At 37.9% G+C, this 72089-nt stretch overlaps 2 protein-coding genes across 2 annotated transcripts; one reads left to right on the top strand and one right to left on the bottom strand.

The window, feature by feature from the left end:
- Window positions 1–9474: 9474 nt before the first annotated feature.
- LOC140862430 (uncharacterized) lies at window positions 9475–10035 on the top strand. The gene has a single exon (XM_073265452.1). It carries the CDS (start codon window positions 9475–9477, stop codon window positions 10033–10035), a length of 561 nt encoding a protein of 186 aa, XP_073121553.1.
- A 2836-nt stretch (window positions 10036–12871) lies between these two features.
- On the bottom strand, window positions 12872–34423 carry LOC140862431 (uncharacterized). Its single transcript, XM_073265453.1, has 6 exons — window positions 34267–34423; window positions 33402–33919; window positions 33071–33329; window positions 32922–33019; window positions 13077–13145; window positions 12872–12913 (listed from the first exon to the last, which is right to left on the bottom strand). The coding sequence occupies exons 1-6, from the start codon at window positions 34421–34423 to the stop codon at window positions 12872–12874; spliced, it is 1143 nt and encodes a 380-aa protein (XP_073121554.1).
- Window positions 34424–72089: the final 37666 nt, after the last annotated feature.

The following is a 72089-nucleotide window of genomic DNA, read 5'->3' on the forward strand; positions in this document are numbered from 1 at the left end:
ACAACTCAAAAATAAAAGATAGTTAAAAATATTGCAAAGATATCACAAGATATAATCTAAATGTTTCCTAATAGATAATACTCAAAATAATAATTAAATATTAAAATAATATTTAATTCTCGAGCACAAAAATACGCCGTGTTGTGTGTAAATCTCAAAATCCCGCAGATGCGCAAAATTACAGAAAGTTGTTCTCACGTGAAAAAGGTTGTAACGCAGATGCGCAAGAAGAACACGCAGACGCGCAAATATTCACGCAGACGCGCTCCTATTCCTGCAGCTGCGCCAATGTCCAGAATCTTGAGAAACCTCACTTGCGTAGAGGCGTGTCATGAGGTGCAGATGCCCGAGACACGGAGGAACTCCCTTACGCAGATGCGCGAGTATCAACGCAGATGCGCCGAATTCCAGTTTCTCTTCTATTCGATTGCTGCACCATTTTTGTATCACTTTGTTGATCCTTTTCCACTTAAAGAACATTAAAACATCCTTCAAGTTGATCTTCAAGAACACAACTCTATCTTGATAATCTGTCATGAAACTTTGAAATTCTTCTTTAAATTTCTTTCTTCGATCTCTCATAATTGGTCCTTGTGGCATCGCCAACGGATCTTTATATTCCTTAGCCACTTGTACAATATGCTCAACATCCATGATTGCATCACGCCTCGAACCCCATAATTTCTAATCAGGGATTTCCCGTCCCTATTCCCGCGGGGACCAAGTCCCCATCCCCATCCCCATACCCGAGAATATATATATTATTAATAAATTTTATTATAATATATATATATATATGTATATGATATTAGTAAATTTTATTATAAAATAATAAAAAAATTATTATTCAATTTTATGATTAAATACATTAAATATTTTGGGTAAAATTTTGATTATATTATTAACTTTTAAAATTAATCAAAATATTTAAAATAACTTTTAAAATTAATCAAAATATTTAAAATAACAAATATCTACCAATAAAAATTATTATTTAAAATAACTTTTAAAATTAATCAAAATAAATAACAAAATATATACATAAATTAATATTAATAGTTTATATGTCTACGTAACATGAATTAGATTCAAATATTATATTTATATTATAAAAAAAGTATGTTATCATAAGCGTATATATTATATATAATAGATAAAAAATATATAAACTAAAGAATAGTGATACTTTTAATTATAATTTTTATAAAATTGTAGATATAATAAAATTTGATAGATAAAATATTTATACACTTTATTATTATTATTGTTATTATTATTATTAATATTATTATTAGGGAGTTGATATTTACACTCCATTTTGTGTTATCTACACTTCATTTCATGTGTAAAATATGTATTCAATTTACTCACAAGTGGAGTACAAATAACACAAAATGGAGTGTAAATATCAACATTATTATTATTATTATTATTATTATTATTATTATTATTATTATTATTATTATTATTATTATTATTATTATTATTATTATTATTATTATTATCGGGACGGGTTCAGAGATGGGGATAGCATCCCCATACCCGCCCCAATAAGTTGCAGAAATTTTTAAAAATCCCCGAACCTGAACCCATACCCAAATATTCACCCCGAACACGCCCCGTTTCGGTTTTTCCTCGCGAGGACCTAAACCCGCGGGAAAAATTGTCATCCCTATTTATATGGCATGAATTTTTTTGCATATATTATGACATGTTATTATGCTTCATGCATGATCATATTGAGCTTGTACCCTTGTAATATCCTGTAGTAGGGTTCTTACTAGGGGTGGAATCGGGTCGGGATCCGTCTCGTAACCCCCTTACCCGATTCCCATCCCGATAGGAATTGGGATATATTTTTTCTCCCGATCCCGCACCCGAAAAGTGTCCGGACCTGAATGTTCGGGATCCCGTCGGGTCGGGAGAGGGTAATCCCGAACAATATTTTTTTTAAAAAAAATTTCCATGAAAATATTTTTTTTAAAAAAATTATGAAGAAAATCAAACAATTTCTTAGTACATTACAAATCAATTAAATTTTTTTGTATATAACCATTAAAAAACTAAAACATCTTCTTAGTACATTACAAATAAACTAAAACAACTACTTGATTAATACAAAAAAAAACATATAATTATTTATAATAATAAAAAAACAAAATAAAAATTTATAACTCAATGTTAATATTAAAAAATATAAATATAAAAAAAATTATTTTTTTAATTAAAAATATTATTAACAAATATTATTTTTATATTTGGGTCGGGTCGGGAATCCCTTCGGAAAGAGTTGCCTATCCCGATCCCGATTCCGAAATTGATCGGGTCGGGAAAAATCCCGACCACTCGGGTCGGAAAAAGTTCGGGATGGGAACGGGTTGGGAATCGAGAAGGGTCGGGATTTATGTGAAATTTGTCAGCCCTAGCTAGTTCTTACCATATCTTGTTAGTTGATGGTTGGACAAGTAGACTCATGTCAGGTCACCGTTATTCTACTGTCGGGTATGTGAGCCACCTCCTGGGGCGAAGAGGTAGAGTGATACATACCTAGGGCCCAAGTCTGTTCTTGACCAAAGATTCTTGACCTCAAGTCTTGGTACCCGTACATTTTCATACATGCACATATAATATTATATAATCATACTCTCATACTGAGCGTTTTATACTCACGTCCATGTAATGTTTTTGGACACCCTATTTCATGGAGCAGGTCTCAGACTTGATGGAGCGGGAGGCTCAGAGAGACCATAGTTGCAGGATGACAGCAGTGGTTCTGCTCTGATTATGATTTAATTAATTTAAATACATGCTTAAGCTCTTGATTAGTAGGTGATCAGGATGCGGATCACTACACGGTATGTGACAGATATTTGATGATCAATTTTATGGTTTTACTGTCGCTGTGTAACTTGTGAGATTTTTGCTAATGGATTTTGTGTCGATGTTACTTTATATGATAATTTGAAATTTGATATAATATTTTAGGATATTTAATATATATTTTTTGTTATTAGGTTTGTCATTTTGGTTATGTACGAAATTGTTTTTTTTAGTTTATAATTAATTGATATAGATGTATTTTATTTCATACGCGCTCAATTATATTTTCAACGAGTTTGAATAAAATAAAAGTTGTGTGCTTGATGAGATAAAAAACAAGCTTGCTTAACGAGCCAGAAAACGAGCTCGAAAACGAGCTCGCCTAACGAGCCAGAAAATGAGCTCGTTTAGCGAGTCCGAAAACAAGCTCGTTTAATGATTCAAACTCAAGTCAATATCGTTAAATAATATAAATGAGATATTAACTAGCCGAAATCAATCTGCTCATGAGCTTAGTAATTCCTAAACGAGCCAAGCTCAAGCTTCAAGACAAAAGCTCGAACCAAGCCCGAGCCGAGACATATATTTAACGATCCAGGCTTGAGCCTAATACCATTCGGATAGGCTCATTTACATCTCTACTAGCCATAACATATTCATTCAACATCAACTCGCAAAATGACATAGTTTGACATACATAGGAAGCATGTCACAAATATACGAGTTAGATGATGAAAATTACTTGCACATGTGCAATGATTTTAAGCAAGATAAGAGTATGACATGGTTTGAAGCATAATATAGTATTTACCCAAACATATTAACATAATTTCAAAACACACATACCAACTTTGATAATTATGGTGTGATGAATCTTTTGCTTAAGCTCAACATGCCATCATGATCGAGCCAAAATAATAATGCTAATTAGTTCGGGTTATCCACCAAGAGCTCTGCAACAAGCACTTTCTCGTCCGATTTTAACCCAAGAATGGTACCTAATACGTCCAACACACTGTCCATAGCATTTGATATCTTCAATTTAGATTTCTTTGACTTCGCAGCCATTTCTTTTATGAGCTCCAACATTGTTTCCTTAGTAATGTTAGCTAAATTGTTGATTGTTACAACAATGTGATCATGGTCTTTAATTGCTTCCATTTCTTTGAGTTTGCCTTTTTAGCTACACTTGGTTTCGAATATGGGGTGTGTGTTACAGACACAGACTCATCTGCTCGCTCAAATGGGTTAAGCATGTCTTGGAGGCCAACATCCGCGTAGTTCGATAATTCACCATTCATTTTTAACATGTGCTGAACAACAACTGTAAATGTCTCGATGCATTCACCTGTTGCCCTATCATTTCCGAACATTTCACACCAGTCTTGGTAATGTGGCCAATGATTGTAACATATTACTTGAACACTATTGTCCACCTGCCATACCATTGCGAATAATGTAAATTATATGAACAGGTGAAGATATAAAATTACATTAAATTTTAATACATGTCATATATTCAATTTTAAATAACAATGAACAAAGCAAATTAATTCTATTATATGCTAATCAGTGAACTTTCAATTTTACTAACACCATACAATTTATTTTATATCAAACGACTTCATCCTCCATTAACTAACTTTGAAGAAAATTAAGTACCTTTGTTGGGTGCAATAATTGTTTCTGCTGGGTAGAGAAATCAAATCATGGCTCTTAGGCTACTATACGATTTAAAATATTTGAGTTGCAGCATTACCATCAGCTATAGCTTTTGGTAAAGCGGCAAACAATGTGTCCTGCCATTGGTATTAGAGTCAAGGTCATGGATTCGATTCTCATCGATTGAAAGGAGTGAAATTATTGGTAGGGAGATTGTTGGGGTGAAATAATAGTCTTTGTTGGGTAGAGTAATCGAACCATGATGCTTGAGCTGCTATGCAGTTGAAAAAATTTGAGTTGCACTATTACCACCAGCGATAGATTTTTGTAAAGTGACAAGTGCTCGGTTTTACAACCTTCTCAAGTGCTTCCCATGCCTCATTTGTAGCTTCAATCATGTTCTCTATGTCATTCCCGGCTTCCAACCAATACCACTTTTTCCTATCATCGAAGCCAAACAAGAATATTGTTTCTTGCACACATGGATTCTTGAATTAATATGTGGATTTCCACGTAAGTCGGGTTTAGATATAGCACTCTTCATAAAATCTTCCAATAATTCTAAGTAGCCTGCGTTAAAACTGTTCTTTTGATATTCTTTCAATGATGCAACTAGGACCTCTTCCTTCGCTGTTGTACAGATACGCCGCATCTTATCTAATTTCATGCCTTTCCCAGTAATACTCCCAGCCGTTGCTCGACTCTCCATTGAATTCGAGATTACAAGCAATTGATATTGTAAAAGATTAAAAAAGATCAGTAACAAATATAAAATATATATTCTAGTTCATACACGAAAAAAAATAAATAAGACCATCTCATTACAAAATCATCACACATCCAAAAGTGGTAGAAAGTACATTCATCATTGTGGTATGTTGTGAGCCCCCGTTTTGCAGTTAAGTCCAGTACAATCAAACTTACAATAGAGGAAGCATAATCAATCCTTAAATTTACACATATAATAATCAAAATACTAAAACAATCACAGGCACTCGTGTCATAAAAGCAGCTAAACCCACTTTTCACTTTACACAATGTCGATTATTATTCGAGATCCTGAAATCATGTATATGGAATTTTTCAATAAATAGAAAAGAAATAGAGGTTAAGTCTTTAAGAACTTAGTGAGGGAATAAACTGGCTTTATACATTTATAACGAGACAAAAACTATCAGTGCAGTATTTCAATATGAGATGCCAGGTATCAGTAATAACAGATAAGTATCAAGTATTATGTCAAGAGAAATACAGTGACTGTTCAGGATTCTTAAGTGAATATCATAAGCTAAAGATGTGGCTCCCACCAACATTTAGTGTAGCACTTTTTCCCATGTACTCAAATAGGATCCGTACAATCGACCTTTTACGAGCCAAGGTGAACTCACATTTCCGGACCGAAATCACGTTGTTTAGTGGAATAAAAATCCGGTACATAGACCGTTGTTTTGGCTCTGTCCATTTAGTCATTCAATCATTCAGTCGTTCAGTAGCCGATAGGTAGTCTAATAAGTGCCATTTTTCGCACTTATATTTTATATGATTTAGCCTTGCCTTGTTATGTATCGAGCGATATTATGTGTTTTTGTACTAATGAATTGTAGCATAAAAGTGATGAATTAATTTTTTGACTGCTTGACCATTGCACAACACTAGGTTTTAGTGATCTCAATTGTGTCTTGTGAATTTTGGTGATACTCTAATATTGCACTTAACAACTCCATCCGGGTCATGAACAAGGGATTGAAATCCTAATTACCTAGTCCAAGGGTAAGTATGCGGAAAAAATGGGGTTGATGCTCCATCCGGACTATAGATGAGGGGATTGAAATCCAAATCCTATTAAAAATTATAGCTAAGTTTGCGGGTAATTTATGGGGCTAATGTAAGTCGGTTGCAAAATCCGGCGGTGCGTTAAAAATACAATCTTGAGGGAGGTGCGCTAAGCAGTCGTATAAACGGATTTTTTCTAAGTTGCATGTAACTGGAATAACATCGCACAAACACACATTCACACTAAATCGAATGTGTATTTTAAAGAGTTGAGGGTATTTTTAAACTTGGAATGTATATAGACCTCACTTAGGTGATTACTTTCTCAAGGTATTATCCTAACTTCATTTTGTATCATTTTGTTTGTTTTTTTCATTTGTTCTTGCTAGAGGGCGAGCAGGAGCTAAGTATAGGGAGTTGATAAATGTGTTGTCATGCATTATTTTATGCTATTTTCGAGTCTAGTTTGCATGAATTTATTATGTCTTTAGAGTTTTTTTGTTTAATTTATTTATTATTTCATGCATGCGGTCTACATTTCACTTTCCTCGGTTTGAATGAATGAAGAAATTAAGATTTTGGAGCAAAAAAGAAGCCACAAGAAGGAATTACAAAGCATCAATTGTCCAAAAATTATTTATGATGCTAGAAAGATTCAAATCTGATCTTCACCATTCAAAATGTATTACAAGATGTTTTAAAGTTGTTGTCCAAATTTTGGCTCGATCCGACGGCTAGAACTATGGATATAAATTTTTAAAGAATGCTGCGTGCTAGGACAAAAGTTGGACGCTCAAGCGGGATGTTTCTACCGCTCGAGCGCGAAAGGTGGAAATTGAAGAAGCAAGAACAGAAGTTTGGTGCTTGAGTGGGCACATTCTGCCGCTCAGCGCGATTCGATGAGTTTTTAAGTTTGGAGGCAGAAGTTTGGCGCTCGAGCGCAATTGCGACATAGGTATTTTTATTTTTGCGGACTCTATCAATAAGGAAAGAATTAGGTTGGATTTGGGGGCATATAAATATCAGAATTTGAGGAGAATTTGGGGGCGCACAGAAATTCAAGGCGGCGGCTAGGGCGTTGGAGATTGAAGACATTGAAGAACGCTTCATCCTAATTTCTTATTTTTTCTTCTTCTTTTTATTATTAAAACATATTCTTGAATTATGTTTTTGAGTATTGATTAGTTTTATTCAACCAAGACCACGAGATTGGGTCGAAACTAATTTATGTTTGAGACGTGGTTATATGTTTGATTATATTTTGGATATTTTCAGTTATTGATTGGTGTTAGTTTAATATTTCTTGTGAATAGCTTGATCACCTAGTCACATGTGTGTTGATTAATCACGAATCAAAAGAGGATTGATTAAAGATAGCTTCAAAGATATCAATCAACATATGGTTAAACCGACTAGAAATAGTAATCGGTTTCAGTATGCGGTATTAGGTTAAAACTGAATTTTCATAAATCTTGAATGCGTTTAAGTTTGATTAGAATTAATTAGAAATAATTAATCCGTCCAACTTGAATAGGTTTAACAATTCTATAAATAGATTGTTAAATAAGATAGGAAATTCACCGTGATTGGAATAAACATAATTTTCAGTCTGTGCCACGTGGATGCATAAATTAGTTCGATACCTTCGTGTGTCTTGGTTGTATACTTTAATTGAAGTTATAATCCAAGTTCTAGTTCCGTTAGTTTTAAATTTATTTTTTGTCAATTTATTTATTATTTAAGCTTGAAGTGAATGGATCAAATTTATCCTTTTCATTATTTTATCTAGATTAAGTTAAATAATTAAATCTTGAGCATTAAATACAGTCTCTGTGGGATCGATACTTGGACTTGTCATCCATTTACTATTACTTGACCTAGTGCACTTGCTAGTCATAACCGAAATCTTTGGTCAGCTACCTTATCTATGCTATTGATGCGTCCACGGGGATTAGGGCTCTTGAGGAGTTGTCAGTTGTCTGTGAGTACCCAAATGTTTTTCCGGATGAGATTCCAAGGTTTCGCCTAGTCCGCGAGCTTTAGTTCGGGATTGAGCTCGTGCCAGAGACGACACCGATTTCTCGTGCACCTTATTTTTTGGCTCCATCAGAGATGAGGGAGTTGCACCAGCAGCTGCAAGATTTTCTGGACAAAAGATATATTCGTCCAAGCGTTTCACCTTGGGGAGCGCCATTATTGTTCATCAAGAATAAATATGGTTCTATGTGTCTTTGTATCGTTTACAGACAGTTGAACCGAGTAAAGATTAAGAACAAGTATCCTTTACCATGCATTGATGATTTGTTCGATTAGATTCAGGGTACTTCAGTGTATTCCAATATTGACTTGATATCGGGATATCATTAGTTTCAAGTTTGTGATGAGGATGTTTCGAAGACTGCATTTCGTACGAGGTATGGTCACTATGAGTTTTTAGTGATGCCTTTCAATTTGATGAACGCACCAGCAGTGTTCATGGATTTAATGAACAAAGTTTTTCGAGATTACTTGGATAGGTTCTTCGTGGTGTTTATCAACGAAATTCTAGTTTATTCCCGTAGTACTGAGAAGCATGCTCATCACTTGAGAGTTTTACTGCAGATTCTTCGGGAGAGATAGTTGTACGCCAAGTTCAGAAAGTGCGAGTTCTGGATTGATCGAGTAGTGTTTCTCGGTAATGTTATTTATCGGGATGGCGTTTCAGTGGATCCGAGTAATACGGAAGCTATTCTGAATTGGTCGTGTCCGACGACAGCTTCTGAGATTTTTAGTTTCTTGAGATTGGCAGGATACTACCGACGATTCATCGAGAATTTCTCACGGATTGATCGACCGTTGACGCAGTTGATGAGGAAGGATGTTCCTTTTGTTTAGTACGTCGAGTGTGAGCAGAGTTTCGATGAGTTGAGAGGACGTCTGACTAGCACTCCTGTTCTTGCCTTTCCATCGGGTTCTGGTGGTTTTGTGGTTTATACAGACGCATCTCTCCAAGGTTTGGGATGTGTGTTGACACAGAATGGGCATGTGATTGCCTATGCTTTCAGACAGTTGAAGGCTGGGAATTATCCAGTGCATGACTTAGAGCTTGCAGCTATAGTGTTTGCACTAAATATTTGGTGACATTACCTGTACGTTGAGTGTTTTGAGATTTATTCTGACCACAAGAGTTTGAAGTATTTGTTCACTCAAGTTGATTTGATTATGAGGCAGCGTTGTTGGATGGATATTATCAAGGATTATGATTGTGAGATCAAGTATCATCCGAGTTTTGAAAATCCAGCTGCAGATGCGCTCAGTCGTAAGATTTATGTTAGTGCCCTTCATGCTAGTGATGTGTCTAGTGCTGTTCATGAGTGGTGTTATTTGGGTTTCACTTTTTGCCACAAGAGAGATCAGCAAGGGATTCGAGTATTTTCAGTGTTAGCTGAGCCAGCGTTGTTTGCCCATATCCGAGAAATTCATCTTTCAGACCTGAAGACGCAAAAGTTAGCCAAACTTGCTCAGGGAGACAACACCTCTGGTTTCCATTTTCAGTCTGATGGGTTGTTGTGTTTGTTTGGTAGAGTGGTTGTGCCTGAGGATTCTTATTTGCATGAGGAGATTTTGTCTCAAGCCCATCGTAGTAGATGCATAGTACACCAAGGCAGTGCTAAGAAGTACAAGAATCTATGTACGAGATTCTTGTGGAAAGTGATAAAACATGGTGTTTTTACCAGTATGTTTTTCGATGCCTTGTTTGTCAACAGGTTAAGTCGGAGCATCATCGACCGGGTGGTCTGATGCATAGTTTGGAAATTCCGAGTGGAAGTGGGAGCATGTGATGATGAATTTTGTCACCCACTTGCCGATGTCTTCTAGTTAGTGTGATGCCATTTCGGTTGTGGTGGAAAGATTGCCCAAGTCTGCTCATTTTCTCCCATACAATCGCGAGTTCGGCTTTGATCACATGGCGAGATTGTACATTCAGAAGATTGTACGTTTCCATGGGGTGCCGCTGAGTAGATATGTTGAGCCGGAGAGTTCAAAATCTAGAATGACTATGACCAGACAAAATAGGTATGGAAATGGTCATGACAGACAAAATTCCAAAATGACAAACATAAACCATATTTCAAAAACAAATTTTTTCCAAAGAGATATTGAAAGCCTAACATGAATAGTTGGTAGCGCTTAATCGTGTAACGCCCAAATTACATGACTCAATCAGATAAATTAATAATGCAGTAGTGTGAGTATAGATCGTTCCCACGAGGAAAGTGAATTTTAAGTGTGTTCTTAAAAATACTGAAATTAAATAAAAGGAGGTTTTTGGATTTTACTAACTACTATGCAAAAATTAAAATAAGGAAGATCAATAAATTAACGAGACTTGGTATCGGTCGATTACACCCTTGAAATTATTCATTCGATCATCGATTCCCTAAAAATAATTAATTCACATTGATTATTCATCATTGGAAATTTAATTCCTGTTTCACCTTAATTTTAGTTAACTAGACACCAACGTTCTAAGTTAACCCTTACCCCATCAATTAACCCAATACCAGCGATTAGATTTAAATCCACGGTAGCATTCAAATGAGTAAAACTGATGAATCTAGACAACACAAATACCAGCGATTGTATTTAATCTAGTCAATTGTTGTTCCTACGATTTAACAAATTCAACAGCAAAAAATATAAATCATAGTTGCTTCAAAAATCAGATGATTCAAACAATTACGGATTTGAATTCTAATTTAGCATTAGATTGTATAGCAAAATTCTAAGGTGATCAATCCTAAAATCTCACATACAAGCATGGCAATCAATCCAAAACAACTCTTGATACGCAATTTGGAATTAAACAAAATAAAACTGAATCTCAAAATTTGAATAAAATCAAGGGTTTGTCTTCCTCAACCAAGTACTAAAACTTAGCCACAACGATTCATGAATTTTCTAGAAAAATTCATGAAAGAAAATTAAATCTAAGAAAAGAAAAGAAAAAACCCAGCCGCCAATGTGTTTCTCCCCATTCTCAACCATCAAGAATAGATGTGTTAATATCTCCAAAACGGAATAATAGACTTAATAAAAGACTAGAGTCTAAAATAAAAGATTTTCCAAAAGTACAAATTCTTTACCGATCAGACTTTCGCGCTCGATCCTATTAGTTGGTGAGATCGAGTGCAGCTAATCTGGGCAACCTTCTGTCTTGAAATTTCCTTGGCCGCGCTCGATCCTACGAGTTGGTGCGATCGAGCGCATGGGAAGTGGGGAGCCTACTGCCTTGCTTCTTTCATGAACGCGCTCGATCCTACGAGTATGCACGATCGAGCGCACTGGAACAAATCCGACTTCTTCATCAAAGTATGGCATTTCCTACACATAGAACCGGGAATATGTTATGTAGCTAAATGCATGGCATAAAACAAAACTAAAATAAAACATGAACAAAGACACAAGAACACATGCAAAACACTAACAAAATGACACTAAAATATGCAAACAAAACAACATTATCAAATACCCTCACACTTACTCCTTACTCGCCCTCGAGTTAGTCATGCAAAACAAAATGAAACAAAACAAAAACATAAGCAAGGACGATCATGCATAATATAGCCACAGAAAAGTTTCTCATCTAAAAACAAGTTCACAATTACTCTCGATCATCAATGATACACCTTCAGTCGAATGCGAACATGCGTGTGTGACATGTTATCCCAGTTACATGCAACTTCAAAATACAAAGCTTCAAGACTGTTCGCCGACCAAAAAACAATTCAGTGCAAGCCTCACAATCAAGAACTCTCCTCCCAACAATCCATCAACAAAACACAAACTCTCTTAAGCAGATTACGCACCAATTTTTGATTTCTTTTGCAGTCCCAATAATTATTCGCATACTTAGCTATGAAATAGTGAATAGGATTTCATTCACATTCCAAGCCCGAATGGAACTGATGCCTTACCAAATTTTTTTTTTACGGCTTAACCCCATTTTATCCGCAAACTTAGCCACAAACAAGACAAATTGGATTTCAAACATCTTGCTCGCAACCCGGATGGAGTCAATGTTCATAGCATGTAATAAAAGTTTATTTTCTCTTTTTTTATATATATCTTTTTTTTTTTTTCAAAAAAATGTACCCAAGAGAGTAAATTTTATATCAACAAGATCATCGAGACTCAAGATTAATCAAGTTCCACAAACACCTATTGTCGTGCAATGGTCCAACAGACATCCACAATATCAAATACATCACTACACTTCACTGGTTAAACAAGCGTGCTTAGAATATTCAACAAACAACCTACGGTTTCTCAAGTCGGATCAAGAGTAAAATTTTCCAAAAATTTCATTTTTTCACTTCCATCATCATAGGCTAACAATCATCATCCTACTTATGAATACGAAACAAAAAAAAAAAACAAAATGAATGCAATGAATGCACCCCCCCCCACACACACACACACACACACACTTAAATGAAGCATTGCTCTCAATGCATCAAAACACAAGACACAAGCAAACAACTAAACACAATGCAATGCAAAAATGTAAAATGAAACTCCCCTGTTTTAAGTGTTGGCACTGTCTTCTTCAACGTTTGACACCATCTCGGAAGAATCAAATTGAAACTTTGACTATGGAGGTGGCGGCATTCGGCTTCTGAAAACAACAAAAATAAAACGCAAAAACTAAATGCAAGATAAAAAAAAACTATAAAAAAAAACACGGGGTTGCCTCCCAGTCAGCGCCTCTTTTTACAGTCGTCGGCCCGACTGCATGCTCCTTTTACTCATGGTGGTTCATATCTAGTTTTTCTAACCACCTTCACCCACTTGCGCAGTTTCGCAGTAATTTTTGGTCTTTTCTTCCTCTGCTTCGCTCTCTTGGGTACCTGCAGATCAACATGAAAACTTTCAGCAATAAAATTCTCAATAGGTCTTGCAATAACCTCCTTAATTTTATCCCCATTCACAACCTTCTTGTGTTCTTGCGACAAGTTATTAATGACATAAAGATTTTTAACAACACTATCACAATCAAGAATTTGCAGGGTATCAAAAATATGAAACTTAACAATCTCCCTATCAAACTCCATAGTGAGAGTACCATTATTCACATCTATAACAGACTTTGAAGTTTTCAAAAATTGTCTTCCTAGCAAAATTGTACTATTCAAATCATTAATTTTCATATCAAGCACATAGAAATCAGCAGGAAAAACCAAATTACCAACTTGCACAAGCACATCTTCTAACAGAACCATAGGATAAATAGTAGATCTATCAGCCATTTGGATAACGATTGCAGTTTCAGTCAAAGGCATAAGATTTAAGGAAGCATAAACAGAGTACGACATGACATTAATCGATGCTCCTATGTGACGACCCGAGTTCTAATCTCTCATTAATAAAATCATCATAAATAATAGACAAAGAATCAAAGTCTAAATAAAGTAAAATTTTTTTTTTTTTAAAAAAATAGAGCACCTCGCTCAATCGGGGAAAAACACCCGATCGAGCGAGCCATGAAGCCCAACTCTCGGGTGAAAGAAATGTTGGCCTCGCTCGATCAGTCAAAATTCACCGATCGAGCGAGCCTAATGTGCTCACCTCACTGCCTTAGAAATAAAGGCCTCGCTCGATCGGTAGGAATCACCCGATCGAGCGGGCATCTGTCCAGCAGAAAAAAACACAGATCATTTTGCTGGCCACTCAAGTTCTTTCATTCATTTCTCAACTAACATCAACTCATACATAGCCTATACAAAATCATAAGCTAACATGCATTCTAACATGATATAAGTTGATAGAAATATATCATCTCAAAGCCTTAACATCAACATACTAGGCTCATATATCAAACATGGAACATTTTATACAATATCAAGTCAATTCCTAAGAAGTAATATACATCATCTCATATCTTGTATACATTATTAAGACAACAAACTCATAGCCAATAAGTCTTGGCATATGTAACTACAACATATTCATGTCTTTGAACTCAACACAACATTGACAGCTCACAACCATCTAAACTCGGATCATCACGCTATTCTCTCATCCCTTGTTCTTCAAGATTGCTTTTGCCCTGTTTCACTCCCGCCTATTGCCATGACACATACAACACAACAATAGCCGGATAACTCCGGTGAGAAATATATTTCCCAGTAAAAGCAACTAAACATGCATAGCAAAGCATATATCAAATTCATGATATAAAAGTAAATACAATGCATGTTTTAAAACAAGGTTCTCTAACGAATTCTCTTATTTCATCGGTTGGGATCCCGAGAAGAAGATATCATAACTAATCACCGACTCTCCCAATTGAGGTGGGGTTACTTATCTTGCTTCTCTAGACTTTGAAGCCATTATATATGTAAAGCAGACGCTAGACTAAGTCAACCACCCAGGCCATACATATATAATCCCTCAAATCGTCTAATCAAACGTTTCCGTTCATTTCAAAATCAAAGAACAAGTCTTACAAGATGAATGCAACATATATCAACAAAATAGCATTCATTAAAATCAAGACTCATTCAACCATTCAAATACAACATATAAAAGAAAATAAGCAAATAAGTATGTGATTTAGGGAACTCGATACAAACCATCTCGAGTTATAATCCCAATCGAATCCTAGTTCACTTTTACCTTTCAAATGTGAAGTTTAAGATGATTCCAAGGTGAGTTCAAGCTCTCCAAATTTGAACAACACAATCACAAGACTTGTATCAAAATCTGCACTTAGAACCATTCAAACTCCATTGGAGACTAACTTCAAACCTTACTTCAACACTCTATCGGTTCGAAGATGACGTTCTCGAGCTCAATGGTCTGTAAACACAATCTAAAACAAAGTTGAGAAAGCTTACAACCATCGGCTAGGACTCACTATCCTCACAACCCAATACAAGATAGCACAGTCTTGAATCATAACGTCGGCGGCATAACGGTTAAAGTCGGCAACCGAAACTCAACTACAACAATTCTAACATTCACATCAGTTGTATATGATTCAAAACCAGCATAATTCCTCAACATATCAACAATTATACTATCGAATAATCAACTGGAAATTCATAAGAACATAATCGATAGCCATCCTTCAACCCGAACTCGATAGAACAAAGAATACAAGCTCAACAACATCAATTCATAATCACAACTGATCTCTGCCATTTTCGAATTCTTAAACCATAAGTAACTAAAATAAAACTTACATCAAATCGAAGGTTTTCTTGCAAGGTTTCCAGAACATCTTTCGGAATCGAAATCGGATAACCGAATCAAAAGATATGGCGATTTGAAACTGAAACACCAAGAAGGAAAGGAAGATATCGGTTTTTTGTTCTAAGTGTTCTTCAAATTTCTGAATTCCTTAACAACTCACACGTATACATGCTGAGTAATAACTCACAATTCTGATAAATCATTCCTATTTGCAATTTAGCCCCTCAAATCTTCAAAAATTGCAATTTGGTCCTCAGCTTCTCATTCCATTCAATTTCAATCCTAAATAATTTAAGAATATTATAATTTAAATCAAAACTCCAATTATTCCCAAATTAATTATTCTCGGATTAAAATTAAATAATTCCGGGCGTTACAATTCTCCCCCACTAAGACATGATTTCGTCCTCGAAATCTCAAGTACGAATAGCACATAAGATATAACGAATAATAGAAAACTAAAGGAGAAATCACATCATTGAACATCTCTGGAAATCGTTGCTTCATATCTGATTCTGTCTCCCAAGTTGATTCTTCAATACCATGACGACTCCACTGGACCTTCACAAGCGGAATAGTCTTCGTTCGAAGTTGCTTCTCCTTACGATCAAGGATCTGAATTGGCTTTTCAAAATAACTCAAAGTTTCGTCGAGTTCAGCCTCATCAGGTTGAAGCACATGAGATTCATCAGCAAGGTATTTTCGAAGCATCGATACATGAAAGACATCATGTATTTCAGATAAAGATGGAGGCAAAGCTAATCGATAGGCAAGATTGCCTATTCTCTCCAGAATCTCATACGGACCGATATATCGTGGAGATAACTTCCCTCGCTTGCAAAAACGTACAGTACCTTTGAACGGAGAAATCTTCAAAAATACACGATCCCCCTGTTCAAAATACAAAGGTCGACGTCGAATATTGGCATACTTTGCTTGTCTATCCTGAGCTGTCTTCATTCTCTTCTGAATAAGCTTCACTTGTTCAGTCATATCTCGAATCATATCAGGTCCAATGTCAGGTACCTCAGAAATATCATCCCAGAAAAGAGGTGATCGACACCTTCTACCATACAGAGCTTCAAACGGAGCCATTTCGATACTCGATTGATAGCTGTTGTTGTATGAGAATTCACAAAGTGGTAATGAATCTTGCCAACTCGTGCCAAAATCAAGCACCACAGCTCTCAACATGTCCTCCAATGTCTGAATGGTATGCTCGGACTGTCCGTCTGTCTGTGGATGATAGGCTGTGCTCAAGTGTAGCTGAGTACCCAAAGCACTCTGTAAACTGTACCAAAAGTGAGATATAAATCAAGGATCACGATCTGATACAATAGACTTCGGCACTCCATGTAATCTGACAACTTCTCGGACATAAAGCTCTGCCATCTGATTGTGTCGATATGTCATACGATAAGGAATAAAACATGCTGACTTCTTCAATCTGTCGATAATCACCCAGATAGCATCGCAACCTCTAGAAGATCGAGGTAAATTCGTCACGAAGTCCATGGAAATATGATCCCATTTCCATTCCGGCACTGATAAACTCTGTAACAAACCAGGCGGTTTCTTCCTTTCAGCCTTCACCTGTTGGCAATTAAGACATCGAGACACAAAATCAATGATATCAGACTTCATTGGTTTCCACCAATATCGAGTATTCAAATCGTTGTACATCTTTCTCCCACCAGGATGAATACTATAACGACTACAATGCGCCTCTTTCAGTAGTTGTTGTCTCACATCAGAAATATCAGGCACTACAAGGCGATTGTTTACATACAAAAGATCATCTCGAACCTAGTATTCAGATACATGCCCTGATCAAACTGTCTCAATCGAATTCTGCACATTCTGATCAAGTTTCTGAGCTTCTTTAATTCTCAAAAGTAACTCTGGTTCAACTTGAATTTGATAAAGTCGCAGAGGCTGATAATTCATATCAAATACTAATCCAGAACAACAATAGTCTTTAATCAAATGGGATACACCAATCGTCGATAGAGATAAAGAAAATACCTTTCGACTCAATGCATCAGCTGCTGCATTCGATTTTCCCGGATAGTATCTAATTTCACAATCAAAATCTTTAAGCAAGTCAAGCCATCTCCGCTGTCTCATATTCAGTTCTGACTGTGAAAACAAATATTTCAGACTCTTGTGATCAAAATAAATCTCAAACTGTTTCCCGTATAAATAATGTCGCCAAATCTTCAAAGCAAATACGATGGCGGCCAATTCAAGATCATGAATCGGGTATCTGGTTTCGTGAGGCTTCAATTGTCTCGAGGCATAAGCAATCACATGCCCTCGCTGCATCAAAACACATCCCAAACCTCGATGAGATGCATCACAATAAACAGTGAAACCACCAGTACCTGAAGGAATCGTCAAGACTGGTGCACTGGTCAGTCGCTTCTTCAACTCAATAAAATTGGATTCACAAGCTTCAGACCAGATAAATGAAGCATTCTTCTGAGTTAACTGAGTAATCGGCTTCGCAATACTGGAAAAATCTTTAATAAAACGACGATAATACCCAGCCAAACCCATAAAACTACGAATTTCAGGAACAGATATAGGTCTAGACCAATTGATCACTGCCTCGACTTTACTTGGATCAACAGATATACCATCTCCGGATATGATATGTCCAAGAAAAACAACCTGTTTCAGCCAAAACTCACATTTTGACAGTTTAGCATACAGTTTCTCAGATCTCAGAGTCTTCAACACGGTTCTCAAATGCTCAGAATGATCAATCAAATTCTTTGAATATATCAGAATATCATCAATAAAAATTATCACGAAATCATCGAGATATTTCTGAAACACACGATTCATCAAAGCCATAAACACAGCTGGAGCATTTGTCAGACCAAACGGCATAACTATAAACTCATAGTGGCCATACCTGGTTCTGAAAGCAGTTTTCGGAATATCAGAATCCCTAACTCTCAGCTGATGGTATCCAAATCTCAGATCGATCTTGGAATACACAGAAGAACCCTGCAACTGGTCAAATAAATCATCAATACGAGGCAATGGGTATTTGTTCTTTACCGTTGCCTTGTACAGTTGCCCGTAGTCGATGCACAATCTCATTGAACCGTCTTTCTTCCTGACAAACAATACTGGAGCACCCCAAGGAGAAACACTGGGTCGAATGTATCCCTTGGCCAGTAAATCTTCCAACTGATCTTTCAACTCTTTCAATTCTACTGGTGTCATTCGATAAGGTGCTTTAGAAATCGGTGCAGTACCTGGCATCGGTTCTATGTTGAAATCAATCTCACGATATGGAGGTAGTCCTGGGATCTCATCAGGGAAAACATCCGCAAATTCACTAACCAGTGGCAAGTCAGCCAGGTTCGGGCTAGTTTTCAGAACATCAACTGTATAAACAATAAATCCCTCTGCTCCTCTCTGCAAAAGTCGAGTCATAGATAATACTGAAATCAGAGGAATCTTAGCACGAGAACCCTTACCATAGAATTTCCATTCTTTAGCCATCTCAGGTCTGAACCTCACTACCTTCTGGAAACAATCTACGGTAGCTCTGTACTTTTTTAGCATATCAATCCCAATTATGCAGTCAAAATCAGATAAACCAAGCACAAAACAATCTATCTCTATCTCTTTACCGTCATACTGTAACAAACAATTCTTAACTGTCTGAATAGATATAAGACCTCTCCCCAAAGGAGAAGAGACAGATACTACAACAGGTAATGATTCAACAGGAAAAGCACGTAAGGATGCAAATCGTGTAGAGATAAACGTATGGGATGCACCTGTATTTATCAATACATATGCAGGATAACCACAAATAGAACAGTTACCTGCAATCACATCATCTGGTGCTCCCTGTGCCTGTTCCTCTGTCAGTGCAAAGACATGAGCATGTTGTTTCTGTGGCTGACTGCCTATCTGACTTCCTCCTGGCCTTGACTGTTGCTGTGGACGTGATGGTTGAAAGGAATGAACAGAAGAGGCTTGCCTCGCAGGTTGAGCCATTGATCGGAATGACTCTGCACCTCGTGACTGTCCAGAACCTCTTTGAGGACACACCCTCGCAAAATGCCCAGTTTGATGGCATATATGGCACCTCCCAGATACACCTCGGCACTGATCGGTTGGATGACCTCCACCGCAATTTTTACAAAACACTCCTGACTTTTGTTTCGTGCCACTGGAACTCGAAGAAATGCTCCCTGACTTTTTAAACTGTTTTCCTCGAGCTTGCAAATATCCTTTCTTGCCACTGCTACTACCACCACTTTCAAATCGAGGAGGTTGTTGCGAGATTGGAGCTGAGGGTTGTGACTGTCTCGGAGGCTGAGTGATATACGAAGCTCCTCGCTGTTGTATCAAACCAGCTTACGCTCCTTTGGCACTATTCATAGCATCAGCAAAATTATTCGGTCGCCTTGTGTTTACCAAAGTAAAGAACCTCCAGAGTCAGTCCATTAATGAACTGATCAGCCATTACCTCATCACTATCAGCAACATGTGGAGCAAAACGTAGCAATGTAGTGAATTTTGCAACATAATCCTCAATATTTAAGTTTCCCTGCTTCAGATTCGCAAATTCTTCACCCTTATCTTTGCGGTAAGACACAGGAAAGAAGCGTTGGTAAAACTCAGTTTTGAAGACATTCCACGTCAGTACAGTTCCTCTACGCTCCAAAGCTTTTTTGGTCATGGACCACCAGCTCTTCGCAACCTCATGCAACTGATGTCCAATTAATCTGACTCTCCGCTCATCACCATAATCAAGCGAATCAAACAACATCTCCATGTCATCGAGCCATCCTTCACATACAACTGCATTTTCAGTACCGTTCAGAGTAGGCGGATGGTATGATTGAAAGCGTTTGAGCAGTGTTTCCATCGGAGTGGCAGTCATATCTGTCATATCTCGAGAGGTACTTCCCTGTTCATTTCTCGGGACTGCAGCTTGAGGCACTATCGGTGTTACCACTGTTTGTTCCGGCAGAGGAGTATGAACTGTCTGCTCTGGTATAGAAGTAGGAACTTGTGGTCTAAGAGGAGGTCATCCTGGTCGTCGAGACATATCTGATTATCAAAATGGTTAGGATACCATAATCATCAAATCTATCTCAGTCCTGCTCTGATCATCTTACCTATGATCAAGACTCGGTTCTAATTCAATCTTAAAGAAATAATTGAAGTACTCAAACAAGACATGCTTCCAATCAATTCAGATAATCAGGTAGCATATCATAATTCATCAGAACACATGCCTCTAATCATTTCAGATATTTCAGTAAGCATGCATCTTTAATCATCATAAATCATACATTCAAATAAAATAAATACAACATCATGTAATAAAATACTTGAAAGTAAACCATGCTAGCATTTACAACATGTAATTCAATCATGTAATTACATCATAGCATAATAAAATAAAGAAGCAAGGAAGATAACTCGATCTTCCCCACTCACTATCTAACTCAGTCCAAAATTTTTCTTGCTCTGATACCACCTGTTGTGAAGACCCGAGTTCTAATCTCTCATTAATCAAATCATCATAAATAATAGACAAAGAATTAAAGTCTAAATAAAGTAAAAAAAAAATTTTTTTTTTTTAAAAAATAGAGCACCTCGCTCGATCGGGGAAAAACACCCGATCGAGCGAGCCATGAAGCCCAACTCTCGGGTGAAAGCAATGTTGGCCTCGCTCGATCGGTCAAAATTCACCAATCGAGCGAGCCTAATGTGCTCACCTCACTGCCTTAGAAATAAAGGCCTCGCTCGATCGGTAGGAATCAACCGATCGAGCGGGCATCTGTCCAGCAGAAAAAAAACACAGATCATTTTGCTGGCCACTCAAGTTCTTTCATTCATTTCTCATCTAACATCAACTCATACATAGCCTATACAAAATTATAAGCTAACATGCATTCTAACATGATATAAGTTGATAGAAATAGATCATCTCAAAGCCTTAACATCAACATACTAGGCTCATATATCAAACATGGAACATTGTATACAATATCAAGTCAAGCCCTAAGAAGTAATATACATCATCTCATATCTTGTATACATTATTAAGACAACAACCTCATAGCCAATAAGTCTTGGCATATGTAACTACAACATATTCATGTCTTTGAACTCAACACAACATTGACAGCTCACAACCATCTAAACTCGGATCATCACGCTATTCTCTCATCCCTTGTTCTTCAAGATCGCTTTTGCCCTGTTTCACTCCCGCCTATTGCCATGACACATACAACACAAAAATAGCCGGATAACTCCGGTGAGAAATATATTTCCCAGTAAAAGCAACTAAACATGCATAGCAAAGCATATATCAAATTCATGATATAAAATAAATACAATGCATGTTTTAAAACAAGGTTCTCTAACGAATTCTCTTATTTCATCGGTTGGGATCCCGAGAAGAAGATATCATAACTAACCACCGACTTTCCCAATCGAGGTAGGGCTACTTATCTTGCTTCTCTAGACTTTGAAGCCATTATATATGTAAATCAAATGCTAGGCTAAGTCAACCACCCAGGCCATACATATATAATCCCTCAAATCATCTAATCGAACGTTTCCGTTCATTTCAAAATCAAAGAACAAGTCTTACAAGATGAATGCAACATATATCAACAAAATAGCATTCATTAAAATCAAGACTTATTCAACCATTCAAATACAACATATAAAAGCAAATAAGCAAATAAGTATGTGATTTAGGGAACTCGATACAAACCATCTCGAGTTATAATCCCAATCGAATCCTAGTTCACTTTTACCTTTCAAATGTGAAGTTTAAGATGATTCCAAGGTGAGTTCAAGCTCTCCAAATTTGAACAACACAATCACAAGACTTGTATCAAAATCTGCACTTAGAACCATTCAAACTCCATTGGAGACTAACTTCAAACCTTACTTCAACACTCTATTGGTTCGAAGATGACGTTCTAGAGCTCAATGGTCTGTAAACACAATCTGAAACAAAGTTGAGAAAGCTTACAACCATCATCTAGGACTCACTATCCTTACAAATCAATACAAGATAGCAAAACAGTCTTGAATCATAACGTCGTCAGCATAACGGTTAAAGTCGACAACTGAAACTCAACTACAACAATTCTAACATTCATATAAGTTGTATATGATTCAAAACCAGCATAATTCCTCAACATATCAACAAGTATACTATCGAATAATCAACTGGAAATTCATAAGAACATAATCGATAGCCATCCTTCAACCCGAACTCGATAGAACAAAGAATACAAGCTCAACAACATCAATTCATAATCACAACTGATCTCTACCATTTTCGAATTCTTAAACCATAAGGAACTAAATGAAAACTTACATCAAATCGAAGGTCTTCTTGCAAGGATTCCAGAACATCTTTCGGAATCGAAATCGGATAACCGAATCAAAAGATATGGCGATTTGAAACTGAAACACCAAGAAGGAAAGGAAGATATCGGTTTTTTGTTCTAAGTGTTCTTCAAATTTCTGAATTCCTTAACAACTCACTGTAAGAGTGGGTGCCCAGTGAGCCAACTGTGTGGCTATGGGCTTTGTTGACTCTTTGTATAAACAATCTTTTGTTTAATATTATTTACACTTTTATGGCAATGACTTTATATTACTTCATATTGTTGTATTGTGATATACTATTGTTGTTTTGATAAAGACCTTGAATATACTATAGTGTATGTAAGATGTGGTAGAACATGGAGATGTCTATCATGAAATACATCTTATAGTCACTGTATATTCTAAAACCGTTCCTAGTCGATTGAGCCGTCCGATAATAAGGATAAGGATCGCTCGAGTTTGAGACTAGCATTTGCGATGCGGAGTACCACGTTTCATTGGTAGGGAACATGGAGATGTTCGAAGCATGCAAATGGATATTCATAGGATGAATAGTCGAACTACCCTATCCGGACTTTCCAAGTGGTTATCACTTATCGAGTGGATAAAGTCCGCGGTTTTGGTTGTACACCATTAGTCCTTACGACTTGAAACATCATGGAGACTCTATATGCTAGTACTGTGCTTTGACTCGTTTACCGACTCTGAGGGGGTCATCAGGTGTCGAGATTGGGTACAGTTACGACACATATAGGAGTCAATGCATTGTTGTCAAGGATTCACCACATACTTGCGAGTGTGGATATCCTATGCGATCTGAGGAGATATTAGTGTGACAAATCTCTGGCCAGAGTACTTGATGTGATTTAAGAAATGGTTTCTTAGTAGCACATGCGATGTCACTAATTTGATCTTCAAGATGCATTGCATAGTTATCGAATCTTGAGCGACTCTCGATATACCAATGGTTGTTGATTCGATCGGGATATATGGATGAAGGGACCGTACTGTACGCTAACCAAAATCTACTGGTTCTTGTAGGCACTATCAGTGATACCTAGGGAATCATGGGGCGATGTTGCTAGGCGCTTTACCATGATTCGTTGGGCAAGTCGGAAAGTGTTGTTCCGAGTCACAAGGAGTTGTGAGCCCACGGCTAGCTGTATCCCTGAACCATTGAGGGTCACACAGTGTAATGGAGTTTTAATCCCCGTTGAGATAGTTAAATTTAAAGAGTTAAATTTAATGAACTAAGGAGTTGGACTTCTTAAATAAGAGTAAGGGAGTAGGATTTCCTAAAATGACATAGGGATGGACATTTTTGGAAACCACTGAATTCGGATTCAGGAAAATTCATCGTGACTCCGATTGATGAAATGATTTCACCAATGTGCACAGAAACCATTTCTGCACGTTTTAAAGTCAAAATAAATTTTCCTGAATCCGAATTCAGTGGTTTCCAAAAATGTCCATCCCTATGTCATTTTAGGAAATCCTACTCCCTTACTCTTATTTAAGAAGTCCAACTCCTTAGTTCATTAAATTTAACTCTTTAAATTTAACTATCTCAACGGGGATTAAAACTCCATTACACTGTGTGACCCTCAATGGTTCAGGGATACAGCTAGCCGTGGGCTCACAACTCCTTGTGACTCGGAACAACACTTTCCGACTTGCCCAACGAATCATGGTAAAGCGCCTAGCAACATCGCCCCATGATTCCCTAGGTATCACTGATAGTGCCTACAAGAACCAGTAGATTTTGGTTAGCGTACAGTACGGTCCCTTCATCCATATATCCCGATCGAATCAACAACCATTGGTATATCGAGAGTCGCTCAAGATTCGATAACTATGCAATGCATCTTGAAGATCAAATTAGTGACATCGCATGTGCTACTAAGAAACCATTTCTTAAATCACATCAAGTACTCTGGCCAGAGATTTGTCACACTAATATCTCCTCAGATCGCATAGGATATCCACACTCGCAAGTATGTGGTGAATCCTTGACAACAATGCATTGACTCCTATATGTGTCGTAACTGTACCCAATCTCGACACCTGATGACCCCCTCAGAGTCGGTAAACGAGTCAAAGCACAGTACTAGCATATAGAGTCTCCATGATGTTTCAAGTCGTAAGGACTAATGGTGTACAACCAAAACCGCGGACTTTATCCACTCGATAAGTGATAACCACTTGGAAAGTCCGGATAGGGTAGTTCGACTATTCATCCTATGAATATCCATTTGCATGCTTCGAACATCTCCATGTTCCCTACCAATGAAACGTGGTACTCCGCATCGCAAATGCTAGTCTCAAACTCGAGCGATCCTTATCCTTATTATCGGACGGCTCAATCGACTAGGAACGGTTTTAGAATATACAGTGACTATAAGATGTATTTCATGATAGACATCTCCATGTTCTACCACATCTTACATACACTATAGTATATTCAAGGTCTTTATCAAAACAACAATAGTATATCACAATACAACAATATGAAGTAATATAAAGTCATTGCCATAAAAGTGTAAATAATATTAAACAAAAGATTGTTTATACAAAGAGTCAACAAAGCCCATAGCCACACAGTTGGCTCACTGGGCACCCACTCTTACAATCTCCCACTTGCCCTATAGCCAACTAGTCATACTACGTAGACCCATTGCTTCGCGATGTTTGTCAAACAATGGTCCTGGCAAAGGCTTAGTAAGTGGATCAGCGATATTGTCTGCAGAGGCCACTCGTTCGACACTGATGTCTCCTCTTTCCACAATCTCCCGGATTATGTGGTATTTCCTCAGTACGTGTTTGGATCTTTGATGAGACCTTGGTTCCTTTGCTTGAGCAACGGCACCCGTGTTGTCGCAGTACACCGGGACTGGACCAACAAATTCAGGAATGACGCCCAACTCTTGGACGAAATTCCTCATCCAAACGGCCTCTTTAGCAGCAGCTGATGCTGCAATGTATTCAGCCTCAGTGGTGGAATCCGCTGTGGTGTCCTGCTTGGAACTCTTCCAAGAGACAGCACCGCCATTGAGCATGAACACAAATCCAGAGGTTGACTTCGAGTCATCCACATCACTTTGGAAGCTAGAGTCGGTATAGCCTTCCAGTTTGAGTTCTCGTCCTCCATAAACCATGAACATATTCTTAGTCCTTCGCAAGTACTTAAGAATGTCCTTCACGGCTTTCCAATGCATCTGACCAGGATTAGACTGATATCTGCTCGTGACACTCAGAGCAAATGCTACATCCGGTCTGGTAGATATCATCCCATACATGATACTACCTATAGCTGACGCATATGGTACATGTGTCATATTCTCTATCTCTGCATCAGTCTTGGGACACATAGACTTGGATAGAGAAACTCCATGACACATGGGTAGATGTCCTCTCTTGGACCCATCCATTGAAAACCGTTTCAATATGGTATCGATGTAGGTTGATTGAGTGAGTCCTATCATTCTCTTAGATCTATCCCTATAGATCTGTATCCCAAGAATGTAGGATGCCTCACCCAAATCCTTCATCGAAAATCTACCTGATAACCATATCTTTGTTGACTGCAACATCCCTACATCATTCCCAATGAGTAGGATGTCATCAACATAAAGTACTAAGAATGTTACCGCATCCTTAACTACTTTCTTGTACACGCAAGGTTCCTCCGGGTTCTTGATGAAACCAAAATCTTTTATTGTTTCATCAAATTTATGGTTCCAACTTCTTGATGCTTGTTTTAGACCATAAATTGATCTCTGAAGCTTGCATACCTTATGCTCGCTTCCCATGGATGTGAACCCCTCAGGCTGCTTCATATAGATTTCTTCCTTAATGTCTCCATTAAGAAAAGCAGTCTTCACATCCATCTGCCATATCTCATAGTCATACCATGCAGCTATGGCAATTAGGATTCTTATGGACTTGAACATTGCGACTGGTGAAAAGGTTTCATCATAGTCAACTCCTTGCCTTTGAGTATAACCTTTCGCCACCAATCGCGCCTTGTAAGTCAATATCTTACCATCAGGCCCAAGCTTTCTTTTGTAGATCCATTTACACCCTATTGGAACAATTCCATCGGGAGGATCCACTAAAGACCAGACTTGGTTAGTATGCATCGAATCCAATTCAGACTGCATAGCTTCAAGCCATAAATTCGAATCCGCATCAGAAATTGCTTCCTTGAAGCTTCTTGGATCACATCCAATGTCGGGTTCATCTTGACCCTCTTCAAGAAGAAGACCATATCGAACTGGAGGTCTAGAAGTCCTCTCGGATCTTCTAGGTGCAGGCGTGTCCAGCAATGGTTCCTGAGGTGTGGGATCGTTATTTTGTATTTCGGGTTCTTCTCGAACTTCTTCGAGTTCCATCATCTCGCCTTTCTTATCCAATAAGAACTCCTTCTCCAAGAAGGTGGCATTCCGTGAAACAAACACCTTTGTTTCAGCAGGATAATAGAAATAATATCCGATTGAATTCTTCGGATACCCCACAAAATAACACAGGCTGGATCGACTATCCAACTTATCTCCCACTGTCCGCTTCACGTAAGCAGGACATCCCCAAATCCTCAAGTACGAATACTTAGGAGCTTTGCCATTCCATAACTCGTATGGTGTTTTGTCCACTGCTTTAGTGTGGACGTTATTCAACAACAATACCGCCGTTTCAAGCGCATAGCCCCAAAACGAAGGTGGAAGCTCAGTGAAGCTCATCATGGATCGAACCATGTCTAACAAAGTTCGATTACGACGCTCCGATACACCATTAAGCTGTGGTGTCATAGGAGGAGTCCACTGAGAGAGAATCCCATTCTCTTTTAGATAGTCCAAAAACTCGGTACTCAAGTATTCTCCACCTCGATCCGATCGAAGTGCTTTAATACTTTTACCTAGCTTGTTTTCTACTTCAGCCTTGAATTCTTTGAATTTTTCAAATGCTTCAGACTTATATTTCATTAAATATAAATACCCATACCTAGAATAATCATCAGTAAAGGTAATGAAGTAGGTGTGGCCATGTTGAGTCCCTACTCTAAATGGACCACAAACATCTGTATGGATCAAATCCAACAGATTTTGACTACGCTCAGGCTTCCCCTTAAAAGGAGATTTAGTCATTTTCCCTTTTAGGCAGGATTCACAAGTAGGTAGAGAGTTAATATCAGACATATCAAACATGCCCTCTCCCACTAGCTTGTTCATCCTCCTTGAGGAAATATGACCTAGTCTAGCGTGCCATAGGTTTGCCGGGTTTTGACTATCGATTTTCCTTTTGTTTGTTGTTGCCGGTTTGTCAATACAATTCACTGGAACGTCTTTTAGTTTTAAATTATATAGATCGTTTTCAAGTTGTCCATTTCCAATTAAACATTCATTCTTGTAAATACTGCAAATCCCATTCACAAAATTACAAGAATAACCATCTCTATCAAGCATAGAAATAAAAATAATGTTTTTAATTAAATCTGGCACAAATAAAACATCTCTCAACAATAATTTAAAACCGTTCTGCAATATCAAACAAACATCTCCAATGGCCGTAGCTTCAACTCTGGAACCATTCCCGAGCCTCAGCTGGGTCTCACCCATTCTAAGCCTGCGACTTCTTGTCATCACCTGCAAATCATTGCAAATGTGAGATCCACATCCGGTATCCAATACCCAAGAAGTTTTATTAAGTGACATGTTTATTTCGGTATAGAACATACCCTTTGCAGTTCCCAACTGCTCAAGATACTCCTTGCAGTTGCGCTTCCAATGACCCGGCTTCTTGCAGTAATGGCAAACATCCTTGGATTTTCCATTGTTTGAAGCCTTTGTCTTTTGCTTCTTCTCGGGTTCCACTTTCTTGGGTGGGGCAGAACGTTTCTTGCCCTTCATACTTGGCCCCTTCTTTGCAGAAGATGAGGAGCCCACCAAGAAAGCTGGCTTATCCTTCTTAAGTGTGGATTCATATGTAACGAGCATATTGACCATCTCTTCAAGGGTGGCCTCTATCTTGTTCATATTAAAATTTATCACGAATCCATCAAATGAGGAAGGAAGAGATAGAAGCAACAAGTCCACATTGAGTTCATGCTCCAACACCAAATCAGGGGTCGCTAACTTCTGTATGAGCCAAATCACTCGTACCCCATGATCACGGACCGAAGTCCCTTCACGCATGCGGCACGTCATCAACTCCTTAACAGTAGAGAACCTTTCAGCCCTCGACTGAGCCCCAAAAAGTTCCTTGAGTTGCGCGTGAATGTCAGCAGCATTCACCGTGTCCTCAAATCGCCTCTGGAGTTCATCAGACATCGAGGCTTGCATATAGCATTTGGTCTTGATGTCATGGTCACACCATGCATCAAGTTTGGCCAATTCCTCCGGACTTATGTCAGCTGGTGCTTCCTTCGGAGGTGCTTTCTCTAACACGTAGAGCATTTTCTCCGAAGTTAAGACAATCTTCAACTTCCGGAACCATTCCGTATAGTTGGCGCCAGTCAGCTTGTTTTGTTCGAGGATCGAGAATAAAGGATTTCGCGAATTCATTGTATGAAATACTGAAAAGGAAAACAGACATATATCAATGATTGTTTAACAATTTACTAAGACATAAAATAGGCGAATTTAATTTTATGAATCTCACTCCCACTATTTTAACGATTTCACCACCCTCTAGTGAAAACGGGAAACTTTTTCCTTAGTGAGAACATGGAGTCCAATTGACAAACTTATGGTCCCGAATAATATCAGCCAACCATAATTCTCAAAAGGTAGAGCCCAATTGCTTCCAAAGCAACCCCATGTTTTTACCTCATGTCCAATAAGGGCCCAATAATATGACGCCGTTTAAAGTGACATGTCAAGATGACCCATCAATATTAAGTTGTGATGGACGGTCGCCATGTGGATCCCCCAATAATATGAGCCGATCCCATGGGAGTTCCACCCAACTTACAACATTTGTCGATCCAATGTACAGCTTTCCGACGGACGGGCCCCCCCAATAATATGAGCCGGACCGTATCCGCGGGTAGCATCACATACATTGACCGTTGATGGAAGGTAGGAACATTTAAACAATATTTAAATTTCCTTTATTTATCTTGATATAAATTTTAAATCATATTTAAAATGAGGGATTTTATTTATAAAAATATTTGTCTCATCATATTTAATTTATTGCATGCATTGCCGGATTCACGCAATTTATGTCTAAACATGCATACAATCATAATATCACATATTATATAGGATGATCGATTCCATTTCTAATTGACCCGTGGTTGCCAATCACGGGTCTTAGTCCAATCCTAGGTAATATGCAGTATGCAAATGCAATCCTATTACATATGCTTCCAATTTACATTTCTTCAGTCTTCATTGTCTGCTGGGCCCACCATCTTCAAATCTTGATCTCCCACTAAATCTAATGTATTTACAATAAATAACAATGACAAGTAGGGGATACATTTTTAGGGGGTGGGAACGGGCTATAAACCAAGCCCACTTTTATTACATATGACATTCATATCGGGCCATAAACCAGGCCCATTAATAAAACCAACAACAATAAAGACAAAATGTAAATTCCTAACATACACCTACAAAATTGGTCATGGCAATCGATCATCCTTATCCAATAACATTTAATTCAAAATTAATTTATTGGATAACATGCTGTGGCAATTCAAATTTAAACAAGATAAAATCATATTTTATATATAAAATCACATTTCACATATAAAATCATATTTTATCTCCATATCAAATAAAATCATATTTTATCTATAAAATCCAATTTTACAAATAAAATCATATTTTACTCAATATATCATAAGATCATATCTTATCATCAATTGTACCAAAATAATTGATTTCAAAATTCAATTTACGGATAAAATATTAAAATTTTCCAAAAATTCAAATTTATCCAAAATCAATTTTAAAATTTACGGACTCGAACAATTCGATCCGAAATCTCGTGAACCAATCAAAAACAATTTTTGACCGGACCAAAAATAAAATTTTAACATATTAAAATTAATTTTTAATAAAATATTAATTTTTTCCCGCGGGCCACCCGGGACACTCCCGGGTTGGCCCGCACCCGGGGCGCGGGCCGGGGCAGCCCGGCTGCCCCCTTAGGGCAGCAACGCTTGCTGCCCTGGCGGCGCCTGGCGCCGCCCCTGGGCCGCCCTGGGCAGCGCCGCGCGCCCCCTTTGGGCGGCGCCGTGCGCCGCCCCTGGGGGCAGCGACCATCGCTGCCCCTTCCGGGCAGCGATCCAATCGCTGCCCGGGTTTCGCCCCCGGAAAAAAATTTTTTTTATTAAAAATATTTATTTTGTTTCAAAAACCGAGACTCAAAAATTTTGTACAATTGATTAATTCAATCGATTGATCTGAGCAACCTGGCTCTGATACCACTGTTGGAAAACTGGCGAGTTCCCAGACCAATTACGATTCATACCCGGTGCAGCGGAAGTTTAAAAGTTTTTCATGGAACGTTTCCATGGTATGGGTATCAACCGTTCATCGATTGAATTACATGTGTGTAAAATTTAAATAACAATTAAATAAATTTTACCTCAAATCTCGCAACGAGATTAATGGACACCAACAGAACAATTCTGCTCTTGTTGTCTCTCCCTGGAACCGATGAACGCCTTCAATCAGGTCCACGAACAGAGGTTTAATCCCTCTGATAGATTGCACTAGAAAATCTATCAGAAGTTTTCTGCGAAGAGAATACACGAATTTGATTCATTATTCCTTACTGCGATTCAAAATCACAGACCGGAATTTTCTCGGGCAGAGGGAGGGAGAGGCGGCCGAAAACGTTTTGAGAGGGGCTAGGGTTTCGAAAATCCTGTCTCAAAAATTATGACCTGTTGTGTCTAATTTCTGTACTGAAATAACTTATTTATAATGCAGGCCACTAACACCTTAGGGCCCATTAGTCATAAGCTGAGTTGGTGAAATCATTTCATCAATCGTAGTCACGATGAATTTTATATTAATTTCTGAACGAGTGGGCTTTGCTTGTCGGGCCCCAGCTTATGACTAATGGGCCCTAAGGTGTTAGTGGCCTGCATTATAAATAAGTTATTTCAGTACAGAAATTAGACACAACAGGTCATAATTTTTGAGACAGGATTTTCGAAACCCTAGCCCCTCTCAAAACGTTTTCGGCCGCCTCTCCCTCCCTCTGCCCGAGAAAATTCCGGTCTGTGATTTTGAATCGCAGTAAGGAATAACGAATCAAATTCGTGTATTCTCTTCGCAGAAAACTTCTGATAGATTTTCTAGTGCAATCTATCAGAGGGATTAAACCTCTGTTCGTGGACCTGATTGAAGGCGTTCATCGGTTCCAGGGAGAGACAACAAGAGCAGAATTGTTCTGTTGGTGTCCATTAATCTCGTTGCGAGATTTGAGGTAAAATTTATTTAATTGTTATTTAAATTTTACACACACGTAATTCAATCGATGAACGGTTGATACCCATACCATGGAAACGTTCCATGAAAAACTTTTAAACTTCCGCTGCACCGGGTATCAATCGTAATTGGTCTGGGAACTCGCCAGTTTTCCAACACTCACACGTATACATGCTGAGTAATAACTCACAATTCTGATAACTCATTTCTATTTGCAATTTAGCCCCTCAAATCTTCAAAAATTGCAATTTGGTCCTCAGCTTCTCATTCCATTCAATTTCAATCCTAAATAATTTAAGAATATTAGAATTTAAATCAAAACTCCAATTATTCCCAAATTAATTATTCTCGGATTAAAATTAAATAATTTTGGGCGTTACATCCTAAATCTAGCATGGTCGTATCAAGCTGAACATCTCCTATCCTACAAGGAATCGAAAACATACCTGGGTCCTTGCATTTTGTAGGTACTTTTCTTTGAATTACGGCAGAAACCTGTTCTCCCAATTCAACTTCTGACATCCCTTCAGTTTTTTTTTTTCTCTTCAAAGTACACAACTCTTTCAAAAATTTGGCATAACGATGTACTTGTTTGATAGCATCTAATAAAGGAATATTCACCTCATATCTACAAAAAACTTCATACAATCCCTTAATTCTTTCATCCTTCCTAGACTCTTTCAATGCTAAGGAAAAAGGGGCTATAGGTTTATACTCAGAAAAAGGAGGGAACTTACCTCTTGGTTCTTCTTGAATTGTTTTGTCCTCCTCTACCTTGGATTCCTTCTCATTGTTATTATGTACTGGTTCTTTCACCACTTCTTCATTAACCTTCAACTCCTTTTCACTCCTCAAGGTGATTTCACTCACATTCTCCTTCGGGTTCACCACTGTCTGTGATGGTAAGTTGTTCGAATTCAGTGCCTCCAACCTGTTGACTGCGGTTGCCAACTGCCCTATTTGAGTGTTCAACTGTTGGATAATTGCTCGAGTTTCCTGTTGAAAAGTTACAGTATTAGTAGCAAGATCCTTAACAATGTTTTCTAGATACTCACCAGGCGTTGGAACTTGAGGACGCTGTTGTTGTTGAGGATACGGTGGCCTATAAGATTGATTGTTCGGTGGAGCCTGAGGCTCAGGTTGATTCGCCTGTGGGTTTCCGTATCTCAGATTTGGATGGTCCTTCCAACCAGGACTGTATGTGTTGGAGTATGGATCATACTTCCGCTGTGGAGGTCCAGGAAATCCATCAGTAGCGTTCACATGTTCGACCGAATCCTCTTGAAGTGTAGGACACATGTCAGTAGCGTGTCCCATTGCATTGCAAATGTCACAACCTTTCACAGTTTGTACATTCCCTACAGCCATTTGATGCACAAAAGACGTCAGATCAATCAGTTGTTGTTCAAGGAAAGAAACATTTATCTCATTGCCCCGTCTGGGCGCATGATCACTCTTGTTGGTGCCAAATTGCTGAGAATTGGCATCCATGCTCTCAATTAAATTCCGTGCGTGCGCTGGAGTTTTATCCACAAAAACTCCTCCACTGGCCACATCTAATATACTCCAGTCATGAGGCAACAAACCTTCATAGAAATATTGGATTAAGAGATTTTCACTTATCTGATGTTGCGTACAGCTAGCACAAAGATTCTTGAACCGCTCCCAATACTCGTGAAGTGACTCTCCTGTATACTGCTTGATGCCATAGATCTCCTTTCTTATATTTGCCGCTCTAGACGCCGAAAAGTACTTCTCTAGAAATATCCTCTTCATTTCTATCCATGAGGTAGATAGTATAACCAATCCTTTGCGGCATTCTTTAATGAAAACGGAAAGGCTCTCAGTTGGATTTGCTCCTCTGTTACTCCATGGGGTTTCATACTCGTGCACACCACATGGAATTCCATCAAATGCTTATGGGGGTCCTCACCTGCAAGACCATGAAAAGCAGGTAACAAATGTATTAGCCCAAATTTTAATTCAAAAGTAGCATTAGCTTCTAAAGTAGGGAAAGTAATGCATAAGGGCTGCTGGTTCAGATCGGGAGTGCCCAATTGTCTCAGGCTAAGATTCGCTTTGGCAGCCATCTTTTCTTCAGGTTCTTTGAATGGATTTTCGTCCTTCTCCAAATTCTATTGAGCTTCTCTCTACCGACAATGGAAAATCTTGTCTATCTCCGGATCGTATGGAAATTCTTCTTCGGAAGAGTCACCTGAAAGCATGAACAAACCAAAGTAGCGCTGGGGAAAGAAAATAAACTAAAAAAACGGAAAGAAAAGAAAAAAAAATAAAAATAAAAATAAAAGAACACAATAAATTAAACGCCTTCCCCGGCAACGACGCCAAAATTTGGTAGCGCTTAATCGTGTCACGCCCAAATTACCCGACTCAATCAGATAAACAAATAATGCAGTAGTGTGAGTAGGGAACGTTCCCACGAGGAAAGTGAATTTTAAGTGTGTTCTTAAAAATACTGAAATTAAATAAAAGGGGGTTTTTCGATTTTACTAACTACTATGCAAAAATTAAAATAAGAAAGATCAATAAATTAACGAGACTTGGTATCGGTCGACTACACCCTTGAAATTATTCATTCGATCTTCGGTTCCCTAAAAATAATTAATTCACATTGAATATTCATCATTGGAAATTTAATTCCTGTTTCACCTTAATTTTAGTTAACTAGACAACAGCATTCTAAGTTAACTCTTACCCCATAAATTAACCCAATACCAGCGATTAGATTTAAATCCACGGTAGCATTCAAATGAGTAAAACTGATGAATCTAGAAAACACAAATACCAGCGATTGTATTTAATCTAGTCAATTGTTGTTCCTACGATTTAACAAATTCAACAGCAGAAAATATTAATCATATTTGCTTCAAAAATCAAATGATTCAAACAATTACGGATTTGAATTCTAATTTAGCATTAGATTGTATAGCAAAATTTTAAGGTGATCAAACCTAAAATCTCACATACAAGCATGGCAATCAATCCAAAACAACTCTTGATACGCAATTTGGAATTACACAAAATAAAACTGAATCTCACAATTTGAATAAAATCAAGGGTTTGTCTTCCTCATCCAAGTACTAAAACTTAGCCACAACGATTCATGAATTTTCTAGAAAAATTCATGAAAGAAAATTAAATCTAAGAAAAGAAAAGAAAAAACCTAGCCGCCAATGTGTTTCTCCCCGTTCTCAGCCGTCCAGAATAGATGTGTTAATATCTCCAAAATGAAATAATAGACTTACTAAAAGACTAGAGTCTAAAATAAAAGATTTTCAAAAATTACAAATTATTTCCCGATCAGACTTTTGCGCTCGATCCTATGAGTTGGTGAGATCGAGCGCAGCTAATTTGGGTAACCTTCTGTCTTGAAATTTCCTTGGCCGCGCTCGATCCTACGAGTTGGTGCAATCGAGCGCATGGGAAGTGGGGAGCCTACTGCCTTGCTTCTTTCATGAACGCGCTCGGTCCTACGAGTATGCACGGTCGAGCGCACTAGAACAAATCCGACTTCTTCATCAAAGTATGGAATTTCCTACACCATGGGGAAAAACATTAATAATAACAAATGGACCATTCCAACGTGAACGCAACTTACCTGGAAAGAACCGAAGTCGTGAGTGATAGAGCAAAACTTTCTGTCCGACTTCAAATTCAAGTCTAGAGATCATCTTGTCGTGGAAGACTTTTGTTTTGTCCTTGTAAATCTTTGAGCTGGCATAAGCATCATTGCGGATCTCTTCTAATTCTTGCAACTGCAGCTTCCGGTGCTCGCTGCTCTCATCCATCTGCATGTTAAAGTTTTTTATAGCCCAATAGGCTCTATGCTCCAATTCCACTGGCAGATGGCATGGTTTTCCAAAGATCAGGCGATATGGGGACATTTCAATCGGCGTCTTGAATGCGGTTCTATAGGCCCACAGAATGTCATCCAAGCGCCCGCTCCAGTCCTTTCTTGTAGGATTCACGGTCTTTTCTAAGATGGACTTGATCTCTCTGTTCGATACCTCATCTTGACCGTTGGATTGTGGATGGTATGCAGTGGAGATCCTATGCGTCACATGGTACTTTTTCAGTAGACTGGCCACAGTTCGGTTGCAGAAGTGTGTTCCTCTATCACTGATGATGGCTCTTGGAATCCCAAACCTAGAGAAAAGATTGTGCTTGATAAATTCTGCAACAACTTTAGAATCGTCAGTACGGGTGACCTTTGCTTCCACCCATTTCGAGACATAGTCCACAGCAAGAAATATATATATATATATATATATAAATCCATATGAAATTAGGACAGGCCCCATGAAGTCGATGCCCCAAACATCAAATATTTCACAAACTAAAATAGGTTGCTGGGGCATCTCTTTACGTTGGGAGATATTACCTGTCTTTTGGCATTGAACGCACGACTTACAGAACACGTAAGCGTCTCAAAATAAGGAAGGCCAGAAAAATCTGCAGTCCAAGACCTTTTTTGTTGTCCTTTTTTCTCCAAAATGGCCACCACACGCGTAAGAATGACAAAACATGAGAATAGGGATTACCTCGCTTGCAGGGACACATCGTCGTATGACTTGATAAGCACAGTGTTTCCATAGATATGTATCATCCCACACAAAATACTTGGCATCGCTTCTCACCTTGTCCTTTTGCGCATTTGAAAATTCAGAAGGAAACCCTTTAGTAACTAAATAATTGACGATATTTGCGTACCAGGGTAATTCTGCGCTTGCTGAAAACAGTTGTTCATCAGGAAATTCTTCACACAAGTTCAGCTCCTCATCGATATGAACTAGACGGCTTAAGTGGTCTGCGACTCGATTCTCTGTTCCTCTCTTGTCTTTGATTTCCACATTGAATTCGCTCAAAATCAGTATCCACCTTATTAACCTTGGTTTTGCCTCCTTCTTCGCCATCAGAAAGCGAAGAGCTACATGGTCAGAATAAACAATGACTTTAGCACCAAGTAAATAAGAGCAAAATTTTTCTAATGCAAAAACAACAGCCAAGAATTCATTTTCAGTGGTGGAGTAGTTCCGTTGGGCATCGTTCAGGATACGCGAAGCGTAGTAGATAGCAAGCGATGCTTTCACAAATTTTTTACCTAAAACCACGCCAAATGCATAGTCGCTGGCATCACACATGATCTCAAATGGTTGACTCCAGTCCGGTGGTTGGATTATTGGTTCATATGTCAATGAGTCTTTGAGTTTGTCAAAAGACTTTTTGCATGGTTCATCAAACTCAAACGGGACATCTTTTTGCAACAGTTTGCACATGGGGGATGCGATCTTGGCGAAGTCCTGAATGTATCTCTTGTAAAAACCTGCATGGCCAAGAAACGAACGCACTTCCCGCACACATGAGGGAAAAGGGAGAGACTGAATAATATCAATTTTAGCTTTGTCTACCTCTATTCCCTTAGATGAAACGACATGACCCAACACAACACCTTGCCCAACCATAAAATGACACTTTTCAGAATTTAGGACTAGGTTGGTTTCGACATACCTCTTTAGGACAAGAGCAATGTTAGACAGACAGTTCTCGAATGAATCACCATAGACAGTGAAATCATCCATAAAAACTTCTAAGATATGTTAAATGAAATCAGAAAAAATACTAACCATACACCGTTGGAAAGTGGTCGGTGCATTGCAAAGTCCAAAGGGAATCCGTCGATATGCAAAGGTGTCAAACGGGCAAGTGAATGTCGTCTTCTCATGATCTTCCGGTGCAATAACAATCTGAAAATAACCAGAATACCCATCAAGAAAACAATAATAAGGATGACATGCTAAACATTCAATCATTTGATCAATAAAGGGTAAAGGGAAATGGTCCTTTCGGGTTCCAGCATTTAACTTCCTATAATCTATACAAACCCTCCACCCATTTTGAATTCGGGTGGGAACCAATTTATCATCCTTGTTATTCACCACAGTTATCCCGGTTTTCTTGGGCACCACTTAAACTGGACTGACCCACTGACTGTCAAAAATCGGGTAGATGACTCCAACTTCAAGGAGTTTCAGAATTTCAGCCTTCACCACTTCCATCATCGGTGGGTTCAACTTTCTTTGCGGCTGACGTGAGGGATTCGCTCCTTCCTCCATCAAAATTTGGTGCATGCATGTGGTAGGGCTAATTCCCTTGATGTCTGCTATAGTCCATCCAATAGCAATCTTGTGCTCTTGTAGACCTTTGACTAATTGTTCCTCTTGGTCTGCTTCCAAACTATTGAAGATGATGACTGGTAATGTTTCTCCTTCTCCAAGGAAAACATACTTGAGATGTTTTGGAAGTGTCTTTAGTTCGACCACTGGTGCCCGCAAAACAGATGGAAGGCACCGAGTATTATAAATTGGTAGTGATATATAAGATATATTACCTGACTGAAGTAGCTCAGGAGCACTGTTCAGAATTCCCTCAATCTCTTTCACTTCTTCGCTGAATCCAATTCCATCATCCTGTTGAATGGGTGCAACAATAGCCACTTCTAGATCATCTTTTCATGCATGCTCACAATAATATTGTGTCAAGTAATCCACAATATCAACAGAAAATACACAATCATCACTATCAGGAAATTTCATGGCATCATAAATATTGAATTTCACAACTTCTCCATCAAATTCCATCGTGAGTGTGCCACTGTGAACATCAATTTTAGTCATGGGGGTTTTCAAGAATGGTCCGCCTAAAAAAATAGGACTATTATGATCACCGTTTTTCATGTCTAGCACATAAAAATCTGCAGGAAATACCAAGTCGTTTATTTGCACTAACACATCTTCCACTATTCCCCTAAGGTATGCATTAGACCTATCAGCTAACTGAATAACAATGCCAGTTTTATTCAATGGACCAAGTTTCAAGGATGCATAGATAGAATATGGCATAACATTGTTTGATGCTCCTAAATCTAACATGGCCTTCTCAAGTCTAACATTCCCTATAGTGCATGGGATAGAAAACATACCTGGATCCTTGCAATTTGCGGGCAATTTTCATTGGATCACAGCAGATACATTCTCACCTAGTTCCACTTTCTGACAACCCTTCAGTGTCTGTTTCCTCTTTGCTGTGCACAATTCTTTCAAGAACTTCGCGTATCGAGGTACCTACTTAATAGAATCTAACAACGGAATATTCACCTCACATCTACGAAATGTCTCATAAAGTTCCTTTATCCCTTCATCTTTTCTAGACTCCTTAAGTGCTAAAGGAAAAGGGGCAACAGGATTATATTCAGAAAGTGGAGGGAACTTTCCTCTTGGCGCTTCTTCCTTGGATGTTTCTCCATCATCCGCCGTTGGTTCTTCTTGTGGCTTCTCCTTGGGTGAAGCCTCCACTTCTTTCTGCTTAATCTTCAACTCCTTTCCATTCCTTAGAGTAATAGCACTTGCGTTCTCTCTTGGATTTGAAATTGTTTGAGATGGTAAAGCATTGGAATGCTGTGCTTCCAACTTATTGATTGTAGTGGCGAGCTGTCCCATCTGGGTATTCAAGTTTTGGATACTTGCTCTTGTTTCCTGTTGAAAATTTACAGTATTAGTAGCAAGATCCTTAACAATATTTTCAAGAAATTCACCTGGATTTGGAATCTGAGGACGCTGCTGTTGTTGAGGATACGGTGGCCTATAAGCTTGATTGTACGGTGGTACTTGAGGCCCAGATTGATTTGCTTGAGGGTTCCCATATCTCATATTTGGATGATCCTTTCAACCAGGATTGTATGTGTTGGAATAGGGATCATATTTCCGCTGTGGTGGTCCAGGAAATCCTCCACTAGAATTTACCTGTTCAACCGATTCTTCTTGTAGTGTGGGACACATATCAGTAGCATGTCCCACTGCAGCACAAATCCCACATGCCTTTGCGGTTTGTCCATTCCCTACAGCCATCTGACGCACAAGAGATGTCAATTCAATTAAGTGTTGTTCAAGGGAAGAGACATTTACCTCGGTGTTCTTCTTTGGTACATGCTCATTCCTAATGGTGCCAAATTGCTGAGAATTGGCAGCCATATTCTCTATTAGATTCCTCGCTTGTACCGGATTTTTGTCCACAAAAACTCCTTCACTGGCTGCGTCTAGCATACTCCTGTCATGAGGTAACAAACCTTCATAGAAAAATTTTATCAATTGATTTTCACTTATCTGGTGCTGCGGACAGCTAGCACAAATCTTCTTGAACCGCTCCCAGTATTCATGCAGTGATTCCCCTGAGTATTGCTTGATTCCATATATTTCCTTCCGGATGTTCGTGGCTCTAGAGGCTGGGAAGTATTTCTCCAGAAAGATTCTTTTCATCTCTGTCCAAGTTGTGATAGAACCAGAGGGCAAGTAATATAGCCAATCCTTAGCAGCACTCTTCAAAGAGAAAGGAAAAGCTCTCAGTTGAATCTGCTCCTCTGTCACCCCATGGGATTTCATACTCGTGCAATCCACGTGGAATTCCATCAAGTGTTTATTCGGGTCCTCACCTGCAAGACCATGAAAATCATGTAATAAGTGAATCAATCCAGATTTATGCTCAAAAGTAGCATTATTTTCTAATGTTGGAAAAGTAATGCAAGACCATGAAAATCATGTAATAAGTGAATCAATCCAGATTTATGCTCAAAAGTAGCATTATTTTCTAATGTTGGAAAAGTAATGCATAAAGGTTGTTGATTGGGATCAGGAGTGCCCAATTGTCTAAGACTCAGATTTGCATTAGCAGTCATCTCTTCTTCTGGGAATGCAGCTCGAGCAGCTTCCTCTTTTTGTTGCCTACGATGTTCTCTCCTTCGCCTGTGCAAAGTCCTTTCGATCTCCGGGTCGTAGAGAAAGTCTTCTTTAGCAAAATCACTTGAAAGCATGAACGAGAAAGAACTAGAAACAAAGAAAAGAGAAGAGAGTGAGATTAAACAAAACAAAACAAAAATAAAAAGAACACAATAAATTAAACATTTTTCTCTAGAAACGGCGCCAAAATTTGGTAGCGCTTAATCGTGTCATGCCCAAATTACCCGACTCAATCAGATAAACAAATAATGCAATAGTGTGAGTTGGGATCGTTCCCACGAGGAAAAGTAAATTCAATGTGTTCTAAATAAACTAAAGGGGGGTTTTTGAATTTTGGAATTTAACAACTAAAATTTTAAGCAATTAAAAAGTAATATTATCACTATCATGAAAGAATGAAAATTTAACTGGAAAATAAATAAGATACAAGCCTTGGTATCGGTCGACTACACCCTTGATATTTATTTATTTAATCATCGATTCCCTAAAAATAATTAATCCCATCAAATATTCATCATTAAAAATCAAATTGCTGTTTCACCTTAATCTTAGTTAATTAGACAATAGCATTCTAAATTAACCCTTACCAATAAATTAACCTAGATTCCAGCGATCTAGATTTAAATCTAAGGTAGCATTCAAACGAGTAAAACTGACGAAGCTAGACAACACAAACACCAGCGGTTGTATTTAGCCTAGTCAATAGTTGTTCCTACAATTTAATAAATTCAACAGCAGAAAATATCAAACGTAGTTGCTTCGCAAATTAGTTGATTCAAACAATGACGATTTGAATTCTAATTTAGCAGTATATTGTATAGCAAAATCCTAAGATGGCCAATCCTTAAATCTCGCACACAAGCATGAAATAAAACAGACCAAGTATCGATACTCAACAAGGATTAAAGCATGAAAATTGAATCTCATGAATAAATTATATCAAGGTTTCGTCTCCCTCAACCAAGAATAAAAGTTTAGCTACAAAGATTCATCAAAAACTCAAGAAAAATTCAAAATAAAAGAAGAAAACTTGAGAGAGAGATGTCAAAACAAAACCTAGCCGCCTTAGAGATCTCCAAAAGTCTGATAATAATATCTCAAAAATGGAATAATAGCCTAATAAAAGCAAGAGTCCAAAATAAAAGAGTTTCTAAAAATAAAACTTCTTTCCCGAACAGCAATGCTCGCTCGATCGGTTAAAGTTTGCCGATCAAGCGAGCCAAAATATAGCAACCTTCTGTTTTCAAAATATGCGCGCCGCTCGATCGGTTAAAAGATGCAGATCGAGCGGCCAAAAATCCTTAGCCTACTGTCTTCGAGGTTACATGCTCCACTCGATCGGTTAGATGCTGCAGATCGAGCGAAGCATTTCTTCAGAAAATTTCCACCCCTTTGATTGCTTCAAAGATCCGTCCATGTATCCGCCAAAATGCACAACCTAACCATAAAACCGGAGAACACATCATGCAAACACAGAATAAGAAATATGAAAAAAATACATAAATAAAACACGTAAACAAATGCAAAACAACAACAAAAATACATTAACGAATGCAACAAAAACACAACTATAAGCTGCGTTTGTGAGATTATGGATGAAGAATGGAAAGGAAGCTGCTGCGTGATAGCACAATTGATCTGCGCAACCCATGCGCTGTTGAAGAAAAGTGTTGCGCGATTGCGCCAAATGATGCGCTAAAAAGAAAGGGAAAGAATCCTGCGCGATAGCGCATGTAATCAGCGCAAGGAGTGCTGTTGGGGAGTGCTAACGTTGGGGAGTGCTAACGCGCATGGAAAGAATTGGTTTGCACATGATGTGGTTGAAGAGCACTTGAAGTGTCTGTGCGTGCAGAAATTTAAAGCAGAGTTTGGCCGCTCGATCCGCAGAATTCTACCGATCGAGCGGTTCCAAGAAATTGAAGAACAGTAGGGGTCAAGATTTTAGCTTGCTCGATTGGTCAATCTTTACCGATCGAGCGATGCTAGCGTGCAGAGTTTTTAATTTTGGAAATTCTTTGGCCGAGTTAGGATTAATCTTTGGAAGATTTGGAGACTTTAAATACTGATATAACTCAAAAATTAGGTGGATTGATCAGACTGAGACGGCTTGGAACGTGAGAAACACATTGGCGGCAAGGTTTCTTCTCTCTTTTCTTAGATTCAATTTTTATTTCAAGAAATTTTCTGTAGAATTCATGAATATTGTTGGCTAAGTCTTAGAACTTGGTTGAGAAAGACAAGCCCTTGATTTTTTTTATTCATGAGATTCGAATTTTTCAGTGTTTAATTTTTATTGAGTATCAAAAGTTGTTTTGTTTTATTTCATGCTTGTATGTGGGATTTTCGGATTGGCCATCTTAGGATTTCATTATACAATCTACTGCTAAATTAGAATTCAAATTCGTAATTGTTTGAATCAACTAATTTGCAAAGCAACTGCGTTTAATATTTTCCGCTGGTGAATTTGTTAAATCATAGGAACAACAATTGACTAGATTAAATACAATCGTTGGTATTTGTGTTGTCTAGATTCATCAGTTTTACTCATTTGAATGCTACCTTAAATTTAAATCTAGATTGCTTGTATCTGGGTTGATTTATTGGTAAGGGTTAATCTAGAATGCTGGTGTCTAATTAACTAAGATTAAGGTGAAACAGGAATTTATTTTTCAATGATGAATATTTGATATAATTAATTATTTTTAGGTAATCGATGATTGAATGAATAAATATCAAGGGTGTAGTCGACCGATACCAAGGCTTGTTTCTTATTGATTTTTTCATTATAATTTTAATCTTGCATGTTAGTGATAAACTTGAATTTTAAATTGCTTAAATTTTCAGTAGTTAATATCAAACTCAAAACCCCTTTCTTTTATTTTAGAACACATTAAATTTCCCTTTCCTCGTGGGAATGATCTCTACTCACACTACTACGTATTTTGTTTATCTGATTGAGTGGGGTAATTTGGGTGTGGCACAATTAAGCGGTACCAAATTTTGGCGCCGTTGTCGGGGAAGGAGTTTAGTTTATTTGTGTTCTTGTTTTTATTTTTATTTTCTATTCTTTCCACCAGTGCTTCTCGGGTTTGTTAATGCTTACAGGAGAATCTTCTGAAGAAGAATTCCCCTACGATTCAGAGATAGAGAGAACACTCCATAGAAGAAGGAAGGAGGCTCGTAGGAAACAAAAAGAGGATGAGCTACGGAATGAAATTCCTAAGGAAGAAATGGCAGCCAACGCAAATCTAAGCCTTAGACAATTGGGCACTCCTGATCCAAACCAACAGCCCTTATGCATTACTTTTCCTACTCTAGAAAATAATGCTACTTTTGAGCTTAAATCTGGATTAATTGACTTATTGCCTTTTTTTCATGGTCTTGCAGGTGAGGACCCTAAAAAGCACATGATGGAATTCCATGTGGTTTGCACAAGTATGAAACCCCATGGAGTGACAGAGAAGCAGATCCAACTGAGGGTCTTTCCTTTCTCTTTGAAGAGTGCTGCTAAGGATTGGCTGTACTATTTACCCTCTGGATCCATCACGACTTGGACTGAGATGAAAAGAATTTTTCTGGAGAAGTACTTCCCAGCTTCTAGAGCAGCCAACATCAGGAAGGAGATTTATGTGATCAAGAAATACGCAGGGGAATCACTTCATGAATACTGGGAGCGGTTCAAAAAGCTTTGTGCTAGCTATCCGCAACATCAGATAAGTGAAAACTTATTAATTCAATATACCTATGAAGGTTTGTTACCTCATGACAGGAGTATATTAGATGCGGCTAGTGGAGGAGTCTTTGTGGATAAAACTCTAGTGCATGCAAGGAATTTGATAGATAATATGGATGCCAATTCTCAGCAATTTGGCACCAACAGGAATGATTCTCCGCCCAGATGGGGCAACGAGGTAAATGTTTCTTTCCTTGAAAAACAATTGATTGAACTGACGTCTCTTATGCATCAAATGGCTGTAAAGAATGGACAGACTGCAAAACCATGTGGAATTTGCGCTGCCGTGGGACATGCAACTGACATGTGTCCCATGCTTCAAGAGGGATTTACTGAACAAGTCAATGCAGCAGGAGGATTTCCCGGGCCACCACAACAAAAGTATGATACTTACTCGAATACATTCAATCCAGGTTGGAAGGATCATCCCAACTTTAGATACGGAAACCCTCAGACAAATCAACCTGGGCCTCAAGCACCACCGCACCATCAAGCTTATAGGCCACCGTATCCTCCACAGCCACAGCATCCTCAAGTTCCAATGCCTGGTGAGTTTCTAGAAAACATTGTTAAGATCTTGCAACTAATATTGTAACTTTTCAACAGGAAACGAGAGCAAGTATCCAACATTTGAACACTCAGGTGGGGTAGTTGGCAACCGCCATTAATAGGTTGGAGGCACAAAGTTCTAGTAGTTTACCATCACAGATAGTGCTGAATCCAAAGGAGAATGTGAGTGCAATCACGTTGAGGAGTGAAAGAGAGTTAAAGGTTCATGAATAAGTGGTGAACAAGCAAGTACAGAACGAATATGAGGAGAAATCCAAGGTAGATGAGACTGAGCTTAATCATGAAAAAGCACCGAGAGATAAGTTTCCTCCTCTTTCTGAGTATAAACCTGTAGCCCCTTTTCCCTTAGCATTGAAAGAATCTAGGAAGGATGAAGGAATTAAGGGGTTGTATGAAATATTTCGTAGATGTGAGGTAAATATTTCATTGTTAGATGCTATTAAACAAGTACCTCGTTATGCTAAATTTTTGAAAGAATTATGTACTGCGAAAAAAAAAGTTGAAGGGGTGTTAGAAAGTTGAATTGGGAGAGCAGGTCTCTGTTGTCATTCAAAGAAGGTACCCACAAAATGCAAGGATCCAGTTATATTTTCGATTCCATGTAAAATAGGAGATGTTCAGCTTGATACGGCCATGTTAGATTTAGTAGCATCGATCAATGTCATGTCATACTCTGTTTATGCTTCTTTACAACTTGGGCCTTTGAATGAAACTGCAATTGTTATCTAGATGGCTAATAGATCTACTATTTTTCCTAGAGGAGTGTTAGAGGATGTTCTTGTGCAAGTTGGTAACTTGGTTTTTCTTGCTGATTTATATGTGCTTGATATGAAAAATAATGATTTGAATAGTCCAATTTTTCTAGGAATACAATTTTTGAAAACGTCGAAGTCCATTATAGAAGTTAACAATGGCACTCTCTCTATGGAGTTTGATGGGGAGATTGTTAAGTTTCATATTTTTGATACCCTGAAAATTCCTGGTTGTGAAAGTGTTGTTAACAATATTGATGCTAATGATTACTTGTCACAAGAGCACAAGAGAGTTGTGAATGAGGATAAGTTGAAGGAAGTTATTGAAAAACCTGTAAAAAATTATACTGCTGAAATTTTTCTTTATGCTTTGCAGGTACCTATAACTAAGTCAAAATTCCTCCAGATTGAGAAAAAGGAACGCCTAAGGGAAAGGGAAGAAGTATTCAAGAAACGGGGATAAGCAAGATATCAAAGAAGAAAAAGCATAGACAGAAAATAACTGCAAAACTGTTCAGATGGGTGAAGGTGGACAAGGGAACTAGATATGAGCCACCTTGATGAACTGAAGCATACAGTCGGGCCAACGACTGTAAACAGAGGCGCTGCTTGGGAGGCAACCCAAGGGAAGTATTTCTTTTCATTCTTAGTTTTTTATTTTTGTTTTGCATTTTTACTTGCATTGGGGACAATGTAAGATTTTAAGTATGGGGGAGAGGACTTAGCCAGTCATTGAGAGAATTTAGCCGGTTTTTTTTTTAAAAAAAAAAAAATTAGAGCTCATAGTTTGTGATGAATTTGACTGTTTAAATTCATTAGCCCATGATGATATCTAATTGATGACGTGCATGCTTTTGAAAATAGATGATTTGCTAACCTTGGAACACTTTGATCTCCAATGCAAATTAGACTTTGATGTGGTTCTTGAATATTCTTTAGCACGTATGTATCATGGCTTGTGAAGTGTATATGACATAGTGAAGGTCGTGTGAGCCTTGTGATAGTCTTAGGAAGTCACTAGCCTATCAACCTCCCTTTTGAGCTTAATCGAGAAAAAAAATTAAGAAGAGAAAAGAATGGAGTTAGTAAGGTGAGGGGAGACATTGGAATGGGGATTGAAATTCTAGTCCTAAAAATTCCAAGAGCTAAATATGGAGGAGAATGTATGGAGTTGAGGATAACCGGGTACAATTACTCGGACGAGTGAAAAGACTATAAAACTTCTCAATGGTTTAATTTGATTTGTTGGTGTGCAACTTGAGCTATTGTGGGGTTTTGCATTGTGTAAGGCCCTAGATTATTTAATTTTAATCCGAAAATATTTAATTTGGGAATATTTAGAGTTTAGAATTAAATTCTAATATTTTTAATTTAATTAGGATTTAAATTGAATTATTTTGAGTTTTCGGGGACTGAAATGCAAATAGTGGAAACTTGAGAGGCCAAAGTGCAAATATGGCAAAAGTAACTTGGACACTTGTTGTATCATTATAATTCAACGTGTATTAGCATATTCTTATCCGACTTGCAGCAAAGAATCGAGAATTCAGATTTACAAAGCCAAACCTCATCTTCAAACTCCGATATCTCAAGATCCGGTTATCCGAATTTTGATTTGGACATAGCGTTGTGATCCTCTCTTCACAAGCTACAATTTGATGTAAGTATCTCCAGGAATCAGCATATTTCGAATTTATAGTGTTGAGGATCAGATTTGGTTTCTTTTATACGATCTTGAGATGATATTAAATGTATGTTGATGTTGGATCAAAGAACTCATGACGTATGTAATTGTTATGAGGTTCCAGCTATGTTTGAACCTTTTCTAATTCTGAGTTGCTGGTTTTGTGAAATATTTTAGCTGATATGAAGTTGGTTGAATGTTAGAATTGAGTTGGTTATTGTTTCGGTTATCGATTTTGTACCGCTATGCCGCCGGTTCACGAAAGTATCATGAATTTGTTTAGTATTCTTGCAGCTGAGAACTGTATAAGATTAAAGACTGATATGGTGGTTTGTTCTCATATATTTCATCCTGTTTTTATAGTGTTTCAAGTTCGAGAATTTAGCGGCGACATCGGAATAGACAAGAACAAGGTTTGAAAACATTTTTCTTTGAAGAATTGAGTTGGAAAGTTGAGCAGATTTTAAGATATGTTCTTGATGTTATGTTTTCAGATTTGAAGTACTTTTAGACTCGACAAATGAAGGTATAAATTGATACAATCTTGAAGGGACAGAATATTCGAGATAGACACAATTCTCGAATTCCCTTAAACCACATACTTATATGCTTAGTTGCTTTTGCTTGTTTGTATGTATAATGTGACCTTACTTGATTAGCATGAGTTATGTGTTTTGGTTTTGGCTTGTTGTATTGATTATACCTTAATGCATTAGTTCGATATGCATTCATCTTGAGCCAAAAACCAAAACGCATAGAGGGCCTGGTGGCCTAGATTGCAATTGACGTTTGGTAAGTTACGTTGTAGTAAGTGGCAAGGAATATAGATTTAATCCTAGAGCTAGATGACTTACTATGATTGTACCAAAGTCAGGGAATGTAAGATGTTCAACACCACCTCGAGAGGGAGAGTCGGTGGTTAGTTTGATATTTTATTTTCCGGGATCCCAAGAACCAAGACTTCTTTTGATATCCTTTCCGTTGGAACATGCATTGTATTTTTTTAGCCTTATAGCATGTTCATATCATTTATACTGGAAATTATGTTTCTCACCAGAATTATCCGGCTATTGTTTTGTTGTGTATGTGTGCATGGCAATAGGTGGGGCAAGATCGAGTCAACAACGACCAGGATAGATCGAGATAAAGCTTAGCATGTGTGGACTCGGGTTTTAAGCAAGTGAACATGTACTATATGTTGTTGTGAAACATGTTAGAAAGAAAACAAAGAGATTTGTATATATTCTACTACTTGCTGTAACCTTGTTATAACTTAGCTTTCCTTGATTTTGGATCACTAGATGGATGTGATATAGACTTACGAACATGTTTAGAACTTGGTTTATATATGTTTTGAATGTTTTAGATTGGTAAAGCATGTAAAGAAGAGGTTAAAAGATCAAGTCATTAGCTGCTGAAAACAGAGCATCAATTCTGCCCAGGACAGGCCCAATCTGCATAAAAGTGCAGACCGAGCGCTGCCTGAAAAATTCCAACCCGAAGGTTGAGTTTGAGGGAGCGCTCAGTCGGCTAAAAAGTGCCGACCGAGCGCAACCCCCCATGAAAAAAAAAATTGTTGATCTTTTGCGACGTGTTTGTGCGTCGCCAAATGTAAGGGTTGGCATCGTCAAATGTCCTGTGTCACATATTGAATATGTTTAATTATTATTCGCCCTATAATATGAGATTAGCACCCGAGGTCCCCACACATTGCATGGATCTGTGAAGTGTGCATGACACTTGCTAATGATCATACACACACACACACGTTTGGGGCTATATCTCGAGTTCAAATGTCTGGATATTGAACTTGTTCCGTTGTTAGCATTTTATCGCCTTTCTTGATCATGCATTGAGTTAATTCCTGAGGCACATATCTGTAAATCATGTTTATTTTTGTTATGGATTATGAGCTCGAACTTATTCTGGGTTTTGTGTTGCTCGAGGGCGAGCAAAGGTTTAAGTATGGGGTTTGATGTGTCTATATTTTCTTATGTTTAATTGGAATAAATTGTTATAATTCGATGCATTTTGAATGATAAATTTGTTTGAATAGCTCCTAATCATTGTCTTTGATTTAATATAGGAATAGAGGAGAAAATATGATAAAAATGAAGTTTAGAGCAGCTGCGTTTGTGAGATTATGGATGAAGAATGAAAAGGAATTGATATGCGCAACCCATGCGCTGTTGAAGAAAAGTGTTGCGCAATTGCGCCAAATGATGCGCTAAAAAGAAAGGGAAAGAATCCTGCGTGATAGCACATGTAATCAATGCAAAGAGCGTTGTTGGGGAGTGCTAACGTTGGGGAGTGCTAACGCGCATGGAAAGAATTGGTTTGCGCATGATGTGGTTGAAAAGCACTTGAAGTGTCTGTGCGTGCAGAAATTAAAGCAGAGTTTGGCCGCTTGATCCGCAGACTTCTACCGATCGAGCGGTTCCAAGAAATTGAAGAACGGTAGGGGTCAAGATTTTAGCTCGCTCGATCGGTCAATCTTTACCGATCGAGCGACGCCAGCGTGCAGAGTTTTTAATTTTGGAAATTCTTTGGCCGAGTTAGGATTAATCTTTGGAAGATTTGGAGACTTTAAATACTGATATAACTAAAAAATTAGGGGGATTGATCAGACTGAGATGGCTTGGAACGTAAGAAACACATTGGCGGCTAGGTTTCTTCTCTCTTTTCTTAGATTCAATTTTTCTTTCATGAAATTTTCTTTAGAATTCATGAATATTGTTGGCTAATTCTTAGAACTCGGTTGAGGAAGACAAGCCCTTGATTTTGTTTATTCATGAGATTCGAATTTTTCAGTGTTTAATTTTTATTGAGTATCAAAAGTTGTTATGTTTTATTTCATGCTTGTATGTGGGATTTTCGGATTGGACATATTAGGATTTCATTATACAATCTACTGCTAAATTAGAATTCAAATCCATAATTGTTTGAATCAACTAATTTGCGAAGCAACTGCGTTTAATATTTTCCGCTGGTGAATTTTTTAAATCGTAGGAACAACAATTGACTAGATTAAATACAATCGCTGGTATTTGTGTTGTCTAGATTCATCAGTTTTACTCATTTGAATGTTACCTTAAATTTAAATCTAGATCTCTGGTATCCAGGTTGATTTATTGGTAAGGTTTAATCTAGAACGCTGGTGTCTAATTAACTAAGATTAAGGTGAAACAGGAATTTATTTTTCAATGATGAATATTTGATATAATTAATTATTTTTAGGTAATCGATGATTGAATGAATAAATATCAAGGGTGTTGTCGACCGATACCAAGACTTGTTTCTTATTGATTTTTTCAGTATAATTTTAATCTTGCATGTTAGTGATAAACTTGAATTTTAAATTGCTTAAATTTTCAGTAGTTAATCTCAAACTCAAAACCCCTTTCTTTTATTTTAAAACACATTAAATTTCTCTTTCCTCGTGGAAACGATCCCTACTCACACTACTACGTATTTTGTTTATCTGATTGCGTCGGGTAATTTGGACGTGACACGATTAAGCACTACCAGCGCAGAATTTGCCTAATCATAAGGAACAAGCGCAGAAAATTCAATCAACCCGGTGTCACTGTATTAGATAATTCTGCTTTCATCAGTCAGTTTGAAATGGATGTTCTACATCTTGCCATGACTAGTCAAATCATGTAAGGCCCGGGATTAATTAATATTAATCCGAATTTATTTAATTTTAATCCGAGTATATTTAATTTGGGAATATTTAGATTTTTGATTTAAATTCTAATATTCTTAAATTATTTAGGATTCAAATTGAATTAAAATAAGGGCCGAGGATCAAATTGCAAATAGTAAAGAATTGAGGGACAAAAGTGCAATTTTAATTAAAGTTATCAGATTTGTGTTGCAAGACTCAGCATGTCAACGTTTTATTGTCTAATACATTCAGAAAATAAGAACAGAGGAGCCGAGCTTCTTCTTTTCCTTTGCAATTGTGATTTTCAAATCCTTATAACTTTTGCTCCGGTTATCCGATTTCGATTTCGTAAATTGTTCTGGAATCCTTACGACGAGGGCTTCGATCTCGTGTAAGTTTTATGTTGTGTTATTTGGATTTCGAAATCAGTATGGAGCAGATATCAGATTTTGAGTTATTGATTATGTTCTTGAATTTGTATTGCTTCTATTTTCAAAACCGGATCAAAGTTGGATGATTGAATGTTTTGGTTATGACTTCTAGCATGTATATCGATGCGTATAGCTGCTGATATGATGTTTTGTTACTGAGTTTTATAAGATATATGCTGATATATGAATTTGAGTTACAAGTTTCGAAGTCGGGGTTTACGTCGGTTACCGATTTTGAGTCGCTATGTCGTTTAATCGAGTTTTGGAACTGTTTTGATAGCCGATTTCTGAGTTGAAGGTGTTGTTGCGATGTTATGAATGTTATAGTATTTTTCTTATTCAGTTTCAGTTGAGTTTGAAGGCTAAACGACACAAGACGCCGACGTGAACTAACGAAGAAAGAGTTGAGGTTTGAAATGCGATTGATTGATGAATTCTTGATGGTTTTGACTCATTTCTGAAATGATAGATTGATATGGAGTTTGATATATGTATTTTGATTATATCTTACAGATTTGAAGAGTTCAGAACCTCAATAAAAGAAGGTATAATGACGACATCGCGAAGTAGGGACTTTGAAACTCAAAAACGACTATTTTGAGTTGGCCCGCAAAAACCACATACTTGTTTATGTTTTTGATTTGATTGTGATGTTGTCGATCCATCTCAGGTAGTGGATCTTTATATTCGGGTTGATATGATACTATATTGAATTGATTCTATGCCAAGGTTGCGGTTAACCTTTAATTGCGAGTCGTTTACGAACTCGTTAGATGGATATCCATGTCAAGATCATTTATGAATCTTGATGGCCTCGAAGTTATATGAATCAGTTCTTATGCGAAGCTTTAATTACTCTATTTGTTGAGTCGAGTTTTAAATAGAGTCGATATGATTTATTTAACGCCTTTTATATGTTGGTTATACTAAGAATGTTTTCTCACCGGAGTTTATCCGGCTGTTGTCTTGTTTTGTATGTGTGCATGACAACAGAAGGGGCATGAGCTAGTCATCGACATCATTGACAGCTGGGAGAGAGTCTAGCACGTGAGGACTCGGGCTGTAGATGAAGTCTTGAGATCTAGAAGCATCAAACCTTAGAACTTGTTGGTTTTAAAATACATGTATGAAACTTGATATAGTTTATCTCGTTTATCGTTCTTTAGCGACTTGTTCGATGTAATAAATGCATGTATAGATGCTTGAGACCTTGGTTATGTTTATATGCATGATTTGGAACTTATATATCATGTTTTGGATCGAGTTTGGTGATTGGAATGGATGACACCAAGTCTTGACAGCAAAATTGTAGCTGCTGAATTTTTCTGGAAAACAGGCCCGATCGATCGGGTGATTATCCCCGATCGAGCGCGGCCCTAATTTGTTCAAAACAGAGAATCGGGCAATTTGGCTCGCTCGATCGGAGGAAGTTACCCGATTGAGCGAGGCCAAAATGTTTCCAGACCGAGAGCATGGTGTTGAAGCCCGCTCGATCGGGTGTTTTTCCCCGATCGAGCGAGGCACTGTTTTTATAAAAAAAAAAAAAAATTACTTTGCTCTTGGTTTATTTAATTGATGATTAATGAATGTTTTATTGTTCATTAATTGCTCTAAGATGAGATTAGCAACCTGAGGTCCCCACAACAGGTGGTATCAAAGCATAAGTTTCTCGGACTGAGAATAGATGAGCGGGGGTAGATCGAGTCTTTTATTCTGATTTAGTTATTCTCGAAGCATGTTTATTATTTGACTTGATTTACAGCTTTAAGAATTGCATGCTATCTGTTATCTGATATGATTGGAAGCATGTATGATTACGATTGAATCAGATTCGATCTTGTGAGAAGGCATTGTGGATTGAAACAGAATGGTTTTAACTGAGATTGAACTGTACACTAATCTGTTTGATTATCAGATATGCCTCCCCGACCAGCACCGAGGGTTAGACAGACATTGGCTATGAATGAGCCTGAATAGACAAATGTTGCACAGGTCCCAGTGACAGCAACTAAACATGGACAGGGTAGTACTTCTACTGATGAGTTTAGTGATGCTAATCCGATGGAGAAACTTCTGAAACGATTCCAATCATTCGAACCACCGAAGTTGCAAGGAACTGAGAATGCTATAGAGTGCGAGAATTGGTTGGAAGATATTGAGCAGTTATTCGAGTCTATTTATTATACAGATGATCGTCGTGTGAGACTAGTAATTCATCAACTGCATGGTCTTTCCAAGAGTTGGTGGATAGCGACGAAGAGAGCATTGGAAAACCAAGGTACTGTTATCACCTGGTCTGTATTTCGAACTGCTTTCTATCAGCGTTTCTTTCCTGTGTATTATCGTAAGGACAAAGGAGCAGAGTTTGCAAGTCTGCAACAGGGGCAGTTAAATATCGAAGAATATGTTGCCAAATTCACCAGCTTGTTGAAGTTTGCTCCACATATTGCTGTTAGTGATGAAGCTCAAGCCGATCAATTTATCAATGGCTTGAACCCTGATGTGTTTACACTTTTGAATTCGGAAAGACCGAATACCTTTGCTGATGCTCTGAATCGAGCAAAGGGTGCAGAAGCAGGGATACTGAAACAACAAGGAGCACAGTTTGTGCCACAGCCAGTGAGACAGTCCCAAGAACAGTCACATATTCCACCGCCACCTCGATTTGAAGCTGGAGGTAGCAGTAGTGGAAAGAAGAACTTCTTCAAGGGAAAGAGTAAATAGTTCAAGAGATCTGGTGGTAGTAACTCTTCGAGTTCAGGTAGTTCCCGACAGTCTAGGGCTGGACAGAAGTCTGATGTGTATTGCACCAAGTGTGGTGGACGCCATACCAATGAACAATGCCGAGGTGTATTTGGAAGCTGCCACATTTGCAACATGATGGGACATTTTGCACGAGTGTGTCCACAACGAGGTTCTGAAGGTGCACAGGGTACTGGATCATCGAGACCGGTGGGTCAATCTGCATCTTTTGTTCATTCGTTTCAACCACAATTAGCAGTACAGAGTAGAGCAGGAGGAGGATGAGGTCAGTCAGTGAATCAACCTCCGAGGCAACAAGCACGAGTGTTTGCATTGACAGAAGAGCAAGCACAAGCAGCACCGAACGATGTGATTGCAGGTAACTATTTTCTTTCTGGTTATCCTGCCTATGTCTTATTCGATACTGGTGCGTCGCATACCTTCATATCTAAACAATTTGTTACGTTGTATTCATTGCCTGTTGAGTCATTAGCTACTGTAGTGTCTATATCTTCACCGTTGGGAAAAGTTATAGTATCAGTGAAGTCTGTTAGAAACTGTGTAATACAGTACGAAGGTAATGAAGTTGAGCTTAACTGTATCATTCTTGGTTTATCTGATTTTTATTGTATAATCGGTATTGATATGTTAACAAAGTACAGAGCAACAGTTGACTGTTTTCAGAAGAACCTGATATGACTGATGAATGGAAATTCTATGGTAAGGGATCACGAGCCAAAATTCCTTTAATATCTGTTATTGCTATGAGTGATTTGTTACAGAAGGGAGCAGAGGGATTTTTGATCTATGCAGTTGATATACTGAAGTTTAGTCTGAAATTGACTGATATACCGGTGGTGAGTTAGTTTGCAGATGTATTCCCTGATGAGATTCCAGGATTGCCACCATACAGAGAAGTAGATTTCGGTATTGAATTGATGCCAGGTACACAGCCGATATCGAAAGCACCTTACCGAATGGCACCGATTGAACTGAAAGAATTAAAAGACCAACTCGAAGATTTGTTGGCTAAGGGATATATCAGACCGAGTGTTTCCCCTTGGGGTGCTCCGGTATTATTTGTTCGAAAGAAAGACGGATCAATGAGATTATGTATAGACTACCGGCAATTGAACAAAGCAACGGTAAAGAATCGCTATCCTTTACCTCGTATCGATGATTTATTTGATCAATTGCAGGGATCGTCAGTATATTCGAAGATTGATCTACGATCTGGATATCATCAATTGAGGGTTAGAGACGAAGACATTCCTAAGACTGCATTTAGAACCAGGTATGGCCATTACGAATTCATAGTCATGCCTTTTGGTCTAACGAATGCACCAGCAGTTTTTATGGGATTGATGAATAGAGTATTTCAAAGATATTTAGATGATTTTGTGATTATCTTTATCGATGATATTTTGATATACTCTAAGAATCTGTGTGAACATGTTGATCATCTCCGAACTGTATTGAGAATTTTAATAGAAGAGAAATTGTATGCCAAGTTATCCAAATGTGAGTTTTGGTTACAGCGAGTTGTTTTTCTTGGTCATGTAATTTCAGGAGATGGCATTTCCGTTGATCCGAGTAAGGTAGAAGCTGTGATCAGTTGGCAAAGACCGACATCTGTGCCAGAAATTCGAAGTTTTATGGGCTTAGCTGGTTATTACCGTCGATTCATTCGAGATTTTTCCTCGATAGCGAAGCCTATTACACAGCTTACACAGAAGAATGCACCATTTCTTTGGTCTGAGGCGTGTGAAAGGAGTTTTATTGAACTTAAGAAGAGATTAACTACAGCGCCGATTTTAAAAATCCCTACAGGTACTGGTGATTTTATTGTTTATTGTGATGCTTCTCACCAGGGTTTGGGATGTATTTTAATGCAGAAAGGACATGTTGTCGCTTATGCTTCTCGACAACTGAAACCACATGAAGTCAGGTATCCGATTCATGATCTTGAATTGGCTGCAATTGTTTTTGCATTGAAGATCTGGAGACATTACTTATATGGCGAGAAGTTTGAAATCTTTTCTGATCACAAAAGTCTGAAGTATCTGTTCTCACAATCTGAATTGAATATGAGACAACGACGATGGCTTGATTTGTTGAAGGATTTTGATTGTGAAATCAAATACTATCCGGGAAAATCTAATGCAGCAGCGGATGCCCTGAGTAGAAAGGTATGTGCTTTATCCTTGTCTACGATAGGTGTATCTAATTTGATTGAAAATTGTTGTATTTCGGGGTATGTATTTGAGACAGATAGAAGGCCGATGAGAGTGTATGCAATCAGTGCTGAGCCAGAGTTATTGATTCGTATCAAAGAAGCACAAAAAACCGATCAAAATGTGCAGAAATCGATTGAAATGATTCGATCAGGACATCAGTCTGAGTACAAGGTTAGTGACGATGATATCTTGTATGTGAATGACCGAATAGTTGTTCCCAATATTGCAGATTTGAGACAAAATATTTTGAAAGAAGCCCATTGCAGTCGCTATAGTGTTCACCCTGGAGGCAGAAAGATGTACAACGACTTGAAGAGTCAGTACTGGTGGAAACAAATGAAGTCTGATGTGACTGAATTTGTATCTAAATGTTTGAATTGCCAACAGGTGAAAGCTGAAAGAAAGAAACCGGGTGGCTTATTACAGAGTTTATCGATTCCTGAATGGAAGTGGGATCACATTTCCATGGACTTTGTAACGAAGTTGCCACGATCATCTCGAGGATGCGATGCTGTTTGGGTGATCATCGACAGATTAACGAAATCTGCGTGCTTTATTCCCTACCGAATGACTTATCGTCATGATCAAATGGCGGATCTCTATATTCGAGAAGTGGTAAGACTACACGGTGTGCCAAAGTCGATTGTATCAGATCGAGATCCGAGGTTTACTTCGCACTTTTGGCATAGTCTACAAGAAGCTCTAGGTACGCGCTTACATTTGAGTACTGCTTATCATCCTCAAACTGACGGTCAATCTGAACGAACTATTCAGACGCTTGAGGATATGCTCAGAGCTGTAGTACTTGATTTTGGAGTTACATGGCAAAATTCTATACCACTTGTGGAATTTTCTTATAATAACAGTTATCAGACGAGTATAGAGATGACACCATTTGAAGCATTATATGGGAAGAAGTGTCGATCACCTTTTTATTGGGATGATGTTTCTGAGGTACCTGAGTTAGGGCTGGATATGATTAGACAAATGACTGAGAAGGTGAAACTTATACAGCAAAGAATGAGAACAGCACAGCACAGGCAGACCAGATATGCAAATGTACGACGACGGCCGTTATCTTTTGATCAGGGAGATAGAGTGTTTCTGAAGATTTCACCGTTCAGGGGCACAGTTCGATTTGGAAAACGAGGAAAATTATCTCCGAGGTATATTGGGCCGTATGAGATTCTCGAGAAGATAGGCAATCTAGCTTATCGACTCGCTCTTCCTATGTCTTTATCTGGAATACATGATGCCTTTTATGTATCGATGTTGAGGAAGTATATATCAGATGCTTCTCATGTGATTCGATCTGATGAAGCTGAGTTGGATGATACTCTTTGCTATTTCGAACGACCTATTCAGATTCTTGATAGGAAGACGAAGCAACTCCGAACGAATACCATTCCATTGGTGAGGATTCAATGGAATCGACATGAAGTTGAAGAGGTGACGTGGGAAGTCGAAGAAGATATGAAGCAACGATTTCCTTATCTATTCCACTGATGTGAGTTCTTATTCAGTTTTCAGTTATTTTTTATTCTTATGAGCATGCAGATTGCATATCTATACTGTTTATGAATTCGAGGACGAACTCATGTCTTAGTGGGGGAAAAATGTAAGGCCCGAGATTAATTAATATTAATCCGAATTTATTTAATTTTAATCCGAGTATATTTAATTTGGGAATATTTAGAGTTTTGATTTAAATTCTAATATTCTTAAATTATTTAGGATTGAAATTGAATTAAAATAAGGGCCGATGATCAAATTGCAAATAGTGAAGAATTGAGGGACAAAAGTGCAATTTTAATTAAAGTTATCAGATTTGTGTTGCAAGACTCAGCATGTCAACGTGTTATTGTCTAAATCCTTCAGAAAATAAGAACAGAGGAGCCGAGCTTCTTCTTTTCCTTTGAAATTGTGATTTTCAAATCCTTATAACTTTTGCTCCGGTTATCCGATTTTGATTCCGTAAATTGTTCTGGAATCCTTACAATGAGGGCTTCGATCTCGTGTAAGTTTTATGTTGTGTTATTTGGATTTCAAAATTAGTATGGAGCAGATATCAGATTTTGAGTTATTGATTATGTTCTTGAATTGTATCACTTCTATTTTCGAAACCGGATCAAAGTTGGATGATTGAATGTTTTGGTTATGACTTCTAGCATGTATATCGATGCGTATAGCTGATGATATGATGTTTTTTTACTGAGTTTTATAAGATATATGCTGATATATGAATTTGAGTTACAAGTTTCGAAGTCGGGGTTTACGTCGGTTACCGATTTTGAGTTGCTACGTCGTTTAATCGAGTTTTGGAACTGTTTTGATAGCCGATTTCTGAGTTGAAGGTGTTGTTGCGATGTTATGAATGTTATAGTATTTTTCTTATTCAGTTTCAGTTGATTTTGAAGGCTAAACGACACAAGACGCCGACGTGAACTAACGAAGAAAGAGTTGAGGTTTGAAATGCGATTGATTGATGAATTCTTGATGGTTTTGACTCATTTCTGAAATGATAGATTGATATGGAGTTTGATATATGTATTTTGATTATATCTTACAGATTTGAAGAGTTCAGAACCTCAATAAAAGAAGGTATAATGACGACATCGCGAAGTAGGGACTTTGAAACTCAAAAACGACTATTTTGAGTTGGCCCGCAAAAACCACATACTTGTTTATGTTTTTGATTTGATTGTGATGTTGTCGATCCATCTCAGGTAGTGGATCTTTATATTCGGGTTGATATGATACTATATTGAATTGATTCTATGCCAAGGTTGATTCTCCAGCACGGAGTGCGCCAATTGCACGAGTTTTTATCTCTCCCAGTCCAAATCAACTCACTCTTGAGAACCAGCCTGATATGGCAACTTTTCAAGATACTCAGTCAGCTCAGCAGTCAAATCATTTACCTGAACTACAACTCACCTCCAGTGATGAAGTGTTGAAATCTATTGGTGATCCTTCTTTGACCTCTTCACCACCTATTCATGATCCAATGGATGTAATTCTCAATGTTCTTCCATCTCTACTGTATGGCCAAGACTTATCTTATGATTCAGTTGACAACGAACATGCCCTGGTACTTGTATCAAGTCATATTCATGATATTTCAAGTAAGAGAGATTCACTTTCTTCGCCTTCTTCAGACCAAATGGAGATCATTGACGTTTCGCCTACTCCGTCTACTTCTCCAGACCCAAAATTCAATAAGCTTGCTCTTGATCAAAGAACTTCCCCTCCGAAACTCACTCATCTGATTTATGAAAATCCAGATCTACGAATGATTTCTCTCAACTTCCCATGATATTTTTGAAATTCAGTTGGGCACAGCAATTACTTCAGAAGTTTTTTCTGCATTCAAACAAACTTTCTTGGATAAGATCAATGAAATGTCTTCCTCTATTTAGCATATGCACCGGGTGAAACTTCGAGGAAATCATGATGCAATTCTCCGTATTGATAGTGTTCAAGCATCACTGAAGCCAAGTTCAAAGAAATTCAAGACACTTTTGGTACCCAGCTTACGGTTACATTGGACTTTCTTCATGAAGCTGGTGATGCCAAAAAGGGGGGGAAAAGGAACCACTACTACTAAAGGAAAAGGAAAGAAATACTGCTAAAGGAAAAAAGAAAGAAATAGCAAGGAGGAGAAATAATTTTACAGTTCAGCACAATCCTTGTTATATTATTTTCTCTTTATCTATAAAAAGATGTTTTGATCTGCATTCATCAGTTTGCGCCTTGAAAAATGACTTGGTTTTGACATCATCAAAAAGGGAGAAATTGATAGTGATTAATTCATAATTTTGGTGATTATTACACAAGATCATATCAAACAAAACCAAAGAACAAATGTACGCTAAAATTGATCTTACATCAAGAATATAAGATCAGATCAATTATACTAAGGCAAACTAATCTGAACGTTTGTGAAAGTTAGACAAAAAAATAGTTGATCCAGATCGATCAATCAGTTCAGACCAAAATTCTCTTTAGTAGACATAAAATTAGATCAGAATAGATCAAACGTTCCCAGAGCAAATCAGTAAAACAGATCAGATTGAAGCCACAAAGATTTTTAGCTAAAAGACAGACAAAGGTTTTTGGGAATGTTAACGTTAGCCTCTGTACTCGACAGTGATTCAAATATTCTACTACATTTGGAATAGTACAAGAACACATGTCAATTGCTGATCGAATTTCGGATGAAGCAGATACAATCACTCTATAGGCTTTTTTTTAACGTTACAAATAGAAGCCTATAAATACCTGGTGATGATCAGCTATCAAAAAATATTGCCAAGCGATCAAACTTTTGCTATATCTCTTGTTATTGCTATTCTATTCTAAAAAGCCTCCATTTGTGAATTTTGCTCAATCAAGACAAGTATCAGACCAAAGTTCTAAATCACAGAGTTAGAAAGCCAATTACTGATTTCAAATCGATCAAAGTCTAAGCACTCTGTGATATTTCAGAAAGACTTTTCGTAACACATCTCTTGTGATTTCAATCTGTAACTCAAACAGACGTTGATATGTATTGAGAAGTTGTTACTAGGAGTTCCTTTCAAGGGTTGATTGGATTGGATTTGTACAAGTCGTTGTGTATATCAAACTCTTCTAGTGAAATCCTTCTGAAAACATAATAAGGGGAGACGTAGAAGTTTTAAGCTTCGAACATCCATAAAAATCTCGTGTTCCTTATCTTTACTAATTTTCTTTACTTATTCAATCTGCATTAAAATTTTACAATTCAGTTTTGCGAGGAAGAACTTCCTCCTGATCAGATCAGCCTTTTGAGAAAAAAAATTTTAAGCAAAAATACTTTTTAATAGGCTGTTAAATCAGCGCAAAGTATCGAAATATATTTTAGTGTGTATTCACCCAACCTCCCCCCCCCCCCTCTCTCTCAAAACAATCCCGATCCCAACACCGAATGTTAAGGATCTTGTCAGGTAGGGAGATAATACCCCGAAATATATAACTACATACTGTTAGAACCTAATGGAGGGGATTTAGGTTCTATTGGCAACTTTAGCAATTTAAAGCAATTATGCTAGTACGCAAGCGAAAGACTTAAAGCAATCAAATATAAGTGCGGTAAATAAATGCGTAATGTAAATAAAGCAGTAAAAGGGATAAGAGATGTTTATGGAAGTTCGATGATAAATCTTCTACGTCTCCCCTTCTTGGTTAAGATTGATTAACCAAGGATCCACTAGCACTTCAACGTCTTGGTCTTGATGGCTCCAAGGATAGCCGTACAACTCAACACGATCACCACGTCGATACAACTCGAACACTTGGCCTTAAGGGCTCCAAGGATAGCCACAACACTCGCAAAATACACTTGGCTTCACACACAAGTGTTTACAATAACCGAGCGACCAACTCACGAATGAACTTATACAAACAACCCTCGATTTTGAATATATAACACACAAATATTTCTTGAACTTTTGAAGGAGAGGATCTTTCTTGCAAAGAGAGATGAGAATGAATTGGTGTGTTGAAATGTCTTCAAATGGCATGTATTTATAGTTGCTGATTCGGGCTAGTTCGGAGCCTCCGAACATGTCTTCGGGTCGTCCAACTTTGTCTGATTGAAATTCAAATTTCTACGGCTGGTGAACTGTTCGGGTGGTCCGAACACATCTTCGGGTCGTCCGAACGGCTGCATTAAATTCATTCCGGCAAATTTCTTCCGACAAAATCTTCAGTGGCCTTAAAGTAGTTCGGGTCCTCCGAACTCGTCTTCGGGTCGTCCGAAGTGTCATTTCGTGGCCTCTGGGAGTGCCTCCGATCATTATTTAAATTCCAAGAAATTCTTCGGGCAGTCCGAACTGTCTTCGGATCGTCCGAACTGGTCTTCCGTGCCCTACGAGCCTGTCCTTTGATCTTTATTTAATTCTAGAAAATCTTCGGGTCGTCCGAACCTGGGAAATTTCGAACCTTTAAAATTTTATCTTCAATTTTTTATTATCGGTTCTTGCTTCCAATATTTTTCATACTCAAAAGTATTATAATCTGCAATTTTCTCACTTTAAACTGTTAGTAATGATTAACCGAGTTTTGTAATCATCAAAACATATTAATTTGAGATTTTTTAATGCATTAAAAACATTAATCTCAATATACGAGATTTGTATGCGTTTAAGGCGTAACAATCTTACCCTTTTTGATGATCACAAAATTTGGTTAAATAGGAGAAATAAAATAGAGCAATAATATATATAAACAAATTTAATCAAATATTGTTTAAACATTAATAATTAAAACTCCCCCTCAATTTAATAAATAATTATTTAACCAAATTAATTCTTTTTCTTTTTGCGATAATCAAAAAGCAGTTAATAAAAGATGAGAAAATTAAAATACACAATAATTTCATTTAAACTAATATTGAATTTTACATAAAAATCATAAACAAAATACAACTTAAAATGCAAAATAAAATCTAAGAGTCATCATCGTGCTGCGGCGGAGGATATGAAAGAGTGGGTGCCCGGTGAGCCAACTTGTGGCTAAGGGCTTTTATGACTCTATGTATAAACAATATTTTGTTTAATATAATTTACACTTTTATAATGGCATTTACTTTATCTTTTATCATATTATTATGTTGTGACATACTATAAGATGTTTAGATGAAGACCTTGAATATACTATAGTGTATGTAAGATGTGGTGGCACATGGGGATGGCTATCATGAAACACATCTTATAGTCACTGTATATTCGAAACAGTTCCTAGTCGATTGAGCCGTCCGTTAATAAGGATAAGGATCGCTCGAGATTGAGACTAGAATTTGCGATGCCGAGTACCACGTTTCATTGGTATGGAACATAGAGATGTTCAAAGCATGCAAATGGGTATTCATACGATGAATGATCGAACTACCCTATCCGGACTTTCCAAGTGGTTATCACTTATCGAGTGGATAAAGTCCGCGGTTTTGGTTGTACACCATTAGTCCTTACTACTTGAAACATCATTGAGACTCTATATGCTAGTACTGTACTTTGACTCGTTTACCGACTCTATTGGGGTCATCAGATGTCGGGATTGGGTACAGTTACGACACATATAGGAGTCGATGCTTTGTTGTCAAGGATTCACCACATACTTGCGAGTGTGGATATCCTATGCAATCTGAGGAGATATTAGTGTGACGAATATCTGGCCAGAGTACATGATGTGTTTTAAGAAATGGTTTCTTAGTAGCACATGCGATGTCACTATTTGATCTTCAAGATGCATTGCATAGTTATCGAATCTCGAACGACTCTCGATTTATCAATGGTTGTTGATTCGATCGGGATATATGGATGAAGGGACCGTACTGTACGCTAACCAAAATCTATTGGTTCTTGTAGGCACTATCAGTGATACCTAGGGAATCATGGGGCGATGTTTCTAGGCGCTCTTACCATGATTCGATGGGCAAGTCGGAAATTGTTGTTCCGATTCACAAGGAGTTGTGAGCCCACGGCTAGCTGTATCCCTGAACCATTGAGGGTCACACAAGTAATGGATTTTTAATCCCCGTTGAGATAATTAAATTTAAAGAGTTAAATTTAGTGAATAAAGAAGTGGGACTTCTTATTTAAGAGTAGAGGGAGTAAGATTTCCTAAAATAACATAGTGATGGACATTTTTGGAAACCACTGAATTCGGATTCAGAAAATTTATCTTGACTTTAAAAGATGCAGAAATGGTTTCTGTGCACATTGGTGAAATTGGTTTATCAATCTGAGTCACGATGAATTTTATATTAATTTCTGAACATGCGGGCTTTGCTTGTCAGGCTTGAACTTAGGACTAATGGGCCCTAAGCTGTTAGCAGCCCACAGTATAAATAAGTTATTGCAGTACAGAAATTACACACAACTTACACTCAGATTTTTGAAAACCCTAGCCTCCAGTCTAGGAATTTCGGCCGCCCCCCTCTCTCTATCTTAGAGAATTTTCAGTTTGCGAATTTTGAATTTGCAGTCTGAATTAGCAGATCATATCTGTTCTATCTCTTCGTAGAAACTTCTGATAGAATTTCTAGTGCAGTCTATCAGAGGGATTAAACTTCTGTTCGTGGACCTGATTGAAGAATTGTTCGTTCATCGGTTCCTGGGATATACAACAAGAGCAGTTTAATCTGTTGGTGTCCATAATCTCGTTTCGAGATTTTAAGGTAAAATTTATATTGTTTAAATTTTATATTATCAATTTTAATCGTAGGAATTTGATACCCATATGAAATCGTTCCATATAAAAATTTAAAACTTCCGCTGCACCGGGTATCACTTTCTTTTTGGATCCGGAGAACGACCATGTTCCAACAGTGGTATCAGAGACAGGCTGTTCTCGGATTTTACGATTAAAATTTTATCTATTGTACAAAGCCTCGATTTTTCAGAAAAATAAAACGGAAAAGAAAAAATATATATATATATATATATTCGGGGCTGCCCGCTGCCCGAAGGCAGCGAGCAGCGCCGCGTGCAGCCCTGCGCGCAGCTTGGCTGCGCACAGATGGGCTGCACGCAGCAGCCCTGCGCGAGCTGTTGGAAAACTGGCGAGTTCCCAGACCAATTACGATTGATACCCGGTGCAGCGGAAGTTTAAAATTTTCTCATGGAACGTTTCCATGGTGTGGGTATCAACCATACGACGATTGAATTACGTGTGTGTAAAATTTAAATAACAATTAAATAAATTTTACCTCAAATCTCGCAACGAGATTAATGGACACCAACAGAACAATTCTGCTCTTGTTGTCTCTCCCTGGAACCGATGAACGCCTTCAATCAGGTCCACGAACAGAGGTTTAATCCCTCTGATAGATTGCACTAGAAAATCTATCAGAAGTTTTCTGCGAAGAGAATACACGAATTTGATTCGTTATTCCTTACTGCGATTCAAAATCACAGACCGGAATTTTCTCGGGCAGAGCAGGAAGGGGACGGCCGAAATTCTTTGAGAGAGAATAGGGTTTTCGAATTTTTTGCTCTCAAAAATTATGACCTGTTGTGTGTAATTTCTGTACTGAAATAACTTATTTATAATGCAGGCCACTAACACCTTAGGGCCCATTAGTCATAAGCTGGGGCCCGACAAGCAAAGCCCACTCGTTCAGAAATTAATATAAAATTCATCGTGACTCCGATTGATGAAACGATTTCACCAATGTGCACAGAAACCATTTCTGCACGTTTTAAAGTCAAAATAAATTTTCCTGAATCCGAATTCAGTGGTTTCCAAAATGTCCATCCCTATGTCATTTTAGGAAATCCTACTCCCTTACTCTTATTTAAGAAGTCCAACTCCTTAGTTCATTAAATTTAACTCTTTAAATTTAACTATCTCAACGGGGATTAAAACTCCATTACACTGTGTGACCCTCAATGGTTCAGGGATACAGCTAGCCGTGGGCTCACAACTCCTTGTGACTCGGAACAACACTTTCCGACTTGCCCAACGAATCATGGTAAAGCGCCTAGCAACATCGCCCCATGATTCCCTAGGTATCACTGATAGTGCCTACAAGAACCAGTAGATTTTGGTTAACGTACAGTACGGTCCCTTCATCCATATATCCCGATCGAATCAACAACCATTGGTATATCGAGAGTCGCTCAAGATTCGATAACTATGCAATGCATCTTGAAGATCAAATTAGTGACATCGCATGTGCTACTAAGAAACCATTTCTTAAATCACATCAAGTACTCTGGCCAGAGATTTGTCACACTAATATCTCCTCAGATCGCATAGGATATCCACACTCGCAAGTATGTGGTGAATCCTTGACAACAATGCATTGACTCCTATATGTGTCGTAACTATACCCAATCTCGACACCTGATGACCCCCATAGAGTCGGTAAACGAGTCAAAGCACAGCACTAGCATATAGAGTCTCCATGATGTTTCAAGTCGTAAGGACTAATGGTGTACAACCAAAACCGCGGACTTTATCCACTCGATAAGTGATAACCACTTGGAAAGTCCGGATAGGGTAGTTCGACTATTCATCCTATGAATATCCATTTGCATGCTTCGAACATCTCCATGTTCCCTACCAATGAAACGTGGTACTCCGCATCGCAAATGCTAGTCTCAAACTCGAGCGATCCTTATCCTTATTATCGGACGGCTCAATCGACTAGGAACGGTTTTAGAATATACAGTGACTATAAGATGTATTTCATGATAGACATCTCCATGTTCTACCACATCTTACATACACTATAGTATATTCAAGGTCTTTATCAAAACAACAATAGTATATCATAATATAACAATATGAAGTAATATAAAGTCATTGCCATAAAAGTGTAAATAATATTAAACATAAGATTGTTTATACAAAGAGTCAACAAAGCCCATAGCCACACAGTTGGCTCACTAGGCACCCACTCTTACACGAGCTAGGGCAAGCGTTGCCCTAGCCCGCGCAGCTGGGCTGCATGGAGCGGCCCAGCGACGGGCGGGCAGCCTGGGATTGTCCCGGGCTGCCCAGAAAATTTTTTTTATTAAAAATTAAATTTTTTCGTGAATTATGAATTCTAGCCCAAAATGGTTTTGGGCCCAGTTTTTGGCCCGATTGAAAATTGTTTCAGTTGGTCCACGAGGCAATGGGTCAAAATTGTTTGAGCCCAAAATTTTTAAGAAAATTAATTTTTGGATAAATTTTGAATTTTTGAAATTTATAAATTTAATCCCATAAATTAAATCTTTAATTATTAATTTTGGTACAATTGATAATAAAATATGATTTTATGTATAAAATTGGATTTTATATGTAAAATATGATTTTATGGATAAACTAGATAAAATATGATTTTATATATAAAATAAGATTTTATGTATGAAATATGATTTTATCTATTTATATTTATTGCCATTGCATGATATCCAATAAATTAATTTTTGAATTAAATATTATTGGATAAGGATGATCGATTGCCATGACCAATATTATAGGTTTATGTTAGGTTGTTTACATTTGACTTTATTATTGATTGTTGGGTTTTATTAATGGGCCTGGTTTATGGCCCAAATTTGATTTTATCATTTGTAATAAAAGTGGGCCTGGTTTATGGCCCGTTCCCACCCCTACAATGTATCCCTTTATTTGTCATAGTAATTTATTGTAAATTCACTAGAAATAGTGGGAGTTTTTGAAGATGGAGGTGGGACCAGCAAGCAATGATAAAGACTGAAGAAATGTAAATTGGAAGCACAATGTAATAGGATTGCATTGCATACTTGCATATCACCTAGGATTGGACTTAGACTCATGATTGGCAACCACGGGTCGATTAGTAATGGAATCGATCATCCTAAAATATAATATATGATATTATCGTTGTATGCATGTTTAGACTAAATTGTATGAATCCCGCAAGCATACAAATTTTAAATGATGAGACAAATTTTCAAAATTAAAATCCCTCATTTTAAATATGATTTAAAATTGATATCAAGATAAATAAAGGAAATTTAAATATTGTTTAAATGTTCCTACCTTCCATCAATGATCAATGTATGAGATGCTACCCGCGGATACGGTCCGGCTCATATTATTGGGGGGACCCGTTCGTCGGAAAGCTGTACATTGGATCGACACATGTTGTAAGTTGGATGGAACTCCCATGGGATTGGCTCATATTATTGGGGATCCACATGGCGACCGTCCATCACAACTTGATATTGATGGGTCATCTTGACATGTTATAATAAACGGCGTCATATTATTGGGCCCTTATTGGACATGAGGTAAAAACATGGAGGTTGCTTTGGAAGCAATTGGGCTCTACCTTTTGAAAATTATGGTTGGCTGATATTATTCGGGACTATAGTTTGTCAATTGGACTCCATGTTCCCACTAAAGAAAATGTTTCTCGTTTTCACTAGAGGGTAGTCAAATTGTTAAAATAGTGGGAGTGAGATTCATAAAATAAATTTCGCCTATTTTATGTCTTAGTAAATTAATTAAACAATCATTGATTATTGTCTGTTTATTTTCAGTATTTCATTAAGATGAATTCGCGCAATCCACTATTCTCTATTCTCGAACAAAATAAACTGACTGGCGCAAACTATACGGAATGGTTCCGTAAGTTGAAGATTGTCTTGACCTCGGAGAAGATGTTCTACGTGTTAGAAAAATCTCCTCCGAAGGAAGCACCAGCTGATATAAGTCCGGAAGAGTTGGCCAAACTTGATAAATGGTGGGACCATGATATCAAGGCCAAATGCTATATGCAAGCTTCGATGTCTGATGAACTCCAGAGGCGATTTGAGGATACCATGAATGCTGCTGACATTCACGTACAACTCAAGGAACTTTTTGGGGCTCAATCGAGAGCTGAAAGGTTCGCTACTGTAAAAGAGTTAATGACGTGTCGCATGCATGAAGGGACTTCGGTCCGTGATCATGGTGTATGCGTGATTTGGCTCATTCAGAAGTTGGTAACGCTTGAATTGGTATTGGAGCATGAACTCAATGTGGACTTTTTACTTCTCTCTCTTCCTTCATCGTTTGACGGTTTTGTGGTGAATTTCAATATGAACAAGATAGAGGCCTCCCTTGAAGAGATGGTCAATATGCTTGTAACTTATGAAGCCACTTTAAAGAAGGATAAACCGGTTCTCTTGGTGGGCTCCTCTTCTTCTGCTAAGAAGGGGTCAAGTACAAAGGGTAAGAAACGTTCTGCCCCATCCAAGAAAACCGGACCCGAGAAGAAGAACAAGACAAAGGCTTCAAACATGGAAAAGTCCAAGGATGTTTGCCATCACTGCAAGAAACCCGGTCATTGGAAACGTAACTGCAAGGAATATCTAGAGCAGTTGCGAACTGCGAAGGGTATGTTTTATATTGAAATAAATGTTTCACTTAATACTACTTCTTGGGTATTGGATACCGGATGTGGATCTCACATTTGCAATGATTTGCAGATGATGACAAGAAGTCGCAAGCTTAGAATGGGTGAGACCCAGCTGAGGCTCGGAAATGGTTCTAGAGTTGAAGCCAAAGCTGTGGGCGACGTTTATTTAATTTTGCAGAACGATTTTAAGTTACTTTTGAGAGATGTGTTATTTGTTCCAGACTTGATTAAAAACATTATTTCTGTTTCTATGCTTGATAGAGATGGTTTTTCTTGAAATTTTGTGAATGAGATTTGCAATATTTACAAGAATGAATGTTTCATTGGAAATGGACAACTTGAAAACGATCTATATAACTTAAAATTAAAAGACGTTCCAATAAATTATGTTGATAAACCGGTAACAACGAACAAAAGGAAAATCGATAGTCAAAACCCGGCAAACCTTTGGCATGCTAGGCTAGGTCATATTTCATCAAGGAGGATGAACAAGCTAGTGGGAGAGGGCATGTTTGATATGTCTGATATTAACTCTCTAGCTACTTGTGAGTCCTGCCTGAAAGGAAAAATGACTAAATCTCCTTTCAAAGGAAAACCTGAGCGTAGTCAAAATCTATTGGATTTGATCCATACGGATGTTTGCGGACCATTTAGTATTGGTACAAAATTTGGTCACACCTACTTCATTACCTTTACTGATGATTATTCTAGGTATGGGTACTTATATTTGATGAAATATAAGTCTGAATCATTTGAAAAGTTCAAAGAATTCAAGGCTGAAGTAGAAAACAAACTAGGTAAGAGGATTAAAGCACTTCGATCAGATCGAGGTGGAGAATACTTGAGTACCGAGTTTTTGAGCTATCTAAAAGAGAATAGGATTCTCTCTCAGTGGACTCCTCCTATGACACCTCAGCTTAATGGTGTTTCGGAGCGTCGCAATCGAACTTTGTTGGACATGGTTCGATCCATGATGAGCTTCACTGAGCTCCCACCTTCGTTTTGGGGCTATGCTCTTGAAACGGCGGTATTGTTGTTGAACAACGTTCACACTAAAGCAGTGAACAAAACACCATACGAGTTATGGAATGGCAAAGCTCCTAAGTATTCGTACTTGAGGATTTGGGGATGTCCTGCTTACGTGAAGCAGACAGTGGGAGATAAGTTGGATAGTCGATCCACCTTATGTTATTTTGTAGGGTATCCGAAGAATTCAATCGGATATTATTTCTATCATCCTACTGAAACAAAAGTGTTTGTTTCAAGGAATGCCACCTTCTTGGAGAAGGAGTTCTTATTGGATAAGAAAGGCAAGATGATGGAACTCGAAGAAATTCGAGAAGAACCCAAGATACAAAATAATGATCCTACACCTCAGGAACCATTGATTGACACGCCTATTACTAGAAGATCCGAGAGGACTTCTAGGCCTCCTATTAGATATGGTTTTCTTCTTGAAGGGGATCAAAGTGAACCCGACATTGGATGTGATCCAAGAAACTTCAAGGAAGCAATTTCTGATGCAGATTCGAATTTATGGCTTGAAGCTATGCAGTTGGAAATAGATTCGATACATACAAACCAAGTTTGGACTTTAGTAGATCCTCCCGATGGAATTGTTTCAATAGGTTGTAAATGGATCTATAAGAGAAAACTTGGGCCTGATGGAAAGGTACTGACCTACAAGGCATGATTGGTGGCAAAAGGTTATACTCAAAGACAAGGAGTTGACTATGATGAAACTTTTTCACCAATCGCAATGTTCAAGTCCATAAGAATTCTTATTGCCATAGCAGCATGGTATGACTATGAGATATGGCAAATGGATGTGAAGACTGCATTTCTTAATGAAAACATTAAGGAAGAAATCTATATGATGCAGCCCGAGGGATTCACATCCATGGGAAGCGAGCATAAGGTATGCAAGCTTCAGAGATCGATCTATGGTCTCAAACAAGCATCAAGAAGTTGGAACCAGAAATTTGATGAAACAATAAAGGATTTTGGTTTCATCAAGAACCCGGAGGAACCGTGCATGTACAAGAAAGTAGTTAAGGATGCTGTGACATTCTTAGTACTTTATGTTGATGACATCTTACTCATTGGGAATGATGTAGGGATGTTGCAGTCAACAAAGATATGGTTATCAGGTAGATTCTCGATGAAGGATTTGGGTGAGGCGTCCTATATTCTAGGGATACAGATCTATAGATATAGATCTAAGAG

This window comes from Henckelia pumila, chromosome 4 (genome assembly GCF_033568475.1).
Source record: "Henckelia pumila isolate YLH828 chromosome 4, ASM3356847v2, whole genome shotgun sequence".
Taxonomy (NCBI): Eukaryota; Viridiplantae; Streptophyta; class Magnoliopsida; order Lamiales; family Gesneriaceae; genus Henckelia; species Henckelia pumila.

Coding starts and splice junctions, on each gene's coding strand:
- LOC140862431 (XM_073265453.1), bottom strand. CDS start 34,423: ATGGCTGCCAAAGCGAATCTTAGCCTGAGACAATTGGGCACTCCCGAT. Junction 33,330..33,401: donor AACAACAACAGCGTCCTCAA/GTTCCAACGCCT, acceptor ACTTTTCAACAG/GAAACTCGAGCAATTATCCA. Junction 13,146..32,921: donor TATTAGATGCTATCAAACAA/GTACATCGTTAT, acceptor GTTGATCTGCAG/GTACCCAAGAGAGCGAAGCA.
- LOC140862430 (XM_073265452.1), top strand. CDS start 9,475: ATGGATATTATCAAGGATTATGATTGTGAGATCAAGTATCATCCGAGT.